This window comes from Cupressus sempervirens, chromosome 3 (assembly GCF_028749045.1).
Source record: "Cupressus sempervirens isolate cs-2001-9-10 chromosome 3, ASM2874904v1, whole genome shotgun sequence".
Classification (NCBI taxonomy): Eukaryota; Viridiplantae; Streptophyta; class Pinopsida; order Cupressales; family Cupressaceae; genus Cupressus; species Cupressus sempervirens.
This window is the reverse complement of record NC_143120.1, coordinates 485,718,963-485,791,051: the sequence shown is the minus strand read 5'-3', so window position 1 is coordinate 485,791,051 and position 72,089 is coordinate 485,718,963. Positions and strand designations below refer to the sequence as shown.

At 36.6% G+C, this 72,089-nt stretch overlaps 1 protein-coding gene across 2 annotated transcripts; it reads left to right on the top strand.

The window, feature by feature from the left end:
* Positions 1 to 18,161: 18,161 nt before the first annotated feature.
* On the top strand, positions 18,162 to 65,818 carry LOC149567287 (uncharacterized). Of its 2 annotated transcripts, none has more exons than XM_089820452.1 (7): positions 18,162 to 18,594; positions 18,834 to 18,890; positions 27,774 to 27,860; positions 28,011 to 28,091; positions 28,184 to 28,296; positions 28,440 to 28,489; positions 65,367 to 65,818. In XM_089820452.1, exons 1-7 carry the CDS (start codon positions 18,214 to 18,216, stop codon positions 65,432 to 65,434), a joined length of 837 nt encoding a protein of 278 aa, XP_089676578.1. In that variant the 5' UTR covers positions 18,162 to 18,213; the 3' UTR covers positions 65,435 to 65,818. The 2 variants fall into 2 exon arrangements, 1 of the variants encoding a protein (XP_089676578.1); XR_016362391.1 differs by having other exon boundaries at positions 18,173 to 18,594; positions 27,983 to 28,091.
* The last annotated feature ends 6,271 nt before the right edge of the window (positions 65,819 to 72,089 follow it).

Sequence of the window (72,089 nt, the reverse complement as noted above, 5' to 3'; positions counted from 1 at the left end):
GTCTAAATTTGCCATTGATCCTAAGCGCAAGATCACTATAAAGGCCTATGATGAGGTCGAAAGGCCTTCTAAAGGTCTAATTGTACTTCCAATCAGAGTTGGTCCAGTTGAGAAGAATGTCATTTTCCAAGTCTTAGACATACCACTTGCATACAACTTGTTGTTGGGATGGCCATGGATTCACGATATGCAAGCAGTACCCTCTACATACCATCAGTGCATTAAGTTCCCTTTTAATGGTACTAAAGTAGTTGTCCCTAGCGACAACTCTATGTCTATCAACACATTATCTGCTACTGAAACGCTAGTCCTACACAATCGCTCTTCTCATGAGCTAGCACCATCTTTCACAGAATGTGAACAAAAATTGAAAATGATGAGCCTTGGTATGGGAAAGTACACTTTGGACTCTATTGCTACCTTACCAATTTCCCCTCAGTCCTATGGGAAACCAACTATTGCAAAGAAGTCTTCTGCTTCTGCTATGACACTTTTTGGCGCTTTTGTGCAATCTTCCATACCATTAGAAGCAGAGATGGAAGAACAGGCCATTAGGGACTGGATCTACAGAGAAGAGGAAGATGAGGAGGTTACAATGACTACTCCTATTTCTCCTTAAAAATATGGAAAAGGCTATAAATTTCTGACAAAAATGGGCTACCAGGGCCATGGGTCCTTAACTGGTTGTAAGAACGCTCTAGTTGAACCTTTAAGTCACACTCAAGGTCATGATGCTTGAGACACCGTTGGTCTAGGCTTTGGGCTAAACAATAATATACCAACCTATGATCGAAGATTACTCATGTCTAGTGAATCGGAGGATGATGACTCTCTCGTAATTGCTACTACTGCACAAGACGAAGACTTTGTTCCTCTCACTTCCCTCCTTTGGGAGAAGAAATAGTGACTACTGATAATGAAGAAACTTCTAACTCCCAACAACAGGAACAAGAAGGGTCTACTTATGAGGACATAAATAAAGGACGAATTAGGCAGAATATTGCGCATCTCATAGCTAGGGGTCAAAGTATAGATTCTCATGAGTATGAGTGGGAAAACCTCTCTGATGCATCTTGCGAGCTAGGGGTGGATGTCATTCATGCCTATGCAACCCAACCCGATGTAGTCAAATGGTCTAGTATGGGGTCGGATGAGTTTGACTCACAACATGTCTCAATGGATCACGCTAGTTCCTCCAGGACTATTCCTGAGCTGGACTCCTTTGCGACATTTTCTATAGGCTCAACTTCACAGGTCACCAGAGATGACTCCTTCCATATCAATCACATTGAAACTTCTCCCTCACTCTCGCTAATTCACCCAGATCTCATAGATTGGTCTATCCAAAATCAAAGACCTGAAATACGGTCTTTCCAAAACAACTATAAGATCGCTTATTATATGAACACAATTGAACCTGTCATTTCTTCCACCAGCGAACCCACGGTTAACATGACAAAATTAGATATCAAGTACCTCAGTCAAAAAATTAAAAGGAAAAATAAGCGATCAGATGGCGAAAACCACATTGTGGCGGTGTTTGATCCTCAAAAAAGTAAAAATAAAGGCGTATCTAATGGTGAAAACCTCTCTGAGGCACCTGCGGATGAGGTACTTGGTAGTCTGCCAAGCTATTTCCAAGATAGATCTTTGGTTCTAATTGAATGTACACAGCCTATCAACTTGGGAACACAAGAATGTCCTCAGATTATCCATGTAGCTCAATCTTTGTCAGACAAAGAAAAGACACAGTTTGCTCAATTCTTTCAAAACAAGAAGGTCAACTTCGCATGGACATACTCTGACATGCCAGGGCTTGATACAGATCTCATCATGCATCACTTATCAATCTCACCAAATGTCAAGCCTGTCAAACAGAAGTTGAGAAAAATGCATCCACACGTGGCCCTACTGGTCAAGACAGAGTTAGAAAAACTATTGAATGCAAACTTCATTAGGGCCATTGATTATGCTGAGTGGATTTCCAACATTGTACCTATCTCCAAGCATGACAAATCTATACGAGTTTGTACTAATTTTAGAAATCTCAATAAAGCATGCCCCAAGGATGATTTTCCACTACCAAACATCGATATGATAGTGGACATGACTGCGGGTTATGAGATGTACTCGCTCATGGATGGATTTTTTGGGTACAACCAAATAAAGATAGCTCCAGCAGACTAAGAAAAGACAACTTTTACATGTGCATGGGGTACCTATTGCTGGAATGTCATGTCTTTTGGGCTCAAAAATGCTGGCGCTACATATCAAAGAGCAATGACAACCATCTTTCATGATATGATGCATAAAAACATGGATGACTATGTTGATGACACATTGGCAAAATCAAAGAAACAAGACACACATCTCAAAGACCTTAGTTTGATATTGGACTGTATGGAACAATTCCAACTTAGGCTGAATCCAAAAAATGTGCCTTTGGTGTCACTTCTGGAAAATTGCTAGGTTATATCATTTCAACAAAAGGCATTGAGGTTGACCCTGAAAAGGTCCAAGCTATCATGGATATGCCTCCACAAAAGACTATCAGTCAGCTTAGAGGTCTTCAAGGATGACTACAATCCATAAGAAGATTTATCTCTCAATTAGCTAATAAGGCTCAACCTTTCAATAAAAATCTGCATAAAGGATCTACCCATATTTGGAACAGTGACTGTCAACAAAGCTTAGATCAAATCAAAGGCTACTTGGCAAAACCACCAGTTTTGATGCCACCCATTCTGGGAAAACCTTTGATTCTGTACATTTCAGCTACAGATTCTTCTCTAGGGGCAATCTTAGCCCAAAGTGATGAGATGGGTAAAGAAAGAGCCATATACTATATCAGTCGAACTTTGGTGGCTTATGAACTAAATTATACAAGTATAGAGAAGGCATGCCTTGTTGTAGTTTTTGCCTCCCAAAAACTCTGGCATTATATGTTGGCCCATACAGTTCACTTGATTGCCAAGATAGACCCTTTGAAATATTTATTAAGTAAAGCTACACTTACTGGTCACCTTGCTAAATGGATGATGATTCTTTCTGAATTTGACATTCAGTATGTTGAACATAAGGCAATCAAAGGACAGGCCATAGCTGACCAGTTGGTTGACTTCCCACTTGAAGATGTAGCACCTATGCAAATTGAGTTTCCAGATGCCTCGATCATGTACATTACTGACAAGACATGGAAGATGTTTTTTGATGGATCCCACACACAGAATGGAGCTGAAGCAGGGATTTTGTTTGTTTCCCCTCATGGTTATACGATCCCAAAATCCTACAAACTATTGTTCCCATGTACAAACAACATTGCAGAGTATGAAACATTAACAAATGAGATTAAAATGGCCCTTGAATGGCGAATAACTGAGCTACACATCTGTGGAGATTCTCAACTAGTTGTGAACCAAGTGAATAATGAATATCAAACAAAGGATGACAAGTTGATCCCTTATAAAAAGTTGATAGATGCTCTAAGGAATTATTTTACCTTTGTAACATTCCAACAGATTCCTAGAGCAGAAAACAAGGCTGTTGATGCTATGGCCACCTTAGCATCTTTCCTCCAATTACAAGAACATGAATCGTGATTTGAGTTCCTGGTGGAAGAATTGCGTCATCCAGCCTATGATTCCTTAGATAACCAGGTGATCTACACTATTGTGGGTCATGATTCCTCCTGCTATGCGGCTATTTTCTCCTACCTACGTGATCAGGTTATTCTTGAAACCCTCACGCGCAACCAAAAATGCCAACTCCTTCGTAATGCCTCACACTACACTTTGGTCTCTGGTGACTTGTATAGGAAAGGTCTAGACGAAATGTTGTTTAGGTGCTAGAAGAGTTCGAGAAGGCACTTGCTAAAGTCCACGATGGCATTTGTGGGGCACATTCTAATGGCCTTGCACTTGCTCAAAAACTGCTTAGGACGGGTTATTACTGGCCCACCATGCAAGCTGATGCTATGCACTATGCAAAGTCCTATCAGAAATGTCAGCTCCATGGCAACTTGATACATGCTCTCGGGCAAGAGTTAATCCCTTCTGTGACATATTGGCCATTTCAGCAATGGGCCTTTGACTTGGTAGGAAAGATTCATCTAAGTTCATCCAGCAGTCATAAATTCATCATCACAGCAATGGAGTATTTCACTAAATGGGTTGAAGCTGTACCATTATCTGCTGCTACAGGCAAACATGTTGCCCTATTTATACTGAATCAAATCATTTGCTGATATGGTATCCCATCCTCTATTGTTATGGATAATGGAGGGCAGTTCAAGAATAAGGACTTAAAACAGCTGTGCAAAAAGTTTCGAATTAAGCAACACTGGTCCTCCATTTACTATCCCCAAGGGAATGGCCAAGCTGAGGCCTCTAATAAAACACTGCTGAAGATCCTACATCGCACAGTTCACAAGTCTGGTAAAGATTGGCACTTGCAAATAAATTCGACACTTTGGGCCTATAGAACCTCTATTTGTACTCCTATAGGGGCTACACCCTTTTCTCTAGTCTATGGCTCTGAGGTTGTTCTCCCATTAGAAGTCGAGATACCTTCCTTGCACATCTCCTTACATGAGTTAATAACCGATGAAGATCATAGAGCTATGCGAGTACAAGAACTGGTAGCTTTGGATGAATGTCGCAAGGCTGCTTTTGATCACATGAGAGCTTATCAGAAGCGCATGTCTACACAATATAACAAGAAGGTTCACCCCCATGAGTTCCAAGTTGGTGAACTCGTGCTTAGAGAGAATCCAAAAAATTAGCAAAATCGAGAACAAAAAGGGAAATTTGAACCTAACTGGTTGGGTCCTTACATTATCACAGTAGTATTTGGGTCTGGTGCTTACCAGTTGTCTACTTTAGAGGGTGAAGAGCTTGCAGAGCCTATCAACATCCTACACTTGAAGAAGTTCTATACTTAGAGGCTTGCTGATCAACTATCTTGTATATATCTATGATCCTGAAAAAAATCCTAAAAATCAAAAAATGTCCTGAAAAAAGATCATCTTAGTGAAAACCCAGCAATAGGCACTTTGATGTATCACCAAAAAAATAAAAAAATACAAAAAAATAAAAAAAAGTCCTAAAAAAATTTGTCAAGTGGTGAAAACCTGGAAACAGGCGCTACTTGAAACCCTCGCACCAATGTCTATCAGTCTCAATCATCCACTTCGCTACACATTTCCTGGCTTGGAATTGTTTCTTGTCCTCATCTCGGGGGCATAGCTACTTAGCCTATTGAGGTATTCTTGTGCATTATGGTTTCTTTGACAACTCACAAAATAATGTTTCTCAACACTACCCCCACCCACTTTGACATCAAGTGTTTTTCAACACTTTACAAATAGTTTACCTACAGTCTCCGATGTCGCGATATTTCTCACTATCAGAATCAAGTCTTGAAGAAATGGCCAAGTGACTTGCACACGCGCACTTTAACACTTAAACGACTGAGCTATGCTAATTTTTATCTACTTTGTGTGCTGTCTATGATGATTTCTTGGCCATGTGTTCCCTCCCTAATAGTTTTTCGAGGATGTCATTGACTAGAAGACTGGGGGCATGGGACATATTTTCTTGATTTCTACTTGTGGGTATAATTTTGTTTGTCTATAGTGTTGTAAGCATTTATGCTGGTCCTATTCAACACATTGACTTACAAATGTATCATCCTTGACTGTTTTGCAAGACCGCACTCAGGGTTTATCCTGGCGCTTATGCCTTGATACAGGTGTAATCTTGCTAAATTAAACTTAGGGAATCTAATCGTGTAGTTATCTTGACTTACATGTCTCTGATGCTTAGATTGGATTTCCACATACCTATCTATATATCGATCATATTCATATCCCCGTAGTTATACTAGTGATGGTTGTATGATCTCATGATGTCCCTAATAAATGCTTAATGATGAAATTAAGAGTCTAAATGTTATGAGTTTCTTACTGGTAAACCACTTTGCATAGTAGCTTGCATTTTAGTTTCATGTCATTTTTTTCTAGTTGCACATTTCTGCATATGGGAAGAGCTCTCTCTCTTCATCTTTTTCATGGACATATTAGCTAGCTGCTTTTATCTTTCGCTCTTGCTTGTCTTTTCACCTTCTTAATCTTTTGCTACATTTCTTTGCTAACCTGTCATCACAAGGGGTTAATCCAAAATTCATCACATACGATCTATCCAAGTGTCACATTTTCACAAAAATATTTAAGTTTATACCATCCATATGAGAGATCAAAATCAATACACATAAGCATATACACATACATGAGCTGAAAACAAAAACTGAAACATCACATGAAAGTTGAAACATACATTTTTGAGACAAGTACACAAGAATATCGATAAACCTAGTATCTCATATATATATATCAAATGTGTCATGGTACATATACAAATGTGAGATCCAAAATCTGGATATATGTCTCAAAAATACATGAGATACAAATCAAAACACAATGTCATGTCTGACTGCCACCCTCTGCGGTTGGTGTTGGCCATGGTGGAGGAGCCTGTCTCCTATCCGGTGCCTGCAATACACCCTCTGATCTGCCCGCTCGCTCTGAATAATCAGGAAGACCCTTTCCTGGTGGTACCACACTCCTATAGGCAGCATAATAGTATGCATCTCGGGCACCATGATGCGCTGCCTCTCGCCTCGCAGTATCCTGCTCTCAGCACAACTCATCTGCTCGTGCTCGCTCATCGCCCGCCATCTGCTTGCTGTAAAGTTCCTGCGGGTGCCTTTACTCTTCCCCTCCATCTGCCTCCCCCCTCTCCCTCTCCCTCCGCCTCCTCCTCCTCCGCTGCCACCTCCACCTCCCACTCCTGCAGGTGCTGCATCTGGATGTGTGAACCAAGGGAATGGGTGTCTCTACATCTCATAAAGATACCTTGGATCAACCCCTGCATCTACCACATCTGGGCGATAATCCCAGGGAGTTGCCACTAGTGCTGCGATATCTCAAATTGTTGTCAGATAGTCCAGCATCGGTAGCCATCCCAATCCCTCATCTATGCGCATTCGGGCATAGGTAGTGGTCTCCACTAAAGCCACCTGTCACACTGCAAACTTTTGCCATACGCGACTGATCACAAATCGCTCCACAATGTCTGTGCTTCGACCCACCAGCGGTCTGCTATACCGTATGTAGTCTAACTCCCATGAATCTGACCATCGCTGACACTCCCGGTATGGTCGCCATGTGAATGTTGTCAGCTCATCAAACAAGCATCGGTAATAGGTCACATCTCCACTATGCCTCTGTGGGATAAAACCTCTATAAAAAAAATGTATGGCTGGTTGCGCTCTCATGGCTGCACCCATGGTCGGATCACAGCAATGTGCTCCCAAGCCCAGATTTGCGCTAACACTGCTTCGCATGCCCATGACCCACCCTCATGGTATACTATCTCACTAAGCTCATGGTACATCTCTACCAGTATAGTAGGCCCCCATGCCATCCTACGTGGTCGGGAGATCAGATCATATACCAGTTGACCCCATCCTAGTGGAAAGCCCTTCTGGCCTCGGTCCGTCACTAGGGCCTGGGCTACCAAAGAGCATAACAAGCTGGGCAAAGGATAATCATATCCGTACTCAGTCATCAATCTCTCCCAACTCAGGTGAGGGTCTAGAATGGTCACATCCTGGAAAAGCTCCTACACTCGCGCTCGCCCCTTTGTCGGGGTCGTATCATAGTACACCTGTGCCATCACCAAACTTAACATCAGTACACCTAGCATCCAACATTGAAATGGCTAAATCAACAAACTACTAACCAAGTAACTTACCGGCTTGCCATGGCATGGCACTCGCAGAATGCGATATACATCCTCCAAGGTAATCGACGCCTCGCCAGTCAGTAAGTGAAAGGTGTTATGCTCGCTATGCCACCTCTCTGCCAGCGCAGATAGCAAACCTTGGTTTGCCCAAATATGGGGCATCCATACAACCCAACACAAGCCCATAGCCACTAGCGCAGTCTGCTCCTCATCGCTCAAATGCTCCACAACACGCAAACCAACCACCCTAGGAGCTCTAATATGTAATGCGGGGAATACCTCCTGTCCAGGTAAAACAAGCAATTATCAGTAATAGTCACATGATGAAAAAAAGCATTAAGAAAAACAACAAGACTAGTCGTGTGACACTTTTTACATAACGAGTGCGACATTTTTTTTGAAACAGTGTCGCACGACACTTTTTACATGGGAGTGCGACATTTTTATGTCGTGTGACATTTCGCACCGAGTCGTGCGACATTTGGGTATCACCGGGGCGACATATTTTTCTGAACGGTGCGACACTTTTTTTGAAAAAAATTGTCGCGCGACAGTTTTTCTAAGCTCGTGCGATACTTTAAAAGTATCACGTGACTTTTTTTCAAAAAACTTAAAAACATGTGAAAAAACTCACAAAAGCTCAAAAAAGCAACAAAAAGGTAGTTACTTATCGGCACCCCATATCGCTCTGGCCGGTTGTGCCAACGGCTGCACTCGAAACGGTGTCGATGAAGAGGAATGTTCACCTGAGCCATGATGCTATGTGGACCACACAAAATCTCTCAAATGACAAAAAGACAAATGAATAGTGAAAATGACACTTGGACCCCTTTTATAGCCTCCAACCTCATTTTGACCTGATTTTCAAACTCCTCATAATTGCGTGAAAATTGTGCCCCTAGCTAATTTTGACATCCTGGATCCATTTTCGGGATCAAAATCGAAATCAAAGTTCATCTTGATGGTCAAAATCAAACTTTAAAATTTTACCTTCTTCTGAGCAGTTAGCTGACCGTTTGAGGTCTAATCTTTGAATCATTGCTGGGGCATCTTCATTTCTTCATGACTTCATCATTTCTATGCTTCATATCTACTTCTATTCACCTTTTCACATGTAAATCCTCTTTCTACTCAATTTGACCTAATTTTTATGATTTATCTTTCGCGGTCAACTCTAGTCAAATTGGGGCATTTTATCAATTTTTTTATAGTCATTCTTGGGTTTTAATCATCTATCTGCCATCTTGGACATTTTTGTATTCTAATTTTCTCATGTCTAGCTAGTTTTTGCATCCCCTTACCTCATTTCGATTTTGACCCTGAGGGGGCAGAAATACTCTATTACTGATTGTTACAGCTATCTATTTCTTAGGAGCATTTGTTTGACCTTATCACTTGCTCTCGATCTATTCGCTTTGCTAGATGTTAGAATTCTTTTCGGATCCTAACATCATCTTCCTAATGTTTAGTACTACCGCTATCAGGCTGTGCATTCAGGACTTGCTATCTATTTCTGCATTTCATTCTTTGGAATCAGATATCTATATCTATCATCGCCTACTTGGCTTCGATTTTCTTTGACATAATGTGTTCCCAGATCGATCATGCATTAGTCAAAGAGGGGCAAATGTAATCACCTAAAAATGGTCATCTAGACTATTAGCCCCCTTCTCAGCATTTTGACTAAATTAATTTAATCATTTATCTAGACCAAATTGCTAATAATCAATTTATTTGATTATAACCTCTAGTTTGATTATGCTATCCTAAGTTCATTATTTAATTAAAAGAACATGTCCCCTTTTAATTAAATAAAACACCCTATTCTTCTAACCCACTTAAAGTGCACACATAAAGTCCTTTTTCTATTTTACAATTAAAAGAAAAGGCTTGTGAGACTTTTGTCTTATGTGACAAGTCAACTTATATTCTATTGGTTGACTTGTGTGTGCACGTGGATCACTCCTATTTTCGAATTCCACCGTTGATCATCCACCATCTTCATTTTGATCTCCACCATCCGTACATCTTTAAAAGGGAGAGAGCTTTCCCCCTCAAAGGATCCATCCATCTTTTGAATATTGTTATGCTGCAGGTTTTCTAACAGGATTCTTTGGAGCTTTATGGATAACTTCTCATTTCTTGTCTCATTCTCTCATTCCATCATATTAGCATAAGATCATATGGCATTCTTAGCGTAGTTGCATGTTAGTTTAGCTTTGATTCTTGCAATAATCTCATATAGTTTAAATAATGGTATTGTAACACTCTCATTCACATTCTAGCATAGTTGCATCTTGCATTTCCATTTAATTTTAGTCTTCCATCTTGCATTGCATCTTTGAGGAACTCATTGTAGACACTTGCATTCTTGCTCTTGTCTCAAAGAACCTCTCGTTGCATGGTTTACTAGCAAGAAGCACATTTCTAAGGTTTGACTGAGAGCCTTCATGTTTGAATACTAGCTTCTTGCACTCTGTGGATAGGGAGCTCTAAGCCGACATCTAAGCATTCCAACTCATGGAATCGTTTGGATAGAATGGTTTAGAGTGTGACACAAATCAAGTGTACAGATAGGAGTATAATATTCTATATTTCAAGAATCTTCAGGGGCATCTGGGGGTCTAGGTATCATCTGGGATCGCAGGAAGGTTAGCATCAGTATACTCCATAGTACTAACAACTGGATTAGTGGTAATGTTCAAAGTTTAAAATCAGACCTTAAATTTACAACCATAAATATTTATGGCCTAATTAATAATATTGACAAAAAATTAATTTGGAATGACATTGGTCAATTTATGGATAAACATAATAACAACTTATGTTTACTAGGAGGTGATTTTAACACTATCCTAGATATCAATGAAAAGGTAGGAGGTATTTAAATGCTATCACAAGCATCCAAAGACTTTAAAGAGTGGCGTGCTTTGCATAATTTGATTGATACCCCAACCAATAATGGCATTTACACATGGAACAATAGGCGAAAGGACTTTTCTTATATCGCAAAAAAACTCGACAGGTTTATGTTAAAGGGAGATCTAGATGTCAACAATCTAAATATTCAGTCTTCCATTTTGCCTATAGCTGGGTCTGATCATTTCCCAGTCAGATTTGAATTTGTTAAGCCCCTCAAACTGGCTAGGAACCCATTCAAGTGTGAGAAAATGTGGTTCTTAGACCCAAACTTCATCAATAATATCAAATTATGGTGGGCTCAAGACAGTTGTGAAGGCTCAAAAATATTTGTCTTTGTCAACAAATTAAGAATGCTTAAAGAACGTATCCTTAGGTGGAACAAAGAACATTTTAATAACATCTTTAAAGAAAAATTAGATATAGAAAGCCAACTAAAAGAACTAAACTCTGAAGTAATTAACAAGGGCATGGATAACAAGAGTTATCTTCTCGACAAAGAATTGCTAGCCAAGCAAGAAGACATACTATCCAAAGAACAGATGTTCTGGAGACAAATATCTTGGGAAAGATGGCTAACAGAAGGGGATCGTAACACTAAATTTTTTCATAACTCCACATTATATAATAGAGCTAAGAGCATAATTATGTGTGTCAAAAATCATCAAGGTGTTTGAACTGAAAAACTAGGAGAAATAGCAGAAACCTTCGTTAAAAATTTCTAGAATATACTAAATAACCATGAAGGCTCAAACAGAACAGTGCAAACAAACCTTCTAAAAGTTATTCCTAAAGTTGTAACTCAAGAAGATAATAAAAACCTAATAAAACCTATCACCTTGAAGAAGTCAAGAAGGTGGTCTTCAACATGAATCCGGATAAATCTCCAGGTCTAGATGGATTCCAAGCATTCTTCTTCCAAAAATGCTAGGACATCATAGGTGTTGACCTATGGAAAGCAATTGAAGCATCCAGAAATGGAGGTTCTCTTCTTGCTGAAATCAATCATTCATTTATCACTTTGATTCCAAATAAGTCTGATCCGAAATCTCTAGGTGATTATAGACTGATTTCCTTGTGCAGTATAGTTTATAAAAAAAATTCCAAGGTACTAGCAAATAGGCTTAAAGAGATCCTTCCCAAGATTATCTCAGAAGAACAAACTGGATTCATGTTAGGTAGATCTATTCTTGATGGTATCATCACCATTCAAGAAACCATCCACTCCACATGTTCGAACAAAGAAGCCTGTATGTTCATGAAATTGAACATCCAAAAAGCATATGATATGGTTGATTGGAGGTTTCTATGTAAGACATTAGAAGCATTTGGCTTTGCCCATCAGTGGATTAATCTAATCTTCAAATTTATATCCACTCCTAAAATCTCTATTCTAATCAATGGTATGCCAGAAGGTTTCTTCAAGATATATCCAGAGGTATTAGACAGGGGGACCCTTTATCCCCTTCCCTTTTCATTATCATGGCAAAAGCCTTTGGGAGAGCAGTGATAGATGCATATAACAAACAAAGGATCTCAGGTATTACTATCACCAAAAATTTGCCGATGACACTATTCTAGCTGACAAAAGTTCGGTTTCAGAGGCCCACTCTCTTAAATGCATTATAAATACATATATGGAAGCTTTGGGACAAAAGGTCAATGAACTCAAATATGAAATTTTCTTCATTAATACTAAGCTAGACATAGAGCAAGAAATTTGCATGGTAATGGGTTTTAAGAAAGGAACATTTCCTTGCAAATATATTGGTATTGCCCTAGAAAAAGGGACTAAATCAAGTAAGGTTTGGGACAATACTTTAGAAAACTTGGATTCCAAGCTCTACAATTGGAAGGACAGATGGCTAACAAAGGCCGAGAAATGCACAAAGATTCGAGCGATCTTATCGGCTATTCCAAATTTCCCTCTATCATGCCTCCCTCTCTCAAAGTAGAATCTCCAAAAATTCAAATCCAAAATGAGGAATTTTCTATGGAGGGATTGGGATGAAGATGATAAACTGGCTCTCATCAAATGGGAAAGTATTTGTAAACCTAAAGAATTAGGTGGTTTAGGGATCAAGAACCTACAATGGCAAAATGAAGTCTTAGAGGCAAAACTTATTTGGTGCCTTTACAATGAAAGAAATTGTAAATGGGCTAGGATTCTTTATAAAAAATACCTTAATGCGGACGATCCACTCTCAATCTTTAGAGTAATCTCCCCACCTAAAGGGTCAGAAAGTTGGAATTTCATGATAAGATGTCATAAGCTGATTTGTAATTTTTTAACCTGGGATGTAGGTATGGGTGATGAGGCCCTTTTTTGGGAGGATTCTTGGGATGGAAAACCTCCCCTTTCACTCAGCAATATCTCTCCAAACCTCAAAAACAAGTTGACTGATCTTTGGGGTAACAAAGTCAGGGATTATAAGACTTTGGTATATATAGATGGAACCCTTAAATGGACATGGACATATCTAAATGGTTTGGGTTTTGGTGCTGAGTTGGCCAATAATTTTGAGAAGATTCTAGAAGACAGGAAACTTAAGCAATCTAAGAAGAGAGACATTTTAATTTGGGCAGCTTCTAATGATGGGAAATATAATGTTAAAAGTGGATACAGGGCCATGTTAGAAGCTCACAAACTAGAATTGGTGGATATCCCATTAAAGCTCTATTGGGACTCTTCTTGTCTCCTGAAAGCAAAATTCTTCCTACGGTTAGCCGTTCAAAATAGGATTCTAACCATGGACAGATTATACATACTCGGTATTCAAGGCACTTCCAAGTGTGTTCTTTGCAAATTAAGCACCGAAGACACATACCATCTTTTGTTTAACTGCCCTTATTCCTAAAGTTGCTGGGAGTGGCTCAAGCAGATGCTGGGTTGGTCTACCCCCTTCCCTAAATCCTTGCCTGATTTGCTTAAAGGCTGGCCCACGACTCTAGTAAAGGGTGTTTACAGCAAGCTTTGGAACATCTCCCCTTCAATTATGGTCTGGGAAATCTAGAAGGAAAGAAATTCTCACATTTTTCGAAATTTGGAATTCAATCTTGAAGATCTTATTGCCAAAATAGAAGCCAATATTGTAGAAACTACCAACTGTTATTTAAGAAACTTGCGGTTAGAAGAAGGTTCCTTCTTGAATTGGGATGGACTCATGAAGAAACTTTGGCCTAATTTGACTAATCCCCCCTTATTATATTCTAAGAATAATAAAGAGGCTAGGAAAAATTGCAGATGGAAGCTGCCACCTATTGGCTAGGTCAAGTTGAATTTCGATAGAGTTTCTTGTGGTAACCCACGTATAGCTAGCATCGAATGTATAATAAATAATGATGTTGAGTTTTGGATAGCTAAAAAAGCTATGTCAATCCATCCTACCTCCAACAACCTAGCAGAACTTGAAGCTCTCCATCAAGGTATTCGTTTATGTCTTAAGCTTAAATTAACTAAAGTCATCATTGAAGGAGACTCCCAAATTATATTAAATGCCATCAGGAAAAGGTCCACCCCAAACTGGCTTCTCAATTCTCAGTTAGAGGAGGTCCTTGTCTTAATAGATAAGCTAGAAGACTATAGGATTTTTCATATATATAGGGAAGGTAACCAACTTGCGAACCGGCTAGCAAACTCGAGAGTAGATGGAGTCAATTCATTGATATTTAACGATGGCTATTCTCCATTTCTCTAAATTTGTGCTTTTTTATGCTTTCTATCCCCCTTATTTCTAAATCCTCTTTTAGATTAAGATTTATATGTTTAATATTTATAGTGGTAGTTCTATATCGATGACGTGACTTCATGCTTTATACATTAGAACGATCATCTTTATTTCATTCCCTAAGTTTAACATTATCCATATTTGTCTACCCTCGGTAACACTTACTTTTAAAGTATATATATATATTACTCGACTAGTTTTTTGCACGTTCCTCATTATTATTATGACAGCCATAGTTTTAGGCTTATTTGAGTATCGTGTAATTATGCCTTCTCTTATGGTGTTTCCCGTGTCATGGTACTTTGCATTTGAGTGCCAACTACTAATCTCATCTTAATGACATCTCGCTTGTGGTTCCTATGATTGCATCTAGATGTTTCCATATGTTATTTCTAGGTGTCCCCATCATCGTCTTTCATTTTCATTATCGTCGTTAACCATGGATTCAAACATCTATCTGTGCCATGCTACTGAAAGTCGAACCATGGCATTCTGTGGGTCAGTAAAACCAGAGAGGTGGAATCAGATTCTGTATCTTGTGGATGACATGTCTTGAATTTCAATTAGCTGAGCTTTGGGGGAGGGAGTCTTCGATTATCAATATACTTGGAGGACCAACAGTGATATCATCGAGTCTTTTATTGACTACCTGGCAAGAGCCAAAGTGGGGGCTGGTGATATCATTAGGCTATGCCGAGATCCATTTGTCCCATCCTAGAGAAAGGGCTTCAAACAAGCCATGTATAACATTGATAACAAGCTTAGGATTCCCCTTCCAGAGAAGTATATGAATCTACCCTTGGGGCATCCGAATTTAGTAACCACTAATCATTGTCCTTCCTTGGTCATTCACGAGGGTTTAGTGTTTTATCATGAGTGGCCTAAAATGGAGGCTAGTTTGCACTTTCTCCTTAGATAGCGGGGGATCATTGTAGATGAGAGAAAGGAGTGGCTCCTCAACTATCTTCATATCTTCAACACATACATACATCCGGGGGTGACATTTGACAATCTCGATGATTTGAACTTTTGTACCCCAAATGCAGAAAAAACCAGCAGAGCGAAGTTTGACTTCGAGTTTCCTCCAAATTACTATGTGGAGCAGCCCAACGACATCCCAAAAGTGATTATGGTTTACTGGAAGCAAGGTAGGGGCCCGGTTTGACCGAGGGAAGTTTGCTCTGGTTAGGGTTAGCACTACAGGGTTTCATAGTTTGCTATATAGTTAATGGTTTGTTATTAAGGTTAATTATCCGTGATATGATTAGATCTATGTATTAAATCCTAAGTTCAAGATTTTGTTACTCTCAGATTAAATCCCTAAGACTTCATCTTATGTATACATGTGAACAATATTAAATATATAGTACTTGGTATTTGGACTAAGCCTTGATTTTCTTATGGTTTGTTTGTTTTATGTATAAATTCAAATTCTTTAGGTTAAAAAATCTTTCATTTCAAATTATGTATGGTTGCAATATTCTGGTTGGATGGTTCCACTTAAGTAGGGTTTCGGATATGTCCCAGCAATCAACATAGTTTTTATGGTTTAGTTAGGCTTATTTTACAGTTGAATTAGAGAAGGCCTCTCTTAGGATGTGGATTCATTTCATTTCGATGAGGACTTTTTTGCTTGCCTCCCCATTTGCAGTGATCAATATCTATTTGGTATTGTATTATTGAATGTCTATTCGTCAAATCTGCTTTGTCGGGACCGACTGGGGGATTATAGAGCTCCCTAATTTGGGATTTTGCACTAGCTCAAGTAATACCTTGCCTCTCCGACAAACAGAATTGTGGTGAGTAGTTAATGATAGTCTTCATATAATGTTTTGGTTGAGCTATTTGATTTCATACTGATAGAGCATTGGCTTCCATTCTAATCAAGAAGTAATGAAGATTAAAATTTTCTTCTTTATTATAAAATAGATTAGCGTTCTGACATTTCTATATAGAATAGAGTTTATACTTTGTCACAAAATCTTTGACTTTCTTGCATAGTCTTAAATAAACAATTGTAATCTAGGGTAAGAAATGTTTAATTTATGATACATTACATTTCTCTGCCTTTTGCGTGTAATGTGAACACGCAATTTGATTTGGATTTTCCTCTGTATCTTGAGGACCATAAGGATTGTGAGCTATGGTAGTCTCATGGTTATAACATTATTTGATTATGGTTGAATTGTTCTTGAATTAGTAAGATCAGATGCATGTTCTGGTTACTCTTATCATGACTCTGTAGTATTGACAAATTTATATGATTTCTTTCATATGGACATAAGGATCTGTGTCGTTTGTGGGATACTTGGATTTTGGGCTTTGTGGCGATTTGACAGTATATTGATCTATTTATGATACTCTCATTCCTTAGCTGTTTTAGTAGCTTTATTTTTAAATAGTTGATAATATCTGTTATCTTTGGTTTCCTTCTTATTAGTTAATTTAAGCTTGTTTTATTAGATCTCTTTCCTCAGGACTAATTGTTAGCTTTTTCATTGGATATCTCTGACAATGTTTTCTTTTGTTTGTTCCTTATTCTCGTTCGACCTTTATCGTAGGTTTTTGTATATTGCTCCTTTTTTATTATTATGACTTAAGGTACTAACCTATGACATAGGTGATTGTAATTCATCTTCATTAGGAAATTAGTCCCCTTAGAAATAAGGATGGTGGGTTGTTTTATTTGGCTTCTTCATATGCTTCTTTCTAACGACTGTTCAAAGATGGCCAGGTATATGAGAGATCGACTTGAGAAAGATATTCTCATTTAACGGTTCTCCTTTTAATGTTGGCATAAGTTAATCGATGATTTGATGTATGGGTCACCGTCTTTTATCATCAGGGGTATGCCCCTGCTCATAATGTAAATTTATTTATAAAAATTCTATTGGAGTATGCCCCTTTTAAAATGTAATAACATAGGACATCTGTCTTGGGCTAGATTGGAAGTTTTCTTCTCCGTTCTTTCTTACCAGTGCCCGTTTGAACGAAGATAAGCTATTACAAATTTTTATTTAATTTAATAAAATTAATCAAAGCCTTAGCCGTCTACCGATAAAAAATAAAATAAAAATTGTTCATATAAGATTATAATTGAAATATCCACTTTTAACTATTGTTTTTCTTTTTTTATTTATTTAAAAAAAATTACTTTTGATCTCCACATTGAATTATGTTGTGATCTCCATTTATTAAACTTTTGATTTTTTAAATTGATTTAGGTTTTAGTTTTTAAATTATTTTTATTTTTTTTTATTAGTTTAGTTTTTTCTTTAAATATTATTTTCTTAGTTTGTATAATTTATTTAGTTAATAGAATATTTGTTAGAGGTGTCGCTATTATTCATTTTTTTTGTATTTTTTTAATTAATTTTTCGCAATAAATTTTTTGATAAATTTTTTTAAAATGATTTTTTTTTCATATTTGATAAATTGAATTTAATTGTAAAATATTGAAATTATTAAAACGTTTGTTAAGCAATATTCAAATTTCCTAAATATTGTAAATTTTACATCTATATTTTAATCTTCAACATTTTTATTTTTGTATTTTCATTTAAAAAAACTTATATGCACATTATTTAATGTTCATTCTATATTTATCACACTCCTTGCATGTACAAAAGCATGTGATTCTAGTGTGTTATTTATCTCTCCTTCCTAAGGCGTTTGATATTATAGACTAAAGAAGCTCTTTTCCTTTCGTCACGTGAATATTCCGAACCGTTCATGATTGATCCCCTTGTGACCATGAGGGGAATATGGTGGATTGGGAGCTTTTGGATGCCCCTTTTTGTCTGTTTCGAATTTACCATCAAAAAGGTTTTTATCTGAAAAGGAAGCTTTACGTTTGCATTTGGACTGCGTTAGATTGGATTGCAAGTGAAGGCATGGAGGCCTCGATCATGAGCACTGCTTCAGCGAGCAGAGGGTTGCCTAAATTAAGTATCAATGACTGTTCTGCATCGGGGAGATCCTTGAGACGAAGCAGCGCAAGTAGAAATGTCTTCTCAGCGTTTCGACCAGCTGGGTTAAGCCTAAGCTCAAGCCAACGCCTGCATTTTAGTGCCAAGGGAAATCTCAATGACAGAAGAAACCAAGCAAAACCTTTTCTCTTACTTTCACATCTGGTGGCATCAGCGGTAATTTCCAATACTACAGCTCAATCGTTCTATCTTATTGTCACACAAAAAAACAGTGGTATGATGACGTGGGCATAATATTGAATAGATTGGGATATTTAATTGGTGTCCTGAATGGTTTTATAGTCACCGCTTTCGAATCATGACCGCATTTGCATTTTCAATGCCAGAGGAAAGCCATTTGTTTTTGTGGGCTAGAGTTTAATGATTACAGTGTCTTTTGTCCTGCGGGCTTGCAGGAAACTGTGGAGAAGTCATATATTATGATCAAGCCCGATGGTGTGCAACGAGGACTTGTAAACACTCTTTGCTCTCTGTCTTGCTTTTTTCATGTTTATCCAATTCTTGTACAAGTACGACTAGCTATTGCTGGCAATGTGTAGCTCCGAGAAAAAATGTGTCACCAATAAGTTTCCGGTTGACCTAGAAAAAGCAATTGTGGTTGACCCACTGTAACTACTACAGTGGCAGAATGTTTGTTTTGTTGGAAACATGGAAATCGATTTTTTCTCTTAATGCATTACTCCTGAATGAATGACTTAAATGTTTCTAATAGCATTGGTAAAATAGTGCAAGATGACTATAGTATAGGAAAAGGTTGAAGTGTGTTCTCAGAGTAAAACGTTTCACTTTGGAACTGAAATGCTAAAATGCAGATTTGCTAAGTTTGGAAGGGTTTCTTTTAGCAATAGGGGGTTTCTCTTGCAACAAGTCTAAAAGGTCATTCTGTTTTGCTGGAAAATCAATATAATGTATTGTGCAAATGCTTATAAAATAGTTTATTATTATGTAACTTTTCCAAACTTTCTTATGGCAAACCAACAACAAACTAACAGAAAATTAACTAAACATTTTAGTTACCAACACGAAGACTTAATTATAAATTATAAATGTTAATTCTCAAACAACTTTCATAAGGTTTAGAATACAGAGTAGACAACAAAACATGCTGATGATAAGTTTGCGTTCTTTAGAAGCTTTATTTTTGAAATTAGTTTTAATAGCAAGCAGAACTTCATCAAGCTGCCTTGTAACCTTTGTAAAGTTGTAGCTTCTGAATTGAATTGCCGAGGTTTTAGATTACCACCTCCCTGAACTCCCGAATCACTGATTTCACAAAATATTCGTCAACCATTAACGTTGAGCTGCAGCTTTATCAAGTTGTCTCATTAACCTTGTAAGAGTGTAATTCCCAAGATCAGAAGACTGAAATTAATTGAACAACAATCCATGATGAGTTTTATCTGCATTAGACCCCTTCGTGTCTTCAACAAATAACATCCTTAATATATGATTTTTTTCCCATCACTTTCAGGATCCAAAGGAAGGAACACAAAAATAAAAAACAAATGTTTTTCATACAAAGTATCATCTCTAAGTTAGAAGTTAGGTTGAGATAATAAAATTCATACAATCTCCAATGTCCACTAGCCTCTTCTAGTAATGGATTGACAAAGCAAGCATTTGTTCCCTATATTTCAACAAAGCATCATGTAGATCCCCAACACAGGCTATATTAACTTCCTTTGATTTGTCTACGAGAGCATCATTGGCGTGGATCATATGTCGCCATGCTCTTCAAGCTATTTTTGCAGTAATGTGCTTGATTTTTCCTTTGTTTGTATTTGGACTTTTATTATTATTTCATGAGTATAATGGACGTTCCTATTAAGAAACTGTATATATCTTTTCCATTTGTCCTCCTTTCTTCAACTAAGAGAGCTGAAATAACATCCTCCAAAATTTGAGTCAAGTCTTAACTAAGATTGTGATTGACATTGGTGTATTTAGAAGTTTTATCATTCTCATGATCTACCAGCTTTCACTTTTGCTTGTTGTCTAATGAGAGGCCCTTTGTTTATGTTGCTGACGTAGTAATTTCGTCATCCATCTTGAATCTAAATAGCTGAAACTTTAGAGGAAACTTTGCATTAACTACTGCTGCTCCAAAAAATTCACCGAGTTATCCTCAATCTCCTTGGATGATTTTTCTAGATCTACATGATGCGATTCAAAATTGGATAGAATAAGACAAATGATGGCTTTGACTTATTCATCTTCATTATGCCAATTCACTAACTTATTCGCATTTGTAGATATTTCTTGTTCTCCTTTATTATTCCATGCAAATTCTTTTTCATCAGTTGCATTTATATTTTTTCTTTTCAGATTATGAAAGTTGAAGCTAGAATATCGACAGCCTAAATATCACACACCAAGGTTTGATTCTTAAGCTAACAGTGTTAAATAGTCTAAATTGACTTACTATTTTGAAGCTTAATTTTTCCCTTAATGTGTGATGTTTAAGGGTGTCTCTAGAATACACGTTTAATAGAATCTCCATTGTCCACTTTAGATTTTTCAAAACTATATTTCAAAAATCAATCTTTTTTCAAAGCCAAACAATTTTTGGACAAAACCCTACTTTGACTGATCAAATTCATATTTTTAAAAACATTTGTAACTTTCCATATTTTAAATACTAAATCCTCTCAATTTTATTTTCCTGAAATCTGAAAGTAATAAATAGAAAAACCTGGATCTATGCCCTACCATGCCAAAAAGTAACTCTGGTCCAGTGTACATTCAAAAGTTTAACAAAAATCCCTCCTCAGTTGTTACCATGTGCCTTTTTCTGTAGTTTTCTGCCTATGCTGCTTCTCTGGCAATAAATTAGTACCCTACAGCAACAACAGAATCATACCAATCTTTACAACTACGAATCTACCAGGCTTAATGTGCAGCGGCAGGGCTCACTTCTATGACACACTACACGCTGCCTTCACATGTTTCACTTCGTATACAGAAATATAATTTTCCAAAAATAGCAGGCGTAAACATTTTAAAAATTAAATCATTTTGTTCACACTGAAAGCATCAAAATACATACATAATATTAATGTCTGTTCAGGGTCCATTACAGTGCATTATGCACATAATTATACAGGTTTTCCAAATTGCTTCATATAAAAATCCAACTCTAAACTAACATAAAACCTAAGTTGCTGATTCTGATTCGGGTCAGAAATTTGTCCAAATTTTTTTGGTGTGAGTTTGGATTCGGGTTTGAAATTTGTTGAACTTTTTTTTGGGTGGGTACGAATTTGTTTTGGGTTCATTCGTACAAAAACACACACACACGCACGCACGCATACACACGCGCACACGTGCGCACACACACTCACGCACGCACACACACATGCACATACACACACACGCACACACACAGACACGCACACACACAGACACACACACACACGCACACGCAGACACGCAGACACGCACGCACACAGACACACCCACACACACACACACACACACACCCACACACCCACACACACAGACACACACAGACACAGACACAGACATAGACACACACATACACACACACACACACACAGCAGCAGCAGCAGAAAAAAGTTTATACATAAATAAAACTAATATTAAAGTACCATAGCAAAATACACCATTGTATAACATATATCTTTTCATGAAGTGAAATGTGGCTTTATATAACTCAACATGTAACATATATCTTTTCATGAAGTGAACTGTGGCTTTATGACTCCAGTGCAAGTTATAATTGCCCCAACATGATGCAAATGGAAGCATATCAAAGTACTCAATTCTTTAAGGGTCAACTGAAGCACTAGATGTTTTTCAAGTACAATTAATCCTCTGTAACAAAACTGAGACTACACATGCAGATGGTTGTATTCTCAAGTAAATGTAGACCAATCCTTCAGGAATATGGAACGCAGCAGCCAAAATAAAATGTCTGCCAATGCAAATGAGATGGTGAAAACATTAATCACAACCAGATAGTTTATTCCTGGTATTATATTGGTCATTGGCAAATAGAACAAAATATACACAATCAATCTGGAAAGAGAGAATAATAGACAGGAATAAGACCTTGGCCGTTGGCACTTCATTCCCATACCAAAATAATCATATTTTTTGTATTCAGATTCATATAGACTTATTTAGACAAAGAAACTTTAAAAATGTTAAAAACAAACATTTTTTTTTTTTACCAAAGTCGGCCTGGGTTCTGCTGTGTTTAGTCATAGTCGCCATAAATTCTGCTAAATTCAGCCAGGGTCCCTCTGTGAGAATTTGGGACATATTTGGTCCACTGTGGCTGAATTTCCAGCGAATGTGATGAGGACCAGAATTTGCAGTTCAGCCTGCCAAAAGAAAATCTGGTAACATAGCATAAAACTAATTAAACATTTTAATTAATAACATTGAATCACTAAAATGACTTTCTTGAATTCCTTATTTAGACTCCTGTTTATAGTTTCACAAACCAGTGTTTCTAGTTAGACACTTTTATTCTAGGAATGATCTATTACTCCTAGTTTAGTCTATATCTTTCAAAGCAATGCTTCATATTTAACGTTGTTAGTGAAATAGGATCCGTAGCTTGTAATAGCACTTGTGGATATTTTGTGTGTTTTCCAAGTTACTATTTGAATGAGTATATATGTAATATAAAGAGGCATGTCTCTTGAAGAGACATGTCTCTTTAATATATCAACTTACATTAGTTATAGTTATAACACAACTAATATACCTTCAATATATGTATGTATGTATCACTCTTAATATAAGTTAATTATTCCATATATGATATTTGTCATATATTATATATCTCATATATATAATATAATTTATCTGACATAATTATAACATTAACACTCCCTCTTAATGAAGAAAGATAAAACACATAGATATTACACCATAGGTAATATTTCAAAAATAATACATATAAGAAATCTTTGATCAGAAGATTTCCAGTATATGATAGCATATAAGTATTGGCCTATCAGAATATCAACATATGATATTCACCAATTACTATTTGATATCATATTAGGTAACATGAGCATTGGCCTATCAGAATATCAACAATATGATATTCACCAAGCTCTCAAGAGTAATGGCCTATCAGAAACATTAATTGAATGATGATCACCAAGTACTCAGTGTGGTATTGGCCTATCAGAATATCAAGGCAAGATATTCACCAATTACCGAAAATATATCTATACAAGCAACTTGTAGATAATCAAATTAATGATATCAACTGCCTAGTTGTTGATTTATAAGATAAAGCCTTTACATGAAACAATTTCGCAAAAATGAATCATGCTACAAGTTATTGTAAGGACATCACTTTACAACAACTTCTCCTAATACAAGTGATAATCATTTAGAAGTCGTCACTTCTTCATGATGTACATAGGGGACAAGCTCATACATGTATGACATCAAAAGTTTGCATGAAGTCTCCACGAATATTGTCATGTGGTGTTGTCACAACATTCACCATAAAGCATATCAGAGAATAAGGTTTCTCCCTCTTAGCTTGATATCAACTATTCTGACCTCTTAGCACAAGGTTCTCTCTGATGAAGTATCAAACTTCCTCTGAATCTGTTATCATCCTTCTAACCTCTTTGAAGCAAGTCATGTCATGCTTCCCTAGTTCAATGGGTATCCTGATAGCATAAAGCCTTTCAGCCTACATAAATGAGACTTTATCCCATGAATCATAGTCCTTTAGCTATTATAGTTTCTGACTAGTGTTGAATCCATCAACAAGGTCTACTCCTTCTGAACCAATATCATCAAAAGTTTGATTTAAGCATTTTTATTTTCTGCTCCCTGTCTTTCTCCAAGGTTGCCTCTAATGAACTGTCAGACTCCCTCTCATAATTTCAATCATCAAAGATATTTTCTTCAAGGAACTCACATTATCCAGCCTAATCATCAGATGATTCGTGAATCCTAAATCACAACATCTTTGGAGCTACTATCATAAGATTGAGTCTGCACAATATTTGGTAGCATGCCTAATGTACCAATCTTCTTTTCCTGCAAGAACATCCTTAGAGACAAAGGAAAAGATCAAGGCAAATAGCTCTTTATAGTAATTATAGAAATACAAAATAAGAGAGAGACTACAATGAGTAGATACATGCAATACCCAAGGATAATAAAAACTTATCTGCAATAATAATATAAGTTGCTCCAATGAAGGTCCGTATGCATCAAATCAAAAAATGCCTCCATGTAAGAATTTGTTAAATTTGAGTACGTCTTTTCTACTTCCATATAAGGACGGTTCAAACAAGAATAGAACATTGGTTATCATTCCCCCTTATAATGTTAAATTCCTACTCTTATATTATTGAACATATAGGTATGCCAACAAAGTTGCATATATTTGGACACAACCTATCTCTTTGTAACTCAAGCCACATTGGTATGGCTTTCGCAATGTGTGACATGCCCATGTATCAAATAATGCTTGTTTACCATCATTTCTTTCTCCATTTCCAAGAAAGAAAATCATTATCAATATGCACACCATCTAGGCATCAATGTCGTTCCACCAAATACATCAACTCCTATTTATTTAGATCTTGTGGGCCCTTGTTCCTTTAATGGCTCGGTTTCTTAGATTATAAGCGGACCTTGCAATCTTCCTTGAAAATACCTCGTCACTCGATCCTTTCTATAGGTCACGAGTCTTGGTTATATGCCCTCACTCTAGGTCTGCTGCTTTGACGATAACTTCCTTATTGCCTCGGATATGCTGTTTGTGTCCCCACATCATGTGAGTGTGGGTCATCAAGTGTGAGACAAAGAGCTTCTTGTGTTGTCATCTTGGATTTTGGTCATTTTGTGTTGTTAGGAGGTGACAGTCTATTTGAGATTATTTGGTAGAGCTTCGACCATCCTACTGGGGATGAAGTTGCACAGAGGCCAAAAGTTGATGCCATGGAACAATTTTCTTGAGCCACCTCCAGGACACATATATATATTCTTTACCAATAATTATAATTATAAATTATAATAAGGCTCCTCCCAAAGTTCTGGAACAGGTTATTGTCGTCTCTCCATTTAAGAGATTCGAGTTTCTATACATACCTGAAATGTATTTAAATATTTATAAATACATAATTTTGTGCTAGATTGTCTAACAATTCAAGAAATATATGCATTTATATCTTTATTCCCGTAGAGTGGTACTGCTTTGTATTTTCTTTCTTATTTCCTTTTCGAGGTATTGCTGAATCAATAGTTCTATATTTTCTAACTGTTCTTTTTATTAAAAGTCCCATTCATTTAACTCTAATTAACAAGTTTCTTAATATCAAAGGATCGAAAAAAGAGATCCATCAGAAATTCTCTCGCCTACTTTGTCTCAATAATTGGTATATCTTTCCACTCAGAATTCGACACACTATCATGGGCATCATAATTATCTCATTTGAGTTGACGTGGATGAATTCTTCAATATATCTCCTTCCATCAACCTTTGATCCATAGGGCACCTCCAAGCACGGTGTCGTTCAAACCCAAAAAGAGAGGACATCTCCGATCTTGGCACAGTATGTGCATCCCTCATTCAGTGAAGATAATCTCACAATTTTCCTCCGTGGCTTTGCATTGTCCAACCAATTGACAACATTCATGTACGACACATGTTCCAAGCATTGAGCATCATATAAATTCATAACAGTGATCATTCTCTCACTAAACTAGGGGAGATCCGATCCAGTGTAGATCTAGCGGTTCCTCTTGGGTCATCCCGAGCATCATCATCAATTATATCAACAAAGATTGCATGGGCCTTAAGACCACATTGTGCAAGCTTCTAACCCCAAGTAGTGAATCTTAATCCATCATTTGCTTGCATAGCTCATTCTTGCACAGTACATTGGATCAGAATCCCCATGCCTGGTCATTTGATCCACCTATGTGGATTTCATTCATGTTGGCACACTTGATCTGCAGTCACCCAAGGAAGCAATCGTGATTTACATTTATCATTCGATCTAACTAATCCCTCCACGCAAGCAACAAAGATGAGCTATGTGAGAGACGAGGCAAGCATTCCTGAGAAAGCTATATCTTATCTGTGAATTTATTTATCTTTATTTTCTTTTGTCTTTCTTGTATCCTAATAGCTTCATGTCTCAATGTCCTCCACTATTCTATTCATTGATTCCTTTTGCTCCGCCCAAATACCTCGTATTGATATGGAATTGCATTCTCACTATAATGTGACTGTTCAAACATCCCTGCAAGGACGTGGTTCACGATAGTAGAGAATGAGTAAGCTGCTTGTGGATATGCATGTGTTGTAGATCAGGCTATGAAGGTGGGCCAATCTGGAGACCTCGTGCTTTGTAGGGGATCACATGCACAAAGAGGTCAAATAAGATAAACCTCCATTCTTTGTAACTTTCCATAGCCTTTAAAGTGACTTTGTGAGTACACAAGCCATCCAAGGAAAACATGGACCAAGAAGTATTCACGCCAGGCATCAAGTTTTGCAAAGTCCACACATATTTTCATCTCTGATCTTATAATATACTGATTTCTCCTAGTGTTACATCATATGTTCTTCTACAATTTAATCTCCTGAAATTCATTTCTCAGTGATTTAATCAAAAGACCATCTCTACATCTAGTCTCTTTGCTTATTTTCTTTGTTGATTGTGATGCTTTTGCAGAGGCAAGCATTTAGCTTTGTTGATCAACTTTGGGAGAACAACCATTTCCATTATTTATGAAACTTTACAGGCTGGAAAGAAACCTGCTCTGATACCATGGTAGTGAAATAGGATCCGTAACTTGTAATAGCACTTGTGGATATTTTATGTGTTTTCCAAGTTACTATTTGAATGAGTATATATGTAATATAAAGAGGCATGTCTCTTGAAGAGACATGTCTCTTTAATATATTAACTTACATTAGTTATAGTTATAACACAACTAATATACCTTCTATATATATATATATATATTTATGTATGTATGTATATGTATATCACTCTTAATATAAGTCAATTATTCCATATATGATATTTGTCATATATTATATATCTCATATATATAATATAATTTATCCGACAGAATTATAACATTAACAAATGTGTTTGAATATATATATATATATATATATATATATATATATATATATATATATATATATATATATATATATATATATATATATATATATATATATATATATATAGACACACACACACACACACATTTTAATGACATTGATATTTTTTCATAACTTTTCCAATGCATGAGATTCAAATTTTTGTAAACTGGTTTTACTGTTGCTTGTGGAATTCTTCTTTCAGGTAGGGGATATAATTTCTCGGTTTGAGCACAAGGGATTTGTTCTTAAGGGCCTAAAGCTTTTCCAATGCCCCACAGAGCTAGCAGAGGTTTGCTACTATCTTCAAGCACCTTAAAGATGATTTTCTGCTTGAAACAATGAAGGTTGCCTGTTTCTTTGTGGTAGCAGCATTACATTGATCTCAAAGACCTTTTACTTATTTGGATGCAGGCTTTGAAGTGTGTCTGTTTCTTTGCAGGAGCATTACAAAGATCTCAAGTCCAAGCCTTTCTTCCCAAAATTGGTCAAGTACATCACCTCTGGTCCAGTGGTCTGTATGGTGGGTATTGTTTCTTCTCCCACCATTCTTTAATTTTGTCTCGGCTTTACAAATTTGAAATAGAATTTCTGACAATGCCATGCTTACACAAGGCCTGGGAAGGTCCTGGTGTTGTAGCCTCTGCTCGCAAGCTTATTGGTGTTACAAATCCTTTGCAAGCTGAACCTGGAACTATTAGAGGGGACTTTGCAATTCAAACTGGGAGGTTAGACACTGAATTTTTTGGTTTCTGAGCAATGTACTAGTTTGGGCATAGTTCTTTCTTTCTTGCTAGATGAATTCTGTTTTTCAGCAATCAACTTATCCTTGACCAGTCTGATGGAATCTAAAAGTTGATTTGGTGGGCAGGAATGTTGTTCACGGAAGCGATAGTCCAGAAAATGGAGAACGTGAAATAGGTCAGAATTTGTTGAAAACCTCTTAATATAAAGTGGTACACTTTGCCATATGGTACCTTGGTAGAGTATGTGAACTTAGAGCAAACTTTGACTACATTCTGTGGAAAGAGGCTATTATGTGCAGTCTGATTCATTGCCTTCCCCTAACAAATTATACTGAATAGAAAAGAGAGTTAATTTTTTATTGTTGTTAAAGTATTGCATTAATTATCCCTCAATTAACTCATTCTTATTGCTTACGACCCAAATATTCTCAGGCTTTTATGCACCCAAATTTGAGCAGCTTCCTCAGAACCTTCCTTTACAACTAATAACGGGAATATGCTTTTGTCTGTTAATAGTCATTGCCAAAATAGCTGAATACATATCACTGAACTATTTTATTTGGTACCTGTAAAAGATGTCCATAGCTCTTGCACTATGTTAGAATTTGGCCAAAGCCTACCCTGCAAGAAAGAAAGGCAAGTTACTTAAAATATGGATGAAGAGCAAGAAAATATGTGCACGATTTTCTTCACCATGGCTAATCCTTGCAATTTATAATGCATGCAAATGATGTTAAGATGTAGATAAGTGTTATAAGTTATAACCATGCCCCATGTGTAATATTTTTATACTTATATATGTCTCTTGCTTCTATCGATCTTCTGCAATCTCTGTCGGCCTTGTCAGGGACCTCAGATTCTTTATCTGACTCGTTGGTATGTTCATTCTTGAGCCATAGAGTCAAAATCTAATTGTCATGATGCTAACTTGCATCCTGTAAGAAAGATGTTAGTAAATGGTATGCTTATAACTGTCTAGTTAAAAAGAATAGTAGAATCTTGAAAGATAAATGGGGCTCAATTCTTGGGCAGATCGCATAGATAAGTGTTTATTTGTTTTTCAAATGTATATTAAGAAAAATTAAACAAAAGAGGAGTGACATTACAATGTGAACAGAGCTTCTGCTAATATGGGAGCACCATGCTCAATGATAGTAATATATGCAAAGGCCTTTCTTCAAAACTAGATTGCCCCTCCTTTGGACAATCCACCTCAAAATAAGTGGGCAACTACATGAAGATAGTAAAAAGAGGAAGATGAATTGCTTTCGCTTTGGGAATCAAAGAAGTCATTTTTGAGAGTGGGTAAGAATAAATTGGTTTGGTAGATGTCTTTGGAATCCAAGAAGTTATCAATTATGAATAGATAAGGATAAGTGGGTTCGATGGAGAAGAACAAATATATTTGTTGGTTATATCCAAAATGATTACTTAATTTTAGTTTGCAAATTTCAAGCCCTTTGGGATGCTTTTTTGGGCCAAGCTTTACAAATACTCTAACGCAAGTCAATTTCCCCTTTTAGAGAAGCAATGACCTTCACTATATCAAATTCATAGACTGATAATGGGAATTATCCATTTATATGATTCTTGTTGAGCACTTCCCATGGGCAATGAGTTGCTTTTACAATGTATGATTCTTGTTGAGCCACTTTCTCTAGGGCGATGATTTACAACTCAATAAATTGGTATTATTTGGTTATGGTTGGCCTTAGTCTTTGTGTCTACTTTTTGATCTACTTTCGAGAGGGTCTTTGGTTGGGATCTGTCTTAGATTATCTGAGTCTTCAACCAATTTATTGTGCTCCATCTTTGCAACTACTTAGGCCAATTGTTGAATTCCTTGCCTATAGAACAAACATTCCTTTGAGTTGGTAGTTTTGTCAATATAGCATATCAAAAGCCTATCAAATCGGCTCTAGGTGGTGGTCCCCTATTATAGTCAAAATGAACATGTTGTCCTAGTAGACAATCACAAAGGATGTTGTAAATGGTAGGAGAACATTTTTTATTGTTCCCATTACAATGTGAGTGCATTGATTAAACCAGCAACATGATGAGCCATTTAAACCTATCAAATGTGTTCTAGATGCTCCTTCGTGTTTTACTCAAAATGAACATGTTGTCCTTGTAGACCAGAAAGGATGTTGTAAATGGTAGGAGAACATTGTTTATCATTCCCATTACAATGTGAGTGCATTGATCAAACCAAACAACGTTATTTGCCATGTAACCAAGCAATGTGAGCATAGAGTAGAGTTAGTGCAAAGAATAGATTGGATCTTATAGGCGAGGAGTGCTACATCCAAATCACTTAACTTGTTGTTCCCTAATAGTTGTAGCAAGGGAAATCTCGAGTAGGTGGACCTTAACTGGTCTATTTGTGTAAATCCTTTAACACGGTGGACTTTTAGAAGGAGTTCTAAAATCCTCTAGTGAGGTATTTCCTAACAGATCTGATTGTACTCCTAACAGTGTAAAAATCGCTCCTAACGGGGTGAACTCTCAAAAAGGGTATTTGTAGCTCCTAATAGGGCAAACCTATTTACTGCAGTGAAGGGCTTGTAGGTGTCATCCCCATTGTGGTTTTCTTCCTGTAGTCGAGGGTTTCCACATATAAAAATCTTCATGTCATGTGTTATGATTTTGTGGATGTTTGATGTTATTCACTTTTATTGCATTGCATCAATTATCTGTTTTATGTTTTGGAAGTTGTTAAGGTCAATTGGATTAGTGGCTGAATTGGTAGGTACCTAAGACAAGCAACCATGTATTCTTACTTGCATGAATAGCCAAATCTGCATTTAATGCATTACCATCTTTTTTTAGTGTAACATGCTAATTTCCCAACCATAATTAACAATGAAAAATACACCACTTTCCATAATTTATATGCGTGAAAGATAGTTAACAACTACTTTACATAATCATGTCAAAGGGATTAACGATTACAACAGAAATTAACAGTATTCTAGTCAACTTCTCATATCTTTGGAATGAAAGACGGTCTAATTCAGTCACTTAATTAAACTATTTGGAAATATGAAATAAGATTGTAACAATAACAACTAACTAATCATAACTTAAGCTGAACTTTGAAAATGTATACAAAAGTAAAATACTCGATAAAAGATGGTGACATGAATGCATATCCTTTTGTGTTGAGCAAGTCTTGGCATTAGGTGGAGAGGAGAAACATTGTCAGAGGCTTAATCTCCCAACAACGAACCCTAAGTATCCCCACACAATCTCTACTGAGAAAGGCCCTCCCTGCACAGGATTAGATGCCATTGAGCATCTTGGTGTTAGAGTGCCAACTTATAGCCAGCTAGACTGTGAATACATCCTATCCTTTTGAGTGCAAGCTATTATGACCTCTAGTGATCACAGCAGTATCATGAGCCACTTTACCTACCCTGACCAGGGATTTACATGGACACTATGTGCTTGATCAACCACCACTCGACTTAACAAGAATTCATACCCTTTGATCACCATGAGTTAACTCAGTCTAATTTATTTGCTTATGTTTAGTACTAATTATTCATCTTTGACTTACAGTTTATTTCACATTCCATTTGGTTAGCAGCCCACACCCTTCATTGCAACCTTGTTGGACTTCCTTGATGAATCCTGGCGTGGTTGTCCATGATCAAACTCTGTTTATTACAAACATGTTTTCCTTGCCCAACTTGGGCTCATAATAGATTTATAACAGAAGGTTCATTGGATTATCATTATCACTTTCAATAACTCTCTGATGGTGCCTTTCCCTATCTTAGAGACATGTGGAAAATGACACTGTATAAGGATTGCACAGAGTTGATATTCCTTTCCAGTTATTTAAGTTTTTGATATGAGACATGTAAATATACCGCCCAACTTGGGCTCATAACAGATTTATAAGAGAAGGTTCATTGGATTATCATTATCACTTCCAGTAACTCTCTGATGGTCTCTTTCCCTATCTCAGAGACATGTGGAAAATGCCATTGTATAAGGATTGCGCAGAGTTGATATTCCTTTCCAACTATTTGAGTTTTGATATGAGACATGTAAATATACCCCAAGCAATTCAAACTGATTTCATATAAACAATCTTGACAGATAGTTGTAACATATATAAACAATTCATCATCCAAGATCCTAATCCATCAGGCTCTGTCCAAATATTATTTACAACATTCATGCCACTAGTTTGAAAACACAGAGCTTTCAGTCAAAACAAGAAGAAAAGAGGAGTGCAGATAGACACATGACCTGGCTTGCGAAACAGATGTAGTATCACTCTCGACTTGCTACTAGATTCTTGTAATGCCTTGCACAACTCCTCGGCTGTATAATTCAGACTTCTAGCTGTGGCTATGAGTGCGATATGGAAGTAATTGCAGGTGTGAAGTATTCACCAGTATGGTACTTGATAGCAAATAGGAACAATCTCAATAAGGATACAATGGCAAGTAGGAAACAATCACAGTATGGATGCAAAACGCAAATAGGAAATAATCACAATATTGGATGCAAATCGTAGATGTGAAGTGATACGAAAGCAAATTTTAAATATGAGGATGGCTTTATGAATGCAATCGTAGATATGAAACAATGGCAAATCACTGATATGAGGTTGCTCATTGATATGAAAGCAAATTGCGGATATAGAGAAAGACTTCCCCTTTTTCAAATGCATGCTCGAATCATTCATATGCTCTCTTGAATGGAGTTATGAGCAAGATAGAGGAAAGGTGGCAAAAATATGAGTTACGTTCTTGGTTTAATATCTAAGAGTCTCAACTTAAGAAGGTCGATAATGACAATTGGCTGATGGAAGCAATAACAATATAGGTCCCTGGAAATATAATATGAAGGCTGATGGAACAATAACAGTAAAACATTGTCATAAAATTGAAATAATAATTTTCTTTTAATGTTTTAATATAAAGACACCATCTTGTATCTATCTATATTTGTATATGTTTGCACACACACGCACACACATGCCCACGCGCACACACCCTCACGTGCGCACGCACGCACATCACGCACACAGACATAGACACAGACACACAGGCACACACGCACATGCACGCGCATGCGCATGCACACACGCACACACACAGGCACACGCATGCACGCGCATGCAGGCACACATGCACACATGCACATGCCCACACGCACATGGCCCCCCCCTCCCCACACACACATGCCCATGCACACATACACACGCATACACATGCACACACGCATATGCCCGTACACACGCACACCCACATGTACATGTCCGCACGCACACGCACACACGCGCATGCACACACACACATGCACATGCACGCACACACAACACACACCCACATGCACATGTGCACATGCACACACGCGCGCACACAAACATGCCCAGATGCAAACACATGCGCACACACACGCGCACACACACACACACACACACACACACCCATATGTACACGCCCACACGCGCACACACGCCCATATGCACATGCCCACACACACACACGCATGCACAGAGACGCACACACACGCACGGACACACACCCACACGTGCACACACACATGCGCGCGCACATACACACAGACACATGCACACACACGCACACGAGCATGTACACGCATGTACGCACCCACACATCCACATGCACATAGACGCACACAGACACTCACACAAACACACACGCACACACACACGCACACCCACACAACACACACACATGCGTGCGCACACACATGCACACATACGCACACGCACATGCACACATGTGCACACACGCACACACGTACACACACACCCAGACGCACATGCCCACACACACACGCACACCCACACACACACGCACATGCACATGCACATGCACACACACATGCATGCACACGCACACGCACACACACACCCACACGCACACACCCACATGCACAGACACAAACGCACACACAGACACACGTAATAATCTAAATATACATATCTGATGTAAATGTTATTTTTCGAATAAATAATGTAATAATCTAAATATACGTGTTTGATGTATACGTTATTTTTAAAATAAAGGTATACATTCATGTACATATATATGTATGTATTGTACAAGTACATGTAGGTACCATGATATCATTATATTAAAACATGTCTTGCCATAATAGGAAACTTTGAGGTCGACCACAAATCCTAAAGGTAAATATTGTTCTTAGTTCGTTCATTTTATTAATTTATTAAGTGTGTTGACCCAGTTAGCTCATGGTGAGCACTTGGTATACTTTTGCTTGCCTAGTGATGAAGGAGCACCCTGGGTTTCTTTGCAATCTTGTTTCTTGGTAGCATGGCAGTATGCTCAGTTATCTTTGGGTTTGGTTTGCTCGGTAGCTATTTGGTGTGCTTGGTTGATTGTTTAGTCATCGAGTTGCTCGGTGGTTGTTTTCACCGAGGTGGTCGGTTGCCATTGTCACCGAGTTGGCTTAGCGCCTTTTGTTTGTGGTTGTTGCTGCTCGGTTTCTTCTTTCATTGAGCTCTTTTGTGTTGGTCTTTTCTTTTTGGGACGACTATGCATGTAATTTAGATCATCATAAAATAAAGGGATCTTTCATTGGGAAGCATGTGGACCTATTTTGGATTGTTGCTTTGTCCTATGTTGGGTCTAGAAGGTTCGTTGAGTTGTTTCATCTAGTATAAATAGGGAGTCATGTTGTAGGTTTAAGGGATTTTTTAGAAGGTAGAAGAGTTAGAAGTTGGAAGTTGGAGATCATAGATCTCGCATGTATGAAGAAGATTCTGAATTGTTTCATCTCTTTGTAATGGCCGTAAATGGGAAGGCCTCACAGCTCAACATGTATCAAGATTTTGAATGAATTTATATATCAGATCAGCATTGTGTTCTCTCCTGCCACTGTGTTTGGTCCTTTGATGTGTTTGGCAGTGCTTGTTGCCTGTGTTAGGTGGTATGATCGTGGATCTTGCATGTATGAAGAAGATTCTAAATTGTTTCATCTCTTTGTAATGGTCGTAACCATGAAGGCCTCACAACCTGACATGTATCAAGATTTTCAATGAATTTATATATGACATTTGCATTGTGTTCTCTCCTTCCACTATGTCTAGTGCTTTGATGTGTTTGGTCATGCCTGTTGCTTGCGTCAGGTGGTATCAAAGCCAGGTTTAGATCTAGGTTTGCGAATCTAGGTCTTGCAGGTTCCTTCTTGTAAATCCTAGTTGGTGGATTTGTTGTGGGATGGCAGATTGCGATCTGACTTGCAACTGCAGAGGGTTTCAAGATGGGTCGTGGTAGGAGGGATGCCGATCCATGATTGACTGATATGCTAAGGCAAATTGTTGCGAGGTTAGATGCTATTGAGACAGGCCAGCGCAGAGGAAGACATCTGGTTGATGTTAGTGATGAGGAAGTTGAATTACAGGAGGCTATATCTGCACCCTTGATGGATCAGGGGGATGAAAAATTGTTGAAGCTATTGACAAGTTTGAAGTTTGCACTGTAGTATAACCCTCCCGAGTATAATGGAAAATTGGATTTTGATGAGTTGATGGACTGGATCACTGAGATGGAGAGGTACTTTGAGTATGAAGGCATGACAGATAAAAAGAAGGTGAAAATTGCAAGCACAAAGCTGAAAGGTCATGCATCCTTGTGGTGGGAGCACTTACAACAAGATAGACAAAAAAGAGGTAGAAATAAAATCAAGGTATGGGATAAGATGGTGAACAAGTTGAAACGCAAGTTACTTCCTTATGATTATCAAATTAACCTAGTGAGAAGAATGCAAAGTTTGAATCAGAAAGATAGTTCGGAAAAGGAATACGCCCAGGAATTCTACAAACTAGATATCAGATTTGGATATATTGAAGATGAAGTGGAAAGAGTTGCAAGGTACTTGAATGGATTGAGAATTTCTATACAAGAGGAGATCAATTTGGTTAAGATGGAAATTATTGAGGAGGCTTATCGGTTTGCCCTGAAAGTTAAAGAGAATTTGAACAAAAGACATGAGCAAAGACAAAGAGGAAGAGGCAGATTCTATGGACAAAATAATATGTGATTAGGAAAGGATAAATCATGATAAAAGCAAGACCGAGTGGAAAAGTGAAGATAAAGGAAAGATCGAGTGGAAAGGTGAAGGTTCATCCCAAGGCAGAGGTAGTTATTACCGAGGTGGCTATAACAGAGGAGGATTCCAAGGAACTTGTTACAATTGTGGAGAAGGACATTGATCATTTGAATGTAAGAATCCGAGTAAGAAGGTCAGTAACAACATAAATGCTTTGGTACATGAAGATTCATCGAATGAACCTGAGAAGGAAAGTAACCTGATGGTTAGAAGAGCATTGTGGAGTGAGAAGACTACAAATGATATTGTGAGGAAAAGCTTGTTCAAGACTAGATGCATAGTTGCAAATAAAGTTTGGAAAGTAATCATTGATAGTGGAAGTGCAAGAAATTTGTTCTTTGAGGAGATGGTTTCAAAGTTGCAGTTGGAAAGGATGAAGCACCCTAAACCCTATCGGATTTCATGGATCAAGGATGAGCATACATTGATGGTAAGTAAGCAATGTTTTGTGAATTTGAAAATTGGAAAGTACTATGATATGGTGTTGTGTGATATTGTGCCTATGGACTGTTGTCATATTCTATGGGTATACTTTGGCAATATGATATACATGTTGTACATGATAGAAGATTGAATAAGTATACTCTTTGGGCTGATGGAGAGAAACAGGTATTGTTGCCTATGATTGAAGACTCTATTGGTGACGTATGTACATCTGTGAAAGTTTGTTTGATTGAAGGTAAGCAGTTTGTTAAGGACCTGAAGAAGAATGATGTTTGCTTTGCTATAATTCTTAACAAACTGAATGAGAACATAGAAGACAAAGTTCCAATAGAAGTTGGAGAATTGCTCACCGAATTCAAGGAGATCATTTCAAATAATGTACTTGATGGTTTGCCATTGATGAGAAGCATTAGTCACTGTATGGATTTGATTTCTGGAGCTACTTAGCCGAATAAAGCACCACATCGATTGACACTATCCGAGAATAAAGAGCTTAATTGACAAGTTCAAGAGTTGTTGCAGAAAAGATTGATTAGAGAGAGTTTGAGTCCGTGTGCAGTTCCAACTGTATTGGCACCTAAGAAAAATGGAGAATGGAGAATGTGTACTGATTCCCAAGCTATAAACAAGATAACAATGAAGTATAGGTTTCCTATACCTGAATGGATGACATTATGGATTGTTTGAGTGGAGCAGGATATTTTACAAATATTGATATGAAGAGTGGGTATCATTAGATGAGAAACACAAAAGGTAATGAATGGAAGACTTCTTTTAAAATAAGGGAATGTTTGTATGAGTGGTTGGTTTAACTAATGCATTGAGTACTCTTATGAGCTTGATGAATGAAGTTCTAAAGAAATTCTTGGGTAAATCTATGATTGTGTACTTGGATGATATTTTGATATTTAGTAAGACCAGAGAAGAACATTTGTTGCATATTAGACAAGTATTGCAGAGATTGAAAGAGGAAAAAATGCTGATTAATTTGAAAAAGTGTACTTTCATGAAAGAGGAGCTTGTGTATCTGGGATTTGTGATTTCAGTTGATGGTTTGAAGATGGATCCTGAGAAGGTTAAAGCAATTCTTGAGTGGCCTACACCTAAGAATGTTAGTGAGATAAGATCATTTCATGGCTTGGCAAGTTTTTATAGAAAGTTCAAAAATTTTAGTTCAATTTGCAATGCTATGACTAAGACAATGAGAGGAGACACAAGAGAATTTGAGTGGACACATGGAGCTGATAAGAGTTTTGAGACTTTGAAACAGAAGGTTGTTGAATTGCATGTGTTAGCTTTGCCTGATTTTCTTAAGGTATTTCAAGTTGAATGTGATGCAAGTGGTACTGTGATAGGAGTTGTGTTGAGTCAGGAAGGTAAACTGGTTGCTTTCTTTAGTGAAAATTTGAATGATGAAAAGAGGAAGTATTATGTCTATGATCAAAAGTTATATGATATTGTGCAAGCCCTAAAGAATGAAGACATTATTTGATGCCTAAGGAGTTTGTGTTGTATATTAATCATAAGGATTTACAGTATTTGGGTAGTTAGCATAAGTTAAATCAAAGACATGTGAAATGGGTTGAGTATTTGCAGAGTTTCACATTTGTGATAATGCATAAAGGTGGAGTGTCTAATTGAGTTGCTGATGCATTAATCAAAAGATCTTTGATGACTGAAATGAGAGTTGGAGTTTTTGGTTTTGATGATATGAAGGATTTGTATGAAACTTTTGTATGAAACTAACTCTGATTTTTCTAAGCCATGGAGAATGTGTAGAGCACCAAGTGCTATAATATCTACTTTAGATCAGCCGAGTAAGGGGGAAGACTATTTCATTCAAGAAGGTATGATGTTCAAAGGAATTCAGTTATGTATACCAAGAGGATAAATGAGAACTAATCTGATAAAAGTAAAGCATTGTAATGGTTTGGCTGGACATTTTTGCATAGATAAGACATTGAATTTGCTTAAGGAAAAGTACTTTTGGCCTCAGTTGTATAAGGATGTTCAGAAATTTGTGAAGAATTGTGGAGTTTCTCAAGTTGCAAAATGCATGAGTCAGAATTTTGGATTGTATACGCCGATTTTTGTTCTTGAGAAACCTTGGAGTGATATCAACATGGATTTTGTTCTTGACTTACCAAGGACTGGAAGTGAGAATTATTCCATATTTGTTGTTTGGACAGATTTTCAAAGATGACACATTTCATACCATGTAGGAAAACATTAGATGTAGTGCATGTAACAAATCTTTTCTTTAAGGAAATTGTCAGATTGCATGGATTACCGAGGAGCATCATCTCTAACCGAGACAATAAGTTACGATGTTCAAAGGAATTCAGTTATGTATACCAAGAGGATAAATGAGAACTAATCTGATAAAAGGAAAGCATTGTAGTGGTTTGGCTGGACATTTTGGCATTGATAAGACATTGAATTTGCTTAAGGAAAAGTGCTTTTGGCTTCAGTTGTATAAGGATGTTCAGAAATTTGTGAAGAACTGTGGAGTTTCTCAAGTTGCAAAATGTGTGAGTCAAAATTTTGGATTGTATACACTGATTTCTGTTCGTAAGAAACCTTGGAGTGATATCAACATGGATTTTGTTCTTGACTTACCAAGGACTGGAAGCGATAATTATTCCATATTTGTTGTTTGGACAGATTTTCCATATTTGTTGTTTGGACTTACCGAGGAGCATCATCTCTAACCGAGACAATAAGTTTGTTGGTTATTTCTGGAAGGCTTTGTGGAAGAAATTGGACACTGAGTTGAAGTATAATTCTACACTTCACCCACAGACTGATGGGTAGACATGGGTTATAAATAGAAGTTTGGGTAATCTATTGAGATGCTTAGTTGGGGACACACCGAGTAATTGGGATTTGCTATTGGCACAAGCAGAGTTTGCATATAATAATTCAGTGAATAGAAGTACTAGTAAAACACCTTTTCAGATTGTTACCGACATGTGGCTGAGAGGTATATCAGATTTAATGGATGTTGTTGGAGAAGAGAAGAAAAGTGTTGAAGGAGAGATTTGCTGAATTAATGAACTTGCAAGAGGATGTGAAACAAAAGTTGCAACATAGTAATAAAAAATACAAGGATAATGCAGATAGATCAAGGAGATATAAGATTTTTGAAGTTGGTGATGAAGTAATGGCTCATTTGAAGAAAGGCAGATTTCCTGTTAGAACATGTAAGTTGAAGATGAAGAGATTTGGTCCCTGCAGGATATTGAAGAGATTTGACATTAGAAATGCTTATGAAGTAGAGTTACCTAATGACATGAACATATCACCTATATTCAACATTGCAAATTTGTATGAGTACCATGAGTTTGATGAAAAAGTGATAGTATCGAGTGATTATCCTAAGTAGTAGTATAGATTTTGGAACAAAGAGTTGGTAGAAGCACAAAAGGAAATGACTACATGGAATACCTAGTGAAATGAAAGAACATATCAGTTGAAGATGCTACATGGATTTCTTAACTTGAGTTGGATTCAGCTTAGGTTGAACCTCCCATATGATTTGGAGCTTCATTTCTTTTCAACTTCAGTTGTTTGATGCAAGAGCATCTTGGGTTTCTTTGCAATCTTGTATCTTGGTAGCATGGAAGTGTGCTCGATTACCTTTGGGTTTGGTCAGCTTGGTAGTTGTTTGGCATGCTTGGTGGATTGTTTAGTCACTAAGTTGCTTGGTGGTTGTTTCCACCAAGGTGGTTGGCTGCTATTGTCACCGAGTTGGCTCAGCCTCTTTTGTTCATGGTTGTTGTTGCTCAGTTTCTTCTTTCATCGAGCTCTTCTGTGTTGGTCTTTTTTTTTTTCTGGGCTGATTGTGCATGTAATTTAGGTTATCATTAAACAAAGGGGTCTTTCATTGGGAAGCATGTGGACCTATTTTGGGTCGTTGCTTTCTCCTATGTTGGGTCTAGAAGGTTCTTTGAGTCGTTTCATCTAATATAAATAGGGAGTCATGTTGTAGGTTTAAGGGAGTTCTTAGAAGGTAGAAAAGTTAGAATTTGGAAGTTGGAGATCGTGGATCTCGCATGTATGAAGAAGATTTTGAATTGTTTCATCTCTTTGTAATGGCTGTAATCGGGAAGGCCTCACAACTCAACATGTATCAAGATTTTAAATGAATTTATATATCGGATCTACATTGTGTTCTCTCCTTCCACTTTGTTTGGTCTTTTGATGTGTTTGGCAGTGCCTGTTACCTGCATCACCTAGTCCAGTTTTCCCTTGGCCATGGTGGTTTAGGAACTCATACCTATTAACTCAATGGCAAGTGGTGCCCTTATGCCCAATTCCCTCTACAACAATGCTTTCCCCCTTCGTTTCGTTCTCGCAAAAGAAATTTACCATGGTAATAACATGTTTCCCATTAATTAATAAAATCAAAATTAGTATAACAAGTACTCAGATTATCCATCCCTTTCCAAATCATATAACATCATAACGATTAATGACTATTCCAAGTTCCCATGAAATTATAACAAATAACCAACACTTCCGTTTCACATGAAACCATAATGGTTAACTAATTTAAATAATAAACTCAACTTCGCATGAAGTCTCAATGACTATAAAGAATATTTAATAATTAAGCAAAAATAGGGATGCAACATTTAGACTCCAAGTCAAAATCAACTTTCTTCTTTTTCTTTTCTTCTCTGTACTCCCTATGGAAATGTCCAAGCCTTCCACAGTTCCGATAATTGCCTTTGGACTTTTCAAGAGTTTTAGATCTCCCTTTGGGCTTGGATTTGAATTTGTTATTTTGCTTGTCTTTTTTCTTGCCTCCTTTTGTTTTTCCTTGAACTTTCAAAACCTCTTTTGAACTTAGAGAGACCTTCCTCCCCCATCTCTTTAGAAAGCAAAGAACTGAGAACATGCTCTACCTTCAAAGTGATGGAAATGCTCCTAGCGGCGCGGCTAGGCTAACCTATGGGTTTAGCTCCAAGTGTAATGAATTTCAACGACTTTACCCTCATGCATCTTTGCACCCACAAAGTGTAATTAAGCCACCAACATGTTAAATTCTTCTAGAAGTTTTGCAATACGGTCACTTGATTTTGTTTTTAGGAGATTGAGCTCCTTCCACAAGGATATTTTGTTCACTAAAGATTTGATTTGTGTTTGTGCCAAATATGGAAGTGATGTTACATGCTAGATATGGTAGTAGTATATTAGAAAACACACAACTATGGAAAAATATTACTTTATTGATTGTACCAAAGTATTACATTACCAACAATACCAACACACTTGATTGTTTTGAACAACCCCCACATATAGTACTCCAGTTGGTTAAGAATATCAATTGTCGCGACTCTTCAGTACATCTTATTTCATAACAAGCCTACTTATTATTCACTAAGTACTTATTAAGTTATCACTAGCCTACATTATAACTGCCACCCCCACCCACCCAAAAAAAACCAAAAAAAAAAAAAACAAAAACAAAAAAAAGACAAAGTTGTCTTCTAAAGGACCAAAAGCAAAGTAAGTGGTGGCCAATTTCTTTGCGTGTGTGGACCTTTCCTATTCTAGCTTGACTTCCAACTTTTCTACTCTCGTCTCCAAAATAACTCGTTCTCTTTTCATCGTAGTTGTTTATGTTACCTTTTGGAGCTCCACAAAGGTAGACCTGAATGTTTCTTCCATTTGTGAGAGGATAGCCATCATGGCTAGTTGTCTTGTAGACGCTTATATAGTTTATGGGGCTCTCCATCCTTGGATCTGGTCTTCCATCCCTTCCCTAGACCACCCATGTTTTGTAGAGAGTTTTTAAAACTCCTCATTACATCCCTTCTTTATGAACTGTAACAGTGATTCAACTGTGGAGACAATCGATCTCATATTTGCTTCCTTTTCCTGTATGATCATTTCCTTTGTGGTAAATTTTTGTGCTGATTCCCCTAATGGTGTTATGCTTTCTGCAATTGTCGTGACTCCACCCTCCGAATCTCCTCTTGCATGTTGGCTCTCTACCTCCATTCCTCTTGTTTATGGCTGGTGATCCATATCCTTCATCTGTCCTATTCTCACATTTGTCCAGCTCTGCAAATCAATGACATTTCTTTTCCTTTTGCTTTCAATGGATAATGTGTTCTTCCAGTTATGGTTGGCCTTTGTTGTGATCGACCATTCTCTGCCAAAGTAGGGCATCGTACCCCTTCTTCTCTAGGGTGATGACTACAAAATCTAAGAATTGTTGTATTCCAATGATTACTTTTAGGGAGTGTATTCCTTACCTTTAGATTGTAAAGATACTCTTTTAGGGAGTGTCCCATCACCTGACAGATGTCGCATAATGACTCTTTGGGATAGTTGGCTCTTGTATGCCCTTCATTTCTACATTTTGTGCATCATAGTTCTTTGTTCTCTTTGGCTTCTTTTCCCCACTTCATTTCCTTCATCATCTGCATCATGTCTTTGCGTAGTGCTTGGATTGTTCGAGACTCTCCAACGTTGTCCTCGTCACTGCTGTCATCACTTTCTTTCTTTTTTATTCCTTGACGTTTTATTCTCGTTTTCAATATCCATTGCTCGATCACAAGCCTCCTTGTGTGTGGAGGGAGGCACCACCTTCATTTTCTTCTGAATGAAAGGTGTTAGATCCTCAATGAACCACCTCTTTTTTAATCCATCAACTAGTTTATTCTCCAACTTGCCTATGAGCTCCTTCAACCTATGGTGGTAGGCTCAAACAATCTCGCTCTTCCTTGGCATGTGTTGTATATTTCTGCTACTACCTCATTAACATCTCGCAACAACTTAAACTCCACTTCAAAAGCTTTCTTGAGAGTGTTCCAAGTTGTCTTCTGGGTGGGTGGAAGGTTAGTGTACTGGTCAATGACTATACCTCGCAAGCTGGCCAGAAAGGCCTTCACCGAATAATCTTCATACTCCTGTCCGGTTGCCTTCCAAATGGTCACACATGTCTTACAATGTCGGTTTGGGTCTTCTGACCCATCACCATTAAACTTGGGAAGATTTTGTTTGTTTGGAGTGTTTGACATTTTTCTCCCATGATTGGCACCCCTTATGTTTTGGAAATTAGGTGGATCAGTTGTTCCTTCGTGCCCCCTTGGTACTTCTCTCGTACCGTTAGGTTGTGAGTCGTCTCTTCTCCCACTGTCTTCATATATACCTTGGTGGTACCATAGTCCCTCCTTGGGGTCTTCGGTTCTATTTGCCATATTCTTACTTCGTTAGATATGGCCAGCCTCCTTATTTGGCGTGCCATGTTCTTGAATAAGTCGACTACCTCTCTTTCCAAACTTCTTTCTTCATTACTGACTTCGGAGTGCACAGATGGCTCTGTTCTACCTCATTTATGGCAATACCAAGTATCAATTCTACTTTGGCGACACTACCAAGTGGCGATCCCTCTATATGTTTCTCACTGGGTTTGTGAGAATTGCAGGACCCTTCTGTGGGACATTGCAACCTTCATTGTCTCTCTATCTATTGTTGGATTTGTAAGGATCGTCTCACTCCGACTTTGTTTTCCTCTGGTTGTTTCTCCTTATGACGCTTCTTGTCCTTATTTAGTAGAAGGGGCATTAATTTTTTGAGTTACCGAATGTGCAACGCCTGTTTGTGTCACAGGGTTCCTCCTCCCGCCAATTCCTTTCTTGGTATCATTGCAGTATTTGTTGTCTTCTTTGTTCTCTTTGGATAGCTTCTCACTCTTCTTCTCCTTCCTCTAGCCTACGTGCCAATAACCTTGGAAGGCTCCCTAGAAGATCGTACACTGCTTTGTTCACTGTGAGTTTGACTGTATTGTACTGGTGGGAAGATCCCTTTGCTCTGTCTCTTGTTGTACGTTTTGGTCTACTGCTATATTCCACACCTGAATGAGGTCTTGTGTTAGTTGATCCTCTCGGGTCACTTCCTTCTCCTTGATGTCACTGTCTATTATCACTACTTGCTGGTCAAAATTACGATCCATTATACCTCCGTCCTTTCACCTGTCACCTCGTGACCTCCAAGCTCGTACTAGGCAAGGACGTAGAAATGTTATGTGCCAAATATGGAAGTAATGTTGTTACATGCCAGATATGGTAGTAGCATTATCACAGTGGTTATGCATAAATGCAACAAGTCTGAGTAACAAGAACAATATGACAATATCATTGAAAACACAATAATGGTAGAATATTACTTTATTAATTGCACAAAAGTATTACATTACCAACTATAACAACACATTCTTCATTGTTCTAAAAAACCGCTACATAGAGCACTCCAATTGGTTTAGAATACTAACCGTCGTGACTCTTCGGTACATCTTATTTCATAACAAGTTTACTAATTATTCATTAATTACTTTTTAGTATTTTACTAGCGTACAATCTGATAGATCTTTCCCAATTTAAAGATTTTGTAGTGGCTTTTTCTTGGTCATTTATAAGATTAAAATCTGCAAGGTACAATTTAATTTGTGGTTCATTACATCATAATGAGATGCTTGAGTAGCATCTATAGGCTTCTGAACACTTGCATCAACAACATCCTAGAAGTGGTGGTCAATCAATAGATCTTTCATTTTTTAGTTTCCACATCTCAAAGTTTTTGTCTAAAAACTTTTCAACCTCAATCCTTCTTGATGGGCATGTTCTCTTTTGTTCCTATAGTAAAGATCACAGAGTTCTCTTTCTACACAAGCTCCCACTTAAATAATGATTAGCTCAAGAAATTCCTAACCAATAACTAGGACCAAAGGTGATCAGGTTTAAGTACCACTTCTAGGTTCTAGGATCAGGTTTAGGTCTGTCAGATATTTAGCTTTGTCCATGCTTGGGTGAATGAGGCAATTTTCATTTAGAAACCATTTATAGAAGGCTCGCAGTCATACGTACTAGACTTGTTCTTCCTCCTTGCTTATGATGGTGGGCTTGTGTATCTCTAGGAGGCGAAGGACGATGTGGATGTCATAGCACCATGTATTGTCTATTTTCCGTTATAAATTATATTGAATGCTATGCTCTAGTATCCATATCTCCCTTGATGATAATGCCACAAACAATACAACTTAATATCTTCGTAGATGTACACATACAATCATGTGGCTTCCATTCCTTGCGTTGAAGGTTGAGGGATTCCATCATACAGATTTCTTTTCAAAGAACTGCCACTTCATGAGTAAAATGTTGTGCAATTCTTCCATTTCTTAGCACTTTTATCCATGTCTTTAATCCTTTCTTACATTTGCAGCCTCACTCTGATACCATGTTGAGTTTTCTAGGATTGTTATCTGCAAATGTAATAACACTACCATTATTATTGGTGTATTCCAAATGCAGATTTGAAAACTTATAAATATGAGAGGAGACAAGTTTCATAAAGAGACATGTCTCTATGGTTAATCATCATTAGATAATAATAATATATTAACAATAATATAAAACCATATATATATATATAAGAATATTTGTCTAACTGATATTTACCATCAACAATGTATCTCATCATCGAATCAATCTGACTGAAGCTACAAACTTATAACTCCCTCTTAGCTAGGGAGGATTGTTATAGAACACATTATGCTCTCACGTATATGAAGAGATATCATCTTAGTATGATATTCAACATACTTATATTCTTTTGGTATGTGCACTGGCATCAAATCCTTGATGCCTACCAAAAGGATATGTTATATCCTAGTAGGATGTGAGTTATCTAATTTCTGACACAACAACTTAATGAAGTCGATTAGATAACTAATAATCAACATGTCATGAACTCTATCATGACAATTATCATGGTCTCCTGCACTTCGAGACAACAAATTGATGTAGTTTGATCATGATATGTCCGTTTTCATGACTACCGCCACTCTAGGAGAGCAACTCAATGTAGTCTGTCATGATAACATGTCAAGCTATTGATAAGATTGTCACCTTACAATAGCAACCCTCCAAATATACACACACACACATATATCAATGAAAGATCATCATCTTTCATGACATAATCCACATATGAAAAATAGTAACCACCATGAACCAAGTTAGAGGGTGGAACAAGGGGTTTCACCTCAACTTCTCTCTCACAGAGAAGGATGCATTACAAGGAGTTTCACTTAGAACTTCTCCCTCATAGAGAAAATATCATTCACAAGGGATTGCACCTCAAAATTCTCCCTCTGAACAATGATCCTGGGAAGTCAGGTCTTGCAGTTACTCCTTTAGAGGCTCTCTTCGCCCAAGGATGCGTGTCGGATTCCCTCCGAATTTGATATTGATCTTGTGACTTTTTGGTGATAAGTCATTACTTCCTCATGATGTACATAGGAGTAGGCCTATCAAAATCATGCAGTCACACATGTATTTCTAGACTCCCTCTGAGTATCAATCTTGTAAGCTCCTGCGTTGTCTCTGATAAAGTGACAGACACCCTCTTTATATATAAGGATACTTATAATCTCAACCATCAAAGATATTCACTTCAAGAGCCTCACTTTATCCAGCCTTATCATCATATGATTATTGAATTTCAAATCACAACTTCTTTGGAGCTATTGTCATAAGATTGAGTCTGCCAATATTTGGTAGCATGTATAAAGTACCTACAAGAACATCCCTGAACATAAAGGAAAGATCAAGGAAAATAGCTCTTTATAGTATGTATAGAAATACAAATAAGAAAGAGACTATAATGGGTAGATAAATGTAATACTCAAGGATAAGAAATACTTATCTGCATATGAAGGTCTATAGATAGTAAATCGGAATTCACCTTCTTAGATTATTTGAGAATGGAACATCTCCCCTCTAAAGCTGGTTCAAGTGGGAATGAAACATTGATTATTATTCCCCTCGACAATGTAAAATTCCCATTCATTCGATTTTATAGAGTCGGAATATTTCTTCCAATTTGGTATTAGGAATGAGCCTGTAATCCATCTGTTTCATCTTTGGTTATGTGCATCTCACCCACAACTTAACAATTCCATCCAATACTAGAAATTTTTGAATTTTTTTGCTGTGGAATGCTTAGTTAGGTAGAAGATAGCTGACTTTATTCACAATCTAGTCATCAAGTATCATGTTACCATGTTAGAATAAAACTATATCTTATACCCAAATCCCAATCTATAGATATCCACTAGATTCAAGAGAAGTTATCAACATTAGATCATATTGATAGAGATCTTTGATGTGGTCCTTAATGGATATTGACCAAAGAGAAATCTGCAACTTAATTACCAAGAACGAAGCCTTGATATAATGCTATGCTTCCCTATTCCTTGTTCAATTGGATTCTTAGCTATCTCATCAAAATTTTATTTGTTGATGACATCAAGGGGGTGAAGAGAGTTCCTCCTAATGCTTATTGCTGTCGTTGTTGCTTCTTATATCAACCTCTCAAGTTTGCCACAAAAATTTCTTCACAGGTGTGCTAGAATGGTAGTGGGCTTATATAACATTCGAATCTGCCTATGGAACCTTTCACAATCTTGAAACATACTATACACTTCTTAACCCTTTTACCCATCTATTTTTCATGGATTTAGTGTATGTGCTGGATTATTTTTTGCATAAGTCTTATGTATCTGCTCAAGAATGATTTGTATATCTATCCATTGAACCCTTCATAGACCTGAAATATTCTTTTATATTCTCTTCATCATTACATATGCAATATTCTTCTTTTCAAGTAACCTATTTGGGGGTCTCCAAATGATGATCATACATTAATATTGTAACTGGATTACTACAACTTGTTGTGGAGAATTGTCTAGATACTTGATCGCTAAAATTGGAAATGATTCTTCCACACCTTGCATCTTGTTTTATGAGGCTTGAATACCAATCTCCCCTAACACTTGGTGGTAAGCACGCTGCAAGAGAATAGTTTATATGCCACCATCAATGGCAAGGTACTAGTTTTAGTTTACTTCTTTGCTTTTTGATTACAATTATTAATTGGGTATGTCCCATGTATTTTCCCTTGTTTTCATATAATTCACAAACTCTCTTCATTGTTGGTTTTGACTAACATATTTGATAAGAAATTTAACATTCCTTGATAAAAGCATGAAATGCTTTTATATTTGATACCAAGTTATATCCTTCTACGACGATGACAGTATATGTAATATGCTTCCTAAGTACATCTTCTACAGTAGCAGCACTGTACGCAGTATGCCTCTTGTTCTATTAATTCTTCATACTTGATACTTTCTCCAATCGCTAATTTTCCTTGGTCTTGGAGCATGGTTTGTATGCAGCTATTAATGTATTCCAGTCACTGTGGCACCTTGTATTGTGGTGTCCTTAATTTGTTCGTAATGACTCTTAGTCTTATTATTATTAGAATTTAGATTTATCATTTTGTAAATCAATATTACTCATTAATATGTTAAAGCACTAATTGTTGGTAAATGGTGCTTGGCAACATTGAAGATAATTCATTTCCTTTGTTGATAATCATTTTAGTTCAAAACTTCAGAATATATACGTTCCAAACGCTACCAGTTATGAATGTATCGCCAATCTATTGCTTGGCTTTGTATTCCCTTTCCTTTGTGATCTGTGGTGCTTATCCTATCTCCCTTTGTCGATGTTATAGCCTGAACTCATCTAATCTCCTGATGCAAAGTGGGCTGGTGTATATATCCTTGGTTTACTGATTAATCCGACAATATAGTCTCTTGTGATCGATGAATGGATTGAAGATAATGGTGCCTGACATGTAGTCTTCAAGCTACCGTATTTGATATAGGCGCATGTATTTATTCTCATTACCGTACTATGCCGTCTTCAAATATCATGGATATAAGGTATATTTTACAAATCCTGAGACAAGCTTTCCTTCTGAGAGTATGAAGGTGCTATTTGTATTTATATATGTTCTATGTGCTTACACTACACTCGAACCATATCTTTGACTGTATGGTGTTTGAGACAGGTCAATAATATTGAATGCATTGTCTGTCAGATATTTAAAGTATTGGTCAGATATTTAGCTTCGTCCATGCTTGGGTGAATGAGACAATTCTCATTTAGAAACCATTTATAGAATGCTCACAGTCATGTGTACTAGACTCGTTCTTCCTCCTTGCTTATGATGGTGGGCTTGTGTCTCTCTAAGAGATGAAGGACGATGTGAATGTCATAACACCACGTATTGTCTATTGTCCATGATAAATAATATTGAACGCTATGCTCTAGTATCCATATCACCCTCGATGATAATGCCACAGCATACAACAACTTCATATCTTCGTAGATGTACACATACAGCCATGCAGCTTCCATTCCTTGCGCTGAAGGTTGAGGGATTCCATCGTACAGATTTCTTCTCAAATAATTGCCGCTTCATGGGTAGGAAGTTGTGCAATTCTTCCATTTCTTAGCACTTTATTCCACGTCTTTAATCCTTTCTCACATTTGCATCCTCGCTCTGATACCATATTGAGTTTTCGAGGATTGTTATTTGCAAATGTAATAACACTGCCATTGTTATTGTTGTGTTCCAAATGCAGACTCGAAGACTTATAAATATGAGAGGAGGAGAGATGTCTCATGAAGAGACATGTCTCTATGGTTAATCATCATTAGATAATAATAATATATTAACAATAATATAAATAACCATATATATATATATATATATTATATAATAATATTTTTTAAATGATGATTTACCATCAACAATGTATCTCATGATCGAATCAATCCGACTGAAGCTACAAACCTAACAGATTTGTGGTTCATTACATCATAATGAGATGCTTGAGTAGCATCTATAGGCTTCTGAACACTTGCATCAACAACATCCTAGAAGTGGTGGTCAATCAATAGATCTTCCATTTCGTAGTTTCCACATCTCAAAGCTTGTGTCTGGAAACTTTCCAACCTCGATCCTTCTTGATGGGCATGCCATCTTTTGTTCCTATAGTAAATGTAAGAAATGGATTTTCATAACAAAATAAAGGAGAACAAAAATATGAAAGAGTTTTCCTCAACTAACTATTGAAACAAAATATCTTGAATCCTTTTCATGAGATATTAACTAATTTAATTACTAATGATTAATTGAGATAACAATACCAATTGAAATAATTGTAATAACAATCAACTGAAAGAATTGCGATAACGATCAACTGAAATAATTGTAGTAACAATCAACTGAAATAACTGTAATAACAATCAACTGAAATAACTGAAATAACGATTAACTATCTTTCCTTGCATACAAGTAAAGTAAATGTATAACCTGAAATAGAAAGAGGAACATACGAGAAGTAACTAGTGAGTCTTTAATTAGTTGTGCAAGCATTGGCTTTCGGTAAGAGGAGAAGCATTGACTTAGGCTTAACCTCTCAACCTCGGACCATATTCATCCCCACACAATCTATTGAATAGAAATGCCCTCCCTACCCTACGATTAGGCTTGGGATCCCTTTAGTCCAGCCACTTGAGCATTTCAGTGTTTAGAATGTCCACACAGTTATGGACGGACATGTCTGAATAACTAGCACTACTGACATCAAGTGATCATAGATGGCAAACATTTCTTTAATGACCTTGGCCAAGGTTTTCGGATGGGTTCAATTACTCGATCACCACCGTTCGACTTGACAACAGGGGAACGATAAGTATGAGCATGCATGAGCTATTAAATGATTTTCCTTTTTCAAATAATTTAGAATTGTTATGTCATGTCTGGTTTTTATTTCTTGTTAATGCAAATATCTATCTCACCTCTTCACCTCTTTCTTGGCTATATAGCTGGGTGAGTCCCAGGTGTTTGAATCTCAGAGCAACCAACTCTTTTTGTTGATCCTCAACTAATATAATAATATTACATGTTTCTAGCTTATCACATTTCTGTGACCTAAGAAATATAGCTTTAAGACTTGTAGAATAAATACCATTTGATTTTGACATTCAATGGCATAATAAAGATATGATATCATGTTATGGATACTTGGTTTTGACTCATCATAAGAAATTCTGTCCTAAAGAGGAGCTAACCGATGATTTTTAAACAAAGATGATTTACGACATATTCTGGAATTGTATCTTACTGCTGAAATTTCGAAATGTAATAATATCTAAAAATAAAACATGTTATAATCATTGGGATATGGGGGCAACCACATAACTTGGTAAAATTTTGAAATATAATTGAGTCTTGGCTGGATGCTATCAATCAGCCCCCTTCACAGAAAGAATTCTGGATGCAGACTTAGTGTGATTACTAATCATGTGCTTCATCAAGGAAATATAAAATGAAAGGGAAGTTATCATGACAGAATTGTTATGCAGGGAAAGAACGAAAAAAAGATCTAAGAGGAATCCACTGTAAGAAATACTGCAGAGGTATATATCGTCTTGGTCTCTCATGACTTCCATAATTTAAAGAGGTGTTTGATAACTTCTTGGCTTCCAAGAAGCCGTAACTCATAAAGAAAAGACTTGGCTTCTTGATCGCCAATATAATATGCCAAATGTGCATTTCGATTTCTAACAAGAAATTGAATAAATATGAAAAAAGATTTGAAGGTTATAAATCGAGGATAATTTACAATATATTTATTTACTTGCATGTAGATATATTTATGAGTTGGCATCATATTATATATTTTACCCAAAGTCGTATCTATTATTATGTGTATCTAAATACATGTTTTGTTTGGAAGATTATTTTATCTTCTTGTACATGTATTTAAATGTATGTATTAGATAAAATCTTGTATAAAAATAATATTATTGTGTCACCTTTATTTCTATATCTATGTGCACGTACATAAATATACATTACAATGATGTGGCGGAAAAGTCAAACAAAAGCCATTTGAGGTACGCATTATTTTTAATTAATTCAAAAAATAACTAATATTTTAAATGTTTATTTAATAGCTCATGCGTGTCCATCGATTGTATCTTGATGTTCACTTACTAAGACAGTTAAAGGTCATACCTGTCAATCTGATAATTGGACTAAGCTTGTATTCAATTCCGTTGATCCCATTTAGCAATGCTTCTCCCTTTCATCTTCTTGTGCAACCACTCGTGCAACATTTTTCAAGATAATAACAAGTTCCATGATAAATCCATAATAACATTTAATGTAGATAAGAAATTTAGTTATTGATCATAATTCCGAAACCAGGAAACTACTAATCATCATATGACAAACAGTGGATAATGACCATCATCATTAAACAGTTAATATAATGAATACAACGGATATATTTAACTACCATTTTCACATGATTATGAAAGAAAATCCATTCAATTCAATGGCTATAAATAAATTTAAATTAGGTCAAAATTTGAGATGTAACAGTAAAGATCACAAAGTTCTCTTTCTACACAAGCTCCCACTTAAATAATGATTAGCTCAAAAAATTCTCTAACCAATAACGAGGACCAAAGGTGATCAGGTTTAGGTACCACTTGTAAGGAAGCAAGGTTTGTGGAAACAACTTCTTACACCAATTTCAAAGGGAATGATGTACAAAAAATTGATTCAAACTTATTACAAATAGTAGAGACACATTCGTAAGCATATAAAGATTTATACTATGACATAATGATTTAGGTTGAGAAAACACTATTGAGAGGAAAAACCTATCTCGAAAATCTCCACAATGTATTAACAAATCTAAAAGAGGATTACATTACACTTGCAAGGCAAGTCTTTACATGAGTATCTTATCTTCAACAAACTTCAAAGAATTTTTGCACCATTTCAACTACACCAGTATACCTGCAATTTCTTATTATCATATCCACCTCCCCAGGTATCACTTTATAAACAAATGAGGAAATTGGAAATCATAAATGGTTTTCAAAGTCATGTTACAAAACCACCAAAAGATGTTCCCCAACTTGGGCATGATTTCCAATAACCAATCACTTGTAACCTCCAATTTGACCCACTCAACATGGGTGACCAGCTTGCTCATAAAAGACCATCTCAAAATAGGCATTTCATGACAAAAAATGTGTCATAGCTTGTTTAGCTTTCAAAGTTTAGATGCTAAAAAATGGTTCACAGCTAGTTTTTTATCACCTTTGCATCCTAACTTGTCCCATTTTCTCAATTCACTAACTTCGATCTTTTGGCCAACTTGATCATCATTCAAACTTGTTTCACAATGTTCTTTGAATATCTTTCGAGATGTTTTTCATCATTTGTAACCGTTTTCAGTCAAATCCAGATCACCTCTGAATTGATTCATATCTAATCTAAACCTTTTGAAACCGATTCAAACCCATTCCAATGTCATCGAAATCACTTGAAATTAACCCTAGTAATCATCATCGGTCCTTTAGATATTGTTTTGTCCTTTAGTGCCTTATCAACATTCATCAATTCATGTCATGTGTCCTTGGCATGTCATCATTTTATCGATTCGATCCTTGGCATCATCATTTTCCTCAATGCCTTGCTGTCATTTGTCATCAATTTGATCCTTGACATTGTTGAGTCTTTTAGTGTCTGATCATGTCCTTATCCAATTTATTTGATAGCATTGACTATGTCTGTTGATCTTTTGATCAATCCTATAAATCAATTTCAGTCAACCTATGGCATTTGCCAAATCCGTTAAATGCCATTTCTCATCAATCCTTGTCATGTGTCCTTGATAAGTCATCAATTTCTATCCTCATCTAGCATAATTTATTTCATCAATTCGATCATTTATTTGGCTTTGATCCATCTAATTCTATCACATTTGATCTGCATTTTGTATCACAATCCTCCAATAGGGTTATCCCTATGTTTATTTCATCATTTGTCCAATCATTTTTATAAATTTTTCCTATAGGATTAGATAGCCCATAGTCGATTCCTATGTCTTAATCATTTAATTTCATTTCATCTTATTAATTCTTCTTCTTTACTAAATTTCTCAATTAATTAATATTTCTCAATTAATTATTCCCTTTTCATGAATTATGGGAATTTCATATTTCCTAATTCCTAATTTCCCATTTTTTGATTTCGTTTTTCCTAAATTCTAATTTCTAATTTTTGAGGGGTTTATGAGTTTTTAAATTAAAAAATTCTAACTCTTACACATTCCCACTAATTGTGCTTCCACATCCTATTTTCTAGCTTCCACTCTTACACCTTCCTTTTTCCAACTCTTACACTTTCCATTCCTTTTCTTACACCTTCCCTTTCATTTTCCCCTTTTCCACTAAATGTTTTAATATGTTTCTATGCACATCTCTTACAATTTGTCATAATGTGCCATTTTATGACACATTTTCTAATTTAAATCTCTTAATCATAACAATTTTCTAATTTGTGCAATTTAACTATGACAATATTCCAATTGCACATATTTCCTTCCACTCTTGCATTTGACTCTCAAATCCTATAAATTGAGCCTCTTTGCACTAGTTTTGCTAACCACATTCTCCTAGTATTCTTGCTATCTTGTCATTTTGTCATCATCATATCATACTATCATATCATCATCTTGCTATCATATCATAGGTGCATCTTGTCAAGATCAAGAGCTACATCAATTTCAACGTTATGGAGAAGAAAGGAGAGCATAAAAGCTCAACTTGAAAGGGGGTTTATTGTTGTTTAATCTCTTTCATTTCAAGTTGCTTTTATGTTTAAACTATGATTGTTTGCATAAGTTTTATGAGATTTATGGCTCTCTCATTATTATGCATTCTCACCCTTTTTCTAGTCCTACACAAAGTAACTCCTATTCTTGGCGTTTGTGCATCAATTCTATCATTACTTGTAATAGAATCCCACAAAAGAGGGGCACTCCAAGTCTGCCAAATATATCCACCTTATGACAGCATACAGTTAATACAACAAAATATAGACATGGCATCGAAGGCCTTGGACAAATTCTAGCGCCTCATTTTAAGTGGAACACAATTTATTTATTTTGTGGAGGATTTTATATCATCCACAAAGAACTCATAGTTAGAGCACAAATATAATTAAAAGACATAATAAAATATGTCAAAATTTACAAGAAAAAGCCAAATAATAAATAAATAAAATAGTATATTTACAAATGTTGAGATACCTTAATTCCCAACACATTGCAAAATATGAACATGGATGGATGTGTTGAAATTCAAATTTTACATGGTCTTTCTAATAACATTGAAATGACTACTCATTCCACAAAATGAACATGGATAGATATCAATAGTCAGATTCCATGGTTACCAGGAGACCCGTCTCCCCCCTAAAAGTGGCGTCTCGGAGACTTTTCGCGTCTCCGGAGACCTCAAAAAAGGTTGGAGACTTCATGACGAAGTCTCCTGAAGTCTCCCCGTCTCCTAATCCAAAAAGTGAAGTCTCCCCGAAGTCTCCTGATAAAATATAAATGAAAAATATAATATTAAATAATTTTATATATTTTAGCCCTCATTTAAATGTTTTTAATGCAAAAATCTAAGGTACTATATGAATTTCGTAACAACTGCTTGGTGATGTACGTCACCTACAGGAACACGATACAAGTCTAAGACAACATATTGGAAGCTGTACAGGATTGCAGTAAAGATCCCAAATCACATAAATTTATGCGGCTGAGGAATTAGGGTGCAAAAACTGTTGTTAGTGCATTAGAAGATAGTATTACGTATGTTACAGAAATCTGATATGCAAATGCTTGATAATAGTATTATTCCTCATGAAAACCAAGCATCTATTTGCTGATAAAGACTCAGCGATAACAGTGATAGACTAGAGGTTTTATGTATGTTAACATGAATTTATTTGGTCCCATATTTCTGTTTTTTCAAGAGGATATCATGTTTCAGTTTGATGTATAAGTCGTATTTGTTATTCGTACCTGTTTATCTGCTGTTGGCAATATCCTAGTACCAATATAGGAATCTTTGTTAGTTGAATTTGTGTAACTGGAAAAACAACACTATTACAAAATGATTTACTCCCTTTTAAACTAAGCAATCCTAACTCTTAGTTAGAAAATAGAAATCCTAAGTGTGTCTCTATGCATGCATCAATGTTGAATAATTCAATAATTTTCACAAATTTTTTGTAGCAATGCCAATTTGTCAGGTTTTAAAATCTATTTCAGTAATATACTTCTGTATCTGACCGCTTATTATTATTATAATCTTTGACAGTTTGACTCTATGAATCTATTTTAATTTTTAATGTGACAACACTAGTATTATTAATTTATTATTTACTTTAGTCTTTTAGTCTTACGGTATTACTATTTTGAAATTTTGAAATTTTGTATTTACTTTTAGTATTAGACTCTTTAAGTTTAAACTACTAAAAATTTATCTTAAAAAAAAAAAAAAAAAAAAAATTTGCCGTCTCCAAGTACCCCCGTCTCCTATTTGAAAAATTGCCGTACCGGTACCAGTACCAGTACCGGAGACCTCAAAGTCTCCCAGTCTCCCGGTGACCTTGTCAGATTCTATATGGCCCCTCTTTTGAGATTGAAGAAAATAATGGAAGGCTTATAGCTTGTATATCTTCATGGGATGGCTATATGCTTATTTGAACGGGTGGAATTATTACGAAGTAATTGGTAAATATTTGCTTGTTATTAATAGAGACCAAGAGGTCTATAAATGCAAAAGAATAAAACGATGTTTCCTTAGGAAACGATCGTAAAGAATAGAGATTTTCTATTCTAGTTAAAAGAAAGTTAAAAAAGCTAACAGATAACTACAAATAACTAAATATTAGAAATATTCTAATATTTACAATAGATTACAAATAGATTACCATTAACTAATAATAGACGTTTATCTATTATCGTAATACCCTCCCTTAATGGTTAATCTATCCACAACACCAAGTTGTTATCTAAATTTGACAAACTTATCAGTCTCAGGAGGCTGGGTGAGAATGTCTATAGTCTGATCTGTGGTAGGAACATACTGCAAATTTATTGTCTTGTCTTCAACCAGTTGTTGTATGTAGTGACAGTGAACATCCACATGCTTGGTTCGTTCATGGAAGATTGGATTTCGGGCTAACTTGATAACATCTTCGTTATCAACAAACAGAGTAGTTGGTCCTGCTGGTGACATCTACATATCCCCAAGCATCCGACGAAGCCAAACAACTTCACATTCTGCTTTAATAGTCCCTCTGAAGAAGAGAGAGAAACTACTTGTTGCTTCTTATTGGTCCATGTGATTGCAACGGATCCCAAACTAAACACATCCATAAATTGACTTTTTATCGTAACAAAGCCTGCCCAATCTGAATCTGTGAACCCACTGAGTCTAGGATTAGAACTTCGAGAGTACAAAAGTCCATAATCTGAAGTGTCCTTCACATAACAAAGCACATGCTTTGCGGCCATCCAATGATCAACCTTAGGAGTTATCGTAGAACATGAGATATAGCTGACTGCGAAGCTGATATTAGGCCTAGTAGCAGAGAGGTAGATGAGGCTACCTGCTAGTTGCCTCTATGTAGTATCATCAACAGAAGGAGAGGCTTTGGAGATAATTTGAGACCTTTCTCCATAGGTGTAAATGTAGGCTTGCAATCTTGCATACAAAATTTGTCCAATAGAGCCCTGACATATTTGGATTGAGAGATGAATATACCAGAAGACTATTGCCAATTCTCAACACCTAGGCAATAATGCATGAGCCCAAGGTCAGTTATATCAAAAGATTATCATAAATTATGTTTGATTCCCTAAATCAAAGATGTCGAATTGCTAGTGATGATCAAATCATCCACATAAATAACTAGAAGGATGATGTCACTATTAGTAGTCTTGATGTACAAATTTGAGTCTGAAGAACTCCTCTTGAAGCCTTGATTACTGAGGTACTTATCAATTTTTATGTACCATGGCCGAGGGGCTTGCTTCAAGCCATAGAGAGCTTTTACCAATCTGAGAACTTGATGGTTTTTACTAACAACCTTGAAACCAGGAGGTTGTGTCATGTAGACCTCTTCATGGAGATTCAGGAAAGCACTTTTGACGTCCATCTGATGGACCTTCCAACCAAACTGTGCTCCCATGGCGAGGACTAATCTGATGGTACTCATCTTTGTAGTAGGAGCAAAGGTCTCCTCATAATCAATGCTTTGACGCTAAGAAAAGCCCTTCACAATTAAACGAGCTTTCTGCTTATCCAAAGTACCATCCGATTTGTATATGATTTTGTAAACCCATTTGCAGCCAATAGGTTTCTTCCCTGGTGGAAGATCAGAAAGGACCCAGGTGTTATTCTTCAGTAGGCTCTAGTGTTCAAATGTCATGGCCTGTTCCCACTTTGGAATTCCTTTAGCCTCAAAATATGTTTGAGGTTCAAACGCACTATGAATGTTGGCCATGAGAGCAAAGTTAACAGACTCTGTAGGTTTTCTCTTTTTCTGAGCAGTTCTCCCATCGATGAGCTCATCATCATGAAGATCAACAAGTGTCTTAGCCCACCACTTAGGCCGGAGAGGAGAACGACCAACAATAGTATCAGGAGATGCTTGGTGATCAGGTTCCTCATCAAAAGAATCTAGATCAAACTCAGATGAAGCATCTACAGATCGAGGTGATCCTTCAGGAGAAGCTAGAGGTGTCTGTACAAAGACCATTGGTATAATTGGAGCTGCAGGAGCTACTGGAGCCTTCCCATCACATAGACGTAATGGAAGCCTAACTCCCAAATCATGAGCCTTCATAGGCTGGTTTGTTGGATCAGGATCATGAGAAATAGGCATGAAAGGTCCTCGCTACTCATCAAAGACTACATCATGACTATAGATGAGACGAGATGTCTTAGTGTCAATCAAGTGGTAGATTTTGTGAAGACTATGCAAGCACGAGTTTTTGACTATTGACATCCAATTTGGTGCGTAATGCATGAGGGATCCAAACAAAAGCTAGGGAGCCAAAAACATTTAAGTGACTGATTCTAGGCTTGCGGCTTGACCAGGCCTCTTCCAGAGTTTTACCTTTGACCACCACTATGGGTGATCGGTTCAATAGATAAACTGCAGTGTTAAGTGCTTCTACCTGGAACTTCTTTGGAACATGTCTGTGTTCGAGCATGGATCGAGCCATCTGAGTGATTGCATTGTTCCATTGTTCAACTACACTATTATGTTGTGGTGTGTGGGGTGTGGTTAATTGGCGTTTGATGCTATAAGTGTCCAAGAAACTAGAGAAATCATTAGAACGAAATTCACCCCAACCTAAGAGTAATAATAGATTTCCTAGGCTCTTTTTCAACTAAGGGTTTAAAATTCTGAAATATAGGAAATGCATCTAATTTCTTTTTAAGAAAATACACCCAAATTCTTCTACTAAAATCATCAACAAACAACAGAAAATACTTGGACCCAAGAATAGGAGTGGCCATAGGGCCGCAAATATCAGCTTGAACAAGATGAAATACTTGAGAAGTGCGCCATGAATCGCCACTTGTGAAAGGTGTGCGATGTTGCTTCCCAGCCTAGCATGCATCACAAACTCCAAGCTGTTGAGTCTAAATCTCTGGCAATCCAAGAACAAGCTCATCTCGAGCAAGCTGTGAGACATAATGCACATTTAAGTGCCCATATCGTTGATGCCAAAGTGTGCTAACAGAAGACCGCTGAGCAACCATAGCTAAGTCTCAAGAATCATTAGAATTAGTAAGTCCGAAAAGACCATGGCCCTCAAGACCCACTACAACAGTAGACTGAGTCGCTTGATCAGTGATGGTGCATTGATGTGAACTAAAGGTGACATCAAAGTGTGGAGAATGTCGTAGTAACTAACTGAGTGAGAGTAGATTTAGTTCCATTCTTGGAACATAGTACACATTGAGGAAAATGAGATTCCTCCTAGCAGACTGAATTTGAATGTTACCTTTGCCGACAATAGTGTACTCTTCTCCACCACAAAAAATAACAAAATCGGAATAAGGTTGGTAATCAGTAAACCAGTCTTTTTAGTGAGTGAAATGACGAGAGCCACCTGAATCAATGTACCAGGTAGACGACTTCACATGATCTGCAGGTCTTTTATCTATAACGTTGTAAAAGGCAGATTCTGTCTGCTCAATGTGCTCTGCACTATTTGCTTTGGGCTGCGAACTTGATTACTTAGATTGTGCAGATAAGCTTTTCCGACATTCAACCTTCATGTGCCCAAACTTGTGGAGATAGTTGCATTGAATGTTTTTCTTTCGAGAGCCATCTAAAATTGGAGCAAAAGACTTCTGCTAAGACTACTGATGAAACTTGCCTTTATCCTTCTGAAAGGATTTAGTAGCAAAGACTTACTCTGTAGAGGTGGAGCTAGAACTGCTACGGAACTGTTGTTTCCACCGATCTTGCTGAAGCAGAAGTGTGCAGAGATTAGTGAACTTCATATCAACACCAAAAGACGTGATATTGAGAGTCTCGATAAAATGCTTATAGGACTTTGGTAAACTCCAAAGAGTGATAACTACAATGTCCTCTTCCTCTATCTTGAGACCGATGGCAAGCAATTGCTCATGGATTTCTTGAATCCTATTCAGGTGTGCTTGAAGCGAGTTTCGCTCATCCATGATAATAGAAAACAAAGTGTTTTTCAAGAAGAAAGCTCTGCTTTTTGTCAGAAGTGTCATGAAGACCTTTGAGATGTGTCCATATCTTAGTAGCTGTCTTGCTGGATGGAATCTAAGAGAGCTGATCATCAGTCACAGATAATTTGAGGAGCATCACCGCCTCTTGATTATTCAGATCCCATGTATCCTAATCAATACTAGGAGTAGTCAGACGCTTCATAACACCTAGAACAATTTGGTTGGTATTCTGATATTCAAAAATTGCTATGATTCGTTGCTTCCAAGTGCCATAATTTTGACCATTGAATTTTGAGTTGTGCTTGAGAAGGATGTCCGTTAGAGATGCCATGGCACATTTTTCAATGAAAAAACGTGAAAATCTGTGAAGGCACGTTCTTTGAGGCAAAAAAAGGAAGACCCAGAAAATTTGAAGGATGACTCTAGAAGAGCTTGAAAATCTAGAAAGAATATGTTGTCGGTTTTTGGATTTGTTGGCTTGAAAATTGAGGCACAAAAATCGAGGCGCTTGGATAAAAACGGACGACAACCCAGTTAAGCTCTCGAAAAAACCATCAAGAATTAGTAATAAAAAAGATTCCGAGGTAAAAAATTAGGGTATCGAAAAAAATTAGGCGGCAACGATGAAAGCTCGGATTTGCAAAAAAATGGAGTTTGGGAGGCTAGGAAAATGCTATTTGAGGGTGCAAATAGCTGAGCTAAGGTCGTTTTTGGCTTGGCAAAGAAAAAACGACCCCAAAGAGAGTGTAACAAACGTGCATTTGAAGAACGGAATGCAAAAAAAAGTCTGCAAAAAACGGCATGATTTGCAGCAAAAAAATGACAAAAAAAACACTATTTGCTGCCCAAAAACAATGGCGTTGGATGGAGGTACGAGTAGAGCAGAAGATTGCTGGAAAAAAGACCAAAAAATGACTTTGTAAAACATGATTTGTAGAGAACGGAACACCAAAAAATGGTCCTTTTCAGCAATTTGTGTATGTACGCAATTTGCCCTAAAGAAATCGCGAAAAACGACCAATAGAACTTCACGTTTTTCAGATGCCGATGGACAAAAATCGCTGTTGATGGTGTTTCGGACAAGCAAACAAACGAGCAAAGCAAAGGGTTGATGGCGCAAATTTCAAACAATGGCCAAAAAACTATGAGAGCCTAGACGATTTTCTCAAGAATAGAAATCTCAGAAACAATTTTGAAAAATTTGAACAAATAATTTCAAAAGAAATTATAAATTTGTCAAAAAAAATTGAAGTATTGGCTTTGAGACCATATTACGAAGTAATTGGTAAATACTTGCTTGTTATTAACAGAGACAGAGAGGTCTATATATACAAAAGAATAAAACAATGTTTCCTCAGGAAACAATTGTAAAGAATAGAAACATTCTTCTCTAGCTAAAAAAGCTAATAGATAACTACAACTAACTAAATATTAGAAACATTCTAATATTTACAATAGATTACAAATAGATTACCGTTAATTAGTAATAGACGTTTATCTATTATCGTAATAGGAACGTTCCACCTTTTTCCCTTCGGGTGCTTTCCTCTACTTGGAGAGCATTCTCACTATTTGATAATTTTGTCGTTTATGAAAAGTTCTTGTTTTGGAGCTACCTTCTATTCATTCGGTCAGAAGTCCTCATGTAGTTGTACTGCTTTTCAAGATTCTTTATTACCCCTTTGAGGTGGCACAACACTATGTTCTTCCTCACTGGAAACTGATTAGCAACTTTGGAGACTTCAATTCTTTATTCTATTTCACAAAAAGAATGAGACCATTACCTTCGATAATATAAGGCTAGTAGCTTGGGTTCCTTGTTCAACTCATGGGCTGCTTGATTGGAAAAATACAAAAGACAGGGAACTTGAAGAGATTATTCATATGCATTTGAAATGAGTAAAACTGATACAGTGAAATAATTACAAATATCAGGCGAAGATGCCATGACACATTCCAAATTCTAATGACATGCAACTACTGCTGTCATAAATGAAATTGCTACCTTGCTATGTCCAATGGTTCTGTTGATATATCAATCGACTACATTGTCACTCAAAAATTTGAAATGAGGTTAAAAGTATGTCTTAAACTCCTCTTTAGACTCATTAACTAGAAATATGGCTGATTATCTCAATAATTTTATCAGAGTGATTTATCATGATTGTATTTGGATCACTCGTGGAGATTGCACTTTGTTTACAAAGCTTTGAGCAAGATGACTTTGAAGATATACCATACTCTTTGAAGGTTAGAACATGTAATAGATTACTTTAGATCTGCAGTGTGAAGTTCTTCAGCAAGACCTATCTCAAGTTGGGGTACCTACAAATTCTATTACACCCATAGATATCCAGGAGAGAACCTTCTTTGGCTCTGGTGAGCCTCATGACATTAACAGCAATGATGAATGACATTCACAACTTATTCTTTCTTTTCTATCTTGATGACATATTTTAATATTTATTTTTAATAAACAGGGCGAGATCTACATCATATTCAACATGTTCTCAGCACTTTGCAGCATCACAAATTGTATCCATATTTGGAAAGTCCTTTTGATATGATGGAAATATACTGTTCTGGATACGTTGTGGATGCACATGAGTTACATGTGGATTTGGCTAATATTCATATTTTCAGGGTCGGCAAATTTCTACAAGAAGGTTTGTACTTGGTTTCTCATAGATTGCTTGGATCCTTGGTAAAAATCAGAGAAACAATCGAAATTCAAATGCAGACTCTACTTTGCACCAATGCACATGTTATTTGATCTTTATCAACCATCTGAGGTTGAGATTGATGCATCAAGCTACACACTTGGAACAGTCTCAAACTCAAATTATCACCTTTTTGTTACAATAGTGAAGCTTTATAGCATTTGACTGATGGCATTATCCCATTTATCTTAGAGGTTGACACCAATGTGTTTGAACTATTAGTCTATTATGTATTGGGAGGGAGATCATTGTTTACATAGACTGCAAACATTGAAGTTCTTGTAGACATATTTGAGCAAGATTGACATCATAAGGGTCTCAATATCTTCAGTAACTCCATTTCATCGGGCATTATTGTTCTTAACATGTGGCTTTGAGAGCAACTCTGTTAGAATTGTACTCATTTATAAAAATCTATCATAAGTTGCATAATGGTGAGACAACTTGAGATCACTACTTTCAGGATGAACTTCTGTATAATTTGGGAAACTTGTATGTACCACATGAAGCATAAGGTTAGAAATTGAGTTGGGAGGCTTGTTTCAACAAGGTTGCAGCTCATTTTACAGTTGTTAACATACTGAATTAGTGTCAAATTTCATGAAGTGTTGAACTATACTTGTGCCATGGCACATAATTTGGTCTAAATGAGATGCAATTTGTGAAATGTACATGCAAACGATGTAATGTAATAGGCCAAATGTACAGGGTGGAATTTTGCTAACTGGAGATATCAGGGTGGAATTTTTCACGAGGCCCTAAAATTCTGTGTCATTCTTTGTATGAAATCCTATACTTGACAGGATTTTATAATCTTATATTCTGTTGGTCTCTCATTGTTCCTCTTGTGTGATCTGAATTTCTATATTAATCTCCCTGGAAGTTCGACAAAGCATAATAATTTATCTAGCAATATTAGCCCAAGTGTTTGCCTGTTTTCTAACACTTGCATATTGTGAAACACATTTTACTTTCTTATATGTAAGGTAGTAACAGGAAAGGAAGATAATATTATTAGGAGAGAGAACAATGTAACATATGTAGAACTATAGAATGTTTGCTTTTTTTAAGCATATGCATGATGTGAGCACGGTTTTATTTTATCAGATGTGGAGCAGTAGCAGGAAATGCTTGTGTTTTAGATGTATATGCCACATTTGGCAAGTAAGATTTATATGAACAACTTTTTAAATAACTTTTGTTACTTATTTCCAACTCTCATTTCATTTTGCAGGGCTTTGGTTCAAAGAAGGCGAACTTTGTGAGTGGACACAAGATATAATACCTTGGTTGAGGGAATAAATTTTGAAGCCAAGATCCCTTTAAGAAATTTTGTGCATGTGGGAATTTCCCATCCTTTTGCAGAATTTTATCGTATTATTTGCCTTTCGGAGAAAGTGCAATTTAATACTGTGTTTGGTAATGCATATGCAATTTCATAGTCAATTCAATTTAATATCTGATCTCAGTTCTAGTATTTAGGATTTCCTTAATCAATTGCAATGAGAGTGCATTAGTTTATGCAGCAAATGTTTTTTTTAATAAAGAACGGTAATAGATAATTATTATGGAGATCTCTTATGAAGAGGACAGAGACTCATAAGTTGTGTGGTTCTTTATAATCTAAATGCATGTCATAAACAGGGATTGGCATATCTCTTGTTATGTGACATGCCTTTTAATGTATGTTTTGTGATGTCAAATGTTTAGATCTCTGTGAATTTGTTGTTTCTTGTTGATATTCATATGTTTTGTAGCAGTTCCAAATTCATATATGCAACCAAAGAATCATTCAAAATGCTGACATTCCATCTTGGCTTGTTTAAGGTTTTGTAGAAAAATGTGATGTTTGCTCCCAACATATATTTGAAAGTTAACCAGTGCTGCATGCATTGAGAGACATTTTCGTACATATTGTTGCTCATGTGAGTTTCTGATCTTGATTGCAATACTAGGTCAGTGTCAAAGCTCAACTGAGGAAATGCACAAAGCATGTATGTATTTTCAAGGCAAAATGTGGCATGTTCAATTGCTATGTGTTAAAGGTTTTGGGAAACAATTGGATATGCCTCCTTTACACAGATTCGGGCTCTAACAATGCACATACACTAAGTACAGACATTCTTTGAATCGGTATAAATGATAAATACGATTTGTAAGGGCTGCTTGAAAACTAAATAGTTTATCTGCATATATATCATGCTAGATTCCCTAGGAACAGTGTACTACGCTTATAAAGATGAACCTATCAAAGCATATGAGAACCAACCTTTTCCAGAAGCACAATCGGTATAATAGCCTTAGTTGTGAGGCTTGAAGCAAGGTGGATTAAGCAAATAATCTGCATAAGCGAAGGGAGTGCTTACATACTTTTAGACTTGTATGTGCATAGATCCTCCTCTTGGGATAGAGGAAACAATGTTGTGGGTGAATTGTCTTCAGGGGAGGCCAACCATAAAAGAATAATGCCCACAATTTCAATCATGAACACGAACTTTCAAGAATTGCAACCCCCATTCTTTTACAAAAAGAAAGCATCATATGATGGTAATGTTTCACCCACACATGAATTATAACCTATTGGCAATGTGCAAGGGAATTAAGGGAGTATAATGAATACATGATGTATGATTAGGTGGTGCACATTCCCATTTAGTATTCCAACGCAATGATAGAAATCCTGTGATGATGGCAAGACATTAATGTGCCTAATGACATGAGAAAGTGATATTCTTGTGCTGACCGCACATATTCCTAACACTAACCAATACAAATTTATTTAAATGATTTATAATCAACATATATGTCATCATCTTGATTTTTATAGTCACATACATCCTTTTGTGCCTTTTTATCCTTCCCTAGAAAGAAGGCATCAAAGGGATCAAAACACAAAACAACGCATAAAGAAGGGAGAGGGATAAAAGTGAAAAGGAAATGATGAATTTAAGGTATAAGGTAGAACGAATAGGTATGATTGAAATGGACAACACAAAACAAAACAAACCAACCCAATCACCTTGCGTTTCTCTAGTAGATTGTTAGTTGTTGACTCCTTGAGACACCTTGGTCCCTCTAATAAAAAGAAACACATTGAACATAGACATATGATTGTAAATTATAGATTAATATTGGTGGAAGGGAATCATACTTTCAACAACAATTAGAATGGGGGAAGGTGGCAATAGCCAAAATGAGAGTGGAAGCCATGGCAACAAGTTAGTAGAAAATAATTTAAATAATTTACATTATATATACATACGTATATACACAAATAACTTTAGTATAGATGTGTTTTTACTATATGTTTCATATAAACAAGTAAGATAACTATGTAATTTAATACACAATTTTATGATAACATTTTTTTAAAACATAGTAATAAAATATTTTTATATTTAGTTGATAGACAATATTGCAAGGGCTTTTGGCATTAAACTTGTCTGTTGCTGATACCACTTAGTATTGGATGGTACTCTTTTTTGGTTAGAAAATACTCACCCTTTGTGTATATCAAATCAATTACCATTCATTGAATATAAAATCAAATCATATTACATTAAACCAAATCGGGTTTCATGGTTCACTAAAGCAAATTAGTTTCCTATCAAATCATATTAGTTACATAATCTATAAATGACAATTGCAGAGAGCATAGATGGTGTAGTGCGTTGTGCTTTGATATAATGGTTCATTATAGCATTATTGATGTATGTCTTGTAGAAATGATGATTTCATGCAAAGCAATCATAGAAACTGAATTAAAAATTTGACAAAAGCATGGGAAACAATAGTAGAAATTTAATTCTGAAAAATCTAGTGGATTTGGTGGAATTACAAACCCTTGCAAAAGCCCTCTTTGCATTGTAATTGCTACAAAATATAAGGTAATGTATTTTATTCATAAAAGAAAAATAAGTTTACATTCGAACTTCTTTGCTCAAAAATTGCTGCAAAATATAAGTTAATGTATTTTATTCGTAAAATAAATATAAGTTTGCATTTGAATTTATGTTTTAAGATATGAGCTAATGTTTTCATGGGAACAAATTTATATTAATTGTGCTTTGTAAATCACATCATGGTTAACAATGTCCTTAAAAAGAAAGGATACCATGAGTACTTCCATGAAAGTGCCAAACCAATGGAATGTGATTTTTTTTTCTTAATTTCAGTGATCTCTAAATAAAATTTAAATATGTTTTTGAAACTCAAACTTTCACTATCAATATGACCAAAAGGTGCCACACTCTTGACTTTTGTTGTAGTATTTTAAAATGGTTTGTGTTAGGACAAAAACATCACAAACATGGATATAATTATGTCTTAGGTATGCTAAGGTTAAAGTGGCCTAACTTGCATTATCTTTGTCTACTTATTTATTATCATACCAATCCTTAATCAAAGAACAATGCAAACTAGGTAGTATCTTCCTGGGGAAAAAAGTTTAAACAATGTCATGTAATTGTGTGTAAATAGATAGAGGGGTTCACACATTCAGTACATATGAGTGCAAATGTAGAAGTGGAGACAATGCACATGATTTTTTTTCACAAAATGCAAGCGTGTTATTTGAATTCTTACTATAGAACCTAGTAAGTTCTCCCCTATATAGATAGGTTGGTGGGAATCATTAAACAAAAGCCTTCGAAAACACAATTTCAAGAAAAATTAGTGCAATGCATAACTAGGAATTTTGTGACAAAAATAACATATACGATGTTAGGCAATTTGTCATGTCCCCTTTCGCTAATTGAGCTCGGTGGACACTTAAGCCTACTTCTCTCTCCGATAGGCCTAAGTCTCTAGCAAGGGGTGTATTGGGCATAACAAGATGGATTATTTTTTAACTCCACCTAATGTTTAGTTGTTTCCCATCGTGCCTTTGGAGTGAGCCATCCTCTATGTGTGGCACTTTGCATCCATTTCTCCATGTTGGCTTCCAACTCCTTCATCCTTTGTCAGTGGTCAGAAGTAACGTCCATCTACCTCGTGCATGTAGAGTCTTGGTAACACATTCTCCTAAATGAGCGTGAGGAAGGGGAGCCTTTAGAGGATGCACAAAGCATGTGTTAGGGGAACAGTGAGTTCTGAATGAGAGCAGAGTTTGTTTGAGGATAATAATCCTCTTTGTTGCATCCTAGACGACACCCTAGCAGTGGCTTTTCTAAGGAAGTTGCAACTAGACCTTACCATCTCATATTTTTGCTAGCGTGGGTCTCAAAGAGGAGAACATATACGTTGAAGGTAGCCCCAACTCTTCTTGTGTGTTTTTTATTGCATTCTAGCTCTCAGGAGAGCATTTGGCATTATCATTTGGGTTGTTAGACTGAAGGAGGAAGTAATAGAAGTAAGTGCTTGAGTTTTTGATAAACATAATTCATAGCATCAAAAGGTGATCGAATGCAAGCCTCAGTAGGCTTGGAATAGTGGTAGAGAAGACAACTACTCCATGTAGTTTGCTTGTTTAAGCTCACTAGGTATAAGTGACTGGAGTAGTCCCAATATAGAATCACAAACATCCTATCTCTTCTCCAATTGTGATTCTCCTACCAACAACTTCAAGCAATTTACTAGAAAACCATATGTTCAGATTTTGATACATTTTGATGCATATTATTTGGAACTGATGTTAGTGAAGTTATTTTACTTTAGCTTTGTATGTAGATTTTAGTTGCATGTTTAGAATTGATATTAGCCACTATCATTTGGTATAGAAATAAAGGTGCCTCAATTATCTTGCACAATAAATTTTTTGGTAATTTTTGCTATATACAAGTTGAGTTACAATGCATAAAAGAGTTTACTAGGACAAGATATTAAAAGTGGTATTAGAGCAACAAGCCTACTGCCTTGTGGATTGTTTTCTTGAATGCACTAGTACAATAGAGAACCACATGGAATTTGGAAACCTCCACCAATTCCTGAAGGCATAACAATTTAGGAGGTCGTTGGAGTACATTCAATGCCTGGAAGGGTTCCAAATGTAGTAGAGGAGGCAAACAGAGAAGCGGGAGACACCTTAAGGGCTTTGAGAGATGGACAAAATCAAGTTGCTACTATTCTACAACAACTCATGCAAGCTATACAACAGATGAATACTGGGCCTAGAAGACCCCAAAGTCATCACAGTATGGGTGGGAGCGTAGTTGGATCACCACGTGGCAAAGAGAAACAAACTCAAACTGCAGGCATGCCTTTAATGTCATTTTTTGCTTAGCAACATGATGAGGTTGTTGATGCAGGAGCTATAGGAGACATACCTAAAGATGTCATGGCTATACATGCCAAATGAGATTTGTTTCTAGACAATGTTTAGGTGGTTTTAGGTTTCGTCCAATATATGAACCAACGAAGGGAGATGATGAGAGCTAGACATGATAGGAGGCCAATGACTCCTAATAGAGATTTAAACCATGCTATGAACAAGTTCTTATTACCAATATTTGATGGTGGTGGGAAAACTATAGCTAGGGTTTGGATACGAAAATTGGATGCTTTTCTCACACTTAAGCCAATGTCTAAAATCGATGCAATCAAATTTGCTACCATGCATCTAGATGGACCAGCTCATGATTGACAACATCATGGGTTGGTAACCCAAGATCATGGCATGATTAGTTCATATGAGGAGTTTAGTAATAGACTAATAAGCAGATTTGACAAGGACATAGAGGTTTACTACAAAGAATTAGCAGCTCAGACACAGTGGATCCTTGGATACTTACATTGATGAATTTTAGTGGATATCTATTATCGTCCCAAACATGATTGAAAAAAAAAAGGTAATGTTGTTTGTGGAATAAATGATTGAGAAGTTCAAGGGATTTGTCAAAGTGCTGAAATTGAGTACTTTACAAAATGCAATCAAGATGGCATTTGATTTGGATAGCTCATCTTTAGCAGTCCAACCTTCCAAAAGGCCCTTTAAGGGACCTAAAACCAATATGAGATCCTCAAATCAATATAAGGTTGACCCACCCAAAACTGAATTTGAGTCAAGAAATTGGCTAAGAAGGAGAAATTTATGTTTCACATGCAAGGAACCTTGGTCATTGGATCATAGATGCAAGGGGACAGGAAAGGTTTATTATATTGTGGTAGTTTCAGATGATGAAAATGATGCTAACAAATCCAATGATAGCAAGGAGGATGATGTTCATGAGCAACCCCAATTGGGAAAGGTAGATAAACAGTTTCGGATCAGCCACCCACAGTTTCTACTCTCTTAGAAGTTCCTACAAGTATCCTCATCTGTCTGAAGGGAGTGGTTAAAGGGAAACAAATGGTGTGTTTGGTGGACACAGGGGCCACACATTTTTTTCATTAGTATGTATATAGCAGCTAATAATAAGTTACAAATAGACCCCGTTCTATACTTTGATGTTAAGGTTGTTGGTGGAGATTTTCTTGATTGTTCAGGAATGGTTTCTCAACTAGATGATCAGCTAGGTACTTACACTCTTACAACATATTTTTATGTGGTTGAGCTAGGTGGGATAGATGCCATATTAGGTCTACAGTGGCTCCAGAATCTTGGTAGGTAAACCATTGACCATGATTAGAAACAAATTGAATTCAAAAAGGGAGAGGAGCAGGTCACTCTCAGAGCTATGATTGATAAGAGGTCCCAAGATCATCTCACTCATAGAATGGAATCCATCTTGAGACATGAGGATACAAAGTGGGCAACGCATTAGTTTATCTCCACTAAGTCTATTTCAGATTTAGGGCAACACCATCACATTGATGTTGAGGCAATTCTAGACAAGCACAAGGTGGTTATTGGTGATATCCCGCCTTGGTATACCTTCTGATCGTGGGTTTGAGCATGTGATAAAGTTGGAGGAAGGAGCTAAGCCAAATATTACAACACCATATCGTCATCCAAGACATTATAAGGAGGAGATAGAGTGGACTATTTAGGACTTACTTGACACGAGACACATAAGGCCAA

Coding starts and splice junctions, on each gene's coding strand:
- LOC149567287 (XM_089820452.1), top strand. CDS start 18,214: ATGGTGGATTGGGAGCTTTTGGATGCCCCTTTTTGTCTGTTTCGAATT. Junction 18,891..27,773: donor ATGGTGTGCAACGAGGACTT/GTAAACACTCTT, acceptor TTCTTCTTTCAG/GTAGGGGATATAATTTCTCG. Junction 28,297..28,439: donor TTTGCAATTCAAACTGGGAG/GTTAGACACTGA, acceptor TTTGGTGGGCAG/GAATGTTGTTCACGGAAGCG.